This window comes from Bremia lactucae, linkage group LG4 (genome assembly GCF_004359215.1).
Source record: "Bremia lactucae strain SF5 linkage group LG4, whole genome shotgun sequence".
Taxonomy (NCBI): domain Eukaryota; phylum Oomycota; class Peronosporomycetes; order Peronosporales; family Peronosporaceae; genus Bremia; species Bremia lactucae.
This window is the reverse complement of record NC_090613.1, coordinates 3,443,036-3,507,172: the sequence shown is the minus strand read 5'-3', so window position 1 is coordinate 3,507,172 and position 64,137 is coordinate 3,443,036. Positions and strand designations below refer to the sequence as shown.

Here is a 64,137-nt window from a genome sequence, read left to right as displayed (position 1 = left end):
TGAGGGACAGGAAATACCCTTGGGCAAATAGATCATTTGCGAGCTGTAATGCGAGGTCATACCCTTGCGGTCGCGGGGTCGCTGGTAGATTTTCGGCACGAGCCAAGAAACTGGCTATCAGAACGACTTGGCCTTCTGTCTCACATGTAGCGGCGTAGGTAGTGGCTCGGCACAGATTCGATACGCACACAAATAACAGCGTCGCCAGATTTTACGGAGTATTTCTAACAAGTTATTTACCAAGATTCTGACGTGCTCAGAGCAGCCTCTGCTGTCGCAAATCGTTTCGCCAGCCCAAGTTGGATTCGTCCCGCAGCGTTTGATCCACACAGCGTCGGATATATTTTAAGGCGGTATGCGAAGCACCTAGACTAGACAGTGATCTTCACGGAGCCGTTGCTTTGCTCCTTAATTTTGCAAAGGCTTACGACACACTGCAACGTCATTCTCTACTTTCCGCATTGAAGTGGCTTGGATTTTCGTCACATTTTGTTTCGATAGTGGAGGCCTTACATCGCGGCACAACGTGTCAATTTATTTTAATGGAAACCGATCTCGTCGACGGGAAGTCAATTGCGGGATTCGGCAGGGGGCTCACTTGCACCACTTCTCTTTATTCTCGCCCTCGATAGTGTTGTGTTTATCGTATGATCCACGAGAGAATGGACATTCTGGGGTGCAATTTAAATCTGGCGAGCGGATCGCAGAAACTAAACTTTCGGGAAACGCTAATGACACGGCCGTCTACCTGCGCGATCGGGCTACGGCTACGCAGGTTAAAGCACATTTTGATGATTTCGCTAGCGTCTCCGGCCTGCTGACAATCCGCTCAAAATCAAAGACCATTGCTCTAAACACTCGCGAAAGAGCATTGCCTCTGATCACTTGTGGCCTAACACTACTGACTTCAAGCGAATTCTGCCGATGTCTTGGTGTGATGGTGGGTGAGCAGGAGGTGGTGGCGGATAAATGGAATAAATGCTTACGATGTCTTCGGAGCCTGCTTGTGCTAACCAAGGAGAAGACCCACACGGTGGAACAACGAGCTCGCCTTGCCAGTGCCATAGCGGTGCCCAAGATACTTGTCCTAGCTCGGCACTGCTGGCCTCCTCCAGCCATGGTCACCCGGTTGACGAATTTGATTAAGGACTTTGTTTGGAGTGTCTGGGGTGGTAAGCGGTCTAGACCTTCGGTCCCTTTCGAGATGGCTTCACTCCCGATACAACAGGGTGGCCTTGCGGTGCCGTGCATTCCAGCGAAATTGACGACTATGGCGGCTACAGCAGTTGGTCAATGGGCAGCTACAGCGTTCTCGCTAGACTTACTGATTGGAGACTGCCTATGGGGATCTGCAGCGTCTGATCCACATTACATTACGCCTTGTTGGAGTGCAGACAAGCACCTAAGATATCAAGTGACTCTATGGCACACCGGCTCGGAAATTATTGGCCTTTTGACGACTCGATATGCGCGCCAAGGCGTCGTCAAGGAAGTCTGTCGAAGGGCCGTCGCATTTACTTCGAAGGCCGAGGTCGTCTATAACACCGACAAAAGTGTTACTATTGATGTTCGACGGGTCATTGATGACAACCTCTGTGTAGGAATGAGGGCTGAAGTAGCGTCTTCGAGGAGGTTCGACCACAAATGGACTACACCCGCCACGTTGACGGATATGTCACGGCTGCTGGACCGCCGAGGTACATCCTATAGTTTGAAGGGTGCTGATGTTGCACGAGGCACGAATTACCTGCGTGACATAATGTCTTGGACGGTATGCCAAAGTAAAATTATACGGTACTCGTACGGCTCGACATGGCAAACCATTCAATGGCGAAGAGATGGCACTTTGATTCATTCTGCTCGCTTTTCTCTACAACTTTCCAGCCCTCGTATATTGAGCAATTGAACCGGATTACGTACTCTACCAAGGCACATCGGTATCATAACTGGTGCAGGGTCACCGCTGACTCATTTTGATACGGGCATGGAGGGTGAAATGACACCAGTCTCGTCGATGTCCACATGCGATATTGCGGCGTCCAGTGATGGCGGCACTCCTTTACACTTTGGCGCACACCCGGCGCTCACCCGCGTAGTACATATCTGGGCAGGACGGCGGCGCTGGCATCCGTACCGAAGAAATTTTTTACAGGCTGTGTCCAAACACCAGCGCGATGAAGCAAAACAATTTCTCGAAAAGCGAGTGTCAAAGCTGGACTTTCAAGTGGTTTTGGACGAGACATCTAATATTACGTGGATATACGCTGGATACGTGCTTCTTTATATTTCCGACCAACGCACAAACGCTGTATCGCCTGAAATGCAACAGCTTCCCACTATGACATTGGGCGAGCCAAGATCTTTCCTGCCCCGTACCCGAGTGTTCTCGGACCCTGCCTACCGTGGCACGACATGTGTTTCGGATATGCTCCAGTGCGCATCGCCATTGGGGGCTTCTCTTGGACAGGTAGTGAGCGCTTGGAGGATTTAGCAAGATGGGCTTCAATGTATGGGCGTTTGAGCCGGATCTTCCAGAGGTTCCATACGCGGCCTGGGATGCGATTAAACGTTCTTTCACTCAAGGTGATGAGATGGGAGACGCGAAGGATGCGGTATTTTCGGCGGCTCGGGAACTCTGGCGTTTTGCAGCATCTACAACGATTCATGCCATCTTGTCTGAGCGACTCCACTGGATGGAAGACCCGGCCTTACCAGAAGAGGCACACATCGCCAGAGCCAAGACACAATTTCGACGAGCACCACACGATTTCGAGGTTCGTCATTGTCCACTCAACATTCAGACGCGCGCCGCTTGCGCTCTGTAGATTTTGAGCATGGCGCACAGTGCTGCCGATACCACAAACAATGCGGCTGAATACTGGGGGCTCGTGCATGGTCTTCTTTACTTTTGAAGACCTGCCGGATGAAGGCCGACTGATAGCGGCACGCTACATTTCCTTCCACCAGTCCTGCAATGATTTCCATTCGTCTTCCGTTATATCTCGGGCCTAATACCGGTTAAATAGTCCCGCTGACATTGCACATAATTTTTAGTCAGAAAATTTCTAATGCAGTAAACTTTGATGGGTTACGCATAAAATCTTTGTACACTGGTTTCAAAGATCCCGATGTCGTATCTAGGGCGTTCTGGTTCCCGATTTAATCACCTTAGTCCACTGATTCAGTACAGGGACATGGGCCCATTTGTGCTAGCTGGATTATCTCCGCACTATCTCCTTGAACGCCCATTTCGTAATGATCAATTCCTTCGTAATCTTCGTAGCCATTTTGAATATATCTTGAAAAGACCTCTGCACTCTTGACGAAGGCTCGTTCGAAGAGACTGAGCAAGCTGGCGGGAAGCGTTGTCTCGTTACTGGAAGGGCATTTCACTGCACATGTACATCCGTGCTGTGAGATCCTCGGAGTGTCACGCACCATGCGTCTACTTTTCCTAAAGGACCATGTAGTAGCGCAAGCTGTTCCCAGTAGGACAGAACCAGGGCAACTTCGAAGGCGATGTTTAAGCTTTAGTTGAAGGCTGGCTGTGGGGGCTGCCCTTCAGTCCTCATGTTGGTGTTCCTTCTTGAGATGACATTTTTCCTTGAAAAACAATGTGTGGCGAGACGTTGGCTCTATATTGGTATCACCTTGTCTTGCTCCCCAATGTCGATTTTGTCCATTTGTTGCTGAGACGGCTGTGACTTTGGTACAATTGAGTCCTCTAACCTGTCGTTCCGATGCAATTTCGCTTCTTCCTCGTGGCTGACTTCGTCTAAGTCACTATTTGGTCACTGGGTGCGACGCTGCTTGCTTTCCTCCTCCTCCAGGCGGGGCAGGTACAGTGACACCATGTCGCTCTCATGCAACACTTTACTAAATTGTTTCAGCCTATTTATACTCCGCCTTGATCGGGTGATCTCTGCGCTGCAGATGAGGAGTGATCTTGAATATAAGCATCAAATGCCTTACTTACATTCCATTCGCTCGCGATCAAGACTTGACTTCCAGCTATAATATGTAAGAAAATCTTAGCCATTGTCCTATGAAAAGCCCACATAGTCGATGTGGTAATGTTGGACTCCATCAGGCTCCTATCCATTTACCACAGAACTTTGTATAAGGCCGAACTCATCGACGCACCCTCTTAAGACGTTAACCAATTTGACCGATTTCTTGAAGTGCAGGTCACTGTGACACAAACTTTTCCAATAAATGGGCAATGTTTATGCATCCTGTCATCGTACCACTACCAGCTGCGCAGCATGCACCTGCGCAAGTGTCTGTGGTACGATGGCACCCCTAAATTCACTGAATAAAACCAGCAAGCACCTGACCTTATTCAGCAAGTTAAGGGGTTTAAGTAGCTCAAAGATTGGCTGTGGCATCGACGCGGTCGCTAAGAGATTTATTGCTAGTATTTCCGTCAAGCCTTGAATGCGACTGGGCTATGTGGCGCTTGAACAAATTGGAAGTAAGTGTTTAGTTGTGGCGTCGTCGTTTTGTCTGCTCGCTTGTCGGCCTTTTGCTTGTTCTTGGTAAAAATTTGTTGCGAGCACCTCGAGTGGTCGCAGCCTTAACAACATCTCTTCATTAGTAGCGGCTGACGCCGTCTCGGCCAGACCAACGCCGAGTACTCAAGAAAGTTGAAGCCTTCTTCCAATTTATTGAAGCAATAAATGACAGATGACTGTAACATCATTTCTGTTGTGCATGAAATTACCAATTCGTTACGAGACGGCAATACATTCAAATATCGTAAGGGAGGAGCCTCTTGCCATATTTATATGTTTACTTCACAGATTCTAGCAATAGTGCGGCTATTAGTGAAGACGCCACTGATTTACTTGTTTAGGATCAGCTTCGATGTTTTATTGCTGTATTTTTGTCATCTTTACTCCAGTATGATAATTTCGAACAAAATTGTCGACTATTGAAACGAAGCCTAATAACAAAGAATTAATGTAGCGCTTCAAAGTGTCAGGCTAATTGCCAAACCTCTTAATACGCTTAAATAGCTCATCTAAAATTCAGAAAATGCTGCCCTTTTGGTCATCTACTAAGCAAGTTTAAGCAAGATAATTGCAAGCTTCTTCTTATACTTACAATAGGTAATAATTTGGGAGATTTGGGGCTGAACGTTGGGTTGAAGTTGCTAGGGTGGTGTATAGCAAAAGACAAAGATATATTATGCATGTGAGCCTTTCACTCTCTTCTTATCAGACTTACTTGTCCCTGTGCCTTACCCCGCACACCTTACACTTAAAAACTCCCAATTTCATCTTCCGCCGAAACCACCGCGCTGTGAACATCACAACGGAAGGCGTTTCGAACCCCTTGCTATTCTAGTAACGTCTTTAGCGAGTCCAGAAACTCTGCTGCAGCATCGCCTTCCAAAACTCCTTCCTCACATTGCCGTCTGTCTCTTACTGCACGCTTGATTTAGTCCATCCTGCTACGGTAAAATGATCACATCTCCATTAGCGCCCACAGGCGAGAGGCGCTGACAGCAAGTCTGCCGTCATCGCCTCAGTTCACACAAAGCTGGTTCTTAAAATCCTCTTCTTGGTGTGTCCTCTATAAACTTTAGCTACCGACCTCAGTGGCCGAGTGGTTAAGCACTGGAACTGGGACCGGGAGGTACGTGGATCGATACCGCGGAGGGCGGTACGATGACACATCGCCGGAGATAGGTTAAAAAAGCAGACGAGAACCATCCAATGGATGGCCGCCCTGCCAACCCGCACCGAAGGTGTGTGATAGTTGGGTGGGAGGAGGCCCTGTAGCCGAAATTCCCCATAGTATAATGAGGGGTGCGGGGTTCCAATAAGAAAACTTCGTCAAAATTGAATCTCTATAAACTTTTGCTTGATATCAAGATGTCGCACGTGCCGAGCTCTCTTCATTTTCCATTTGACGAATGACCGCTTAATTATCCATTTCCACTGTAATGGGAAACTACAGAGTCCAACCCAAATTAAAATAACACAGGTCCAGTTGTTCTTGTCCGGCGTGCTATGCCGACGTAACTTCCACTTCAATTGTCGACAGTGAGTTGATTGCCTGCTTCCAGCAGGTCCAACCCACGATCATACCATCCACACGAAATGTTGCACCGTCCGCAAAGGCTGCATCACTGTCCTAGGCGAAGCTTGACGTCCTTAGTATCCTCAGGTACATAGCAGTCGTTTTCGCAACTGCCAATCGCTCGTCGTCGGCGCATGAGCTCGCCGAGTTGCTTGACTTTTGCGACATCTGCACGCGTATAGCGAGCCAGCCATAACAGCGATCCCTGCATCCGCTGGCTGAGTCCGGATCCAGTACTGCTGATTTAGTGTCAACAGGGGCAAGGCTTAAGTCGGTCGAGACTGACAACTTCTTGGATACTCCACGGCCTCCGGAGGAGCCACGTGCGAGTAAAGGGCCATCAAGGTCGCGTGGTAAGCGCGGTGGGCAAAGGAATAGGTCAAATACCAAGCCATTTTCCGAGACACCGCGCATGACAACGCGATGCGGTGGGAAGAAGTCACCTCCACGTGAGATCGTTGGAGCAACTTACCGCGTGGATCCGAGTAATTCGAAGTTAACTTTTAAAAGTGACAAGCGCTTGGAATGGAAGTGCGCTGCGAGCGCTGAAATTAACTCGCTGGAAGCAAATGATACGTGGAAGTTGGTAACTTAAGCTAAAGAGATGCGAGCACTCCACACCAAGTGGGTCTTGAAAACGAAGTCGGATGCCGAAACGAACATCGAGCGATACAAGTCACGCGTGGTAGCACGGGGCAACGAGCAGTGTTTCGGCAAGGATTACAGCGACGTTCGCCGCTGTAATGGATTTGAAGAGCGGCAAAGTCATCCTGGCACTGGCTCAAATATGGGCAGTTCCAGCAGAACACGGCGACGTGCCTAAGGCATATGTGAAGGCGTCAACGGAGCGGACCTCAATCCACTTAAACGTCCCGCAGGAAATACAAATTAGCCAGGAGGAAATTCAGTGACTCGGTGTTGTGCGAGCTGGTGAAGCGGTTTTTCAGCTCAAAAGAATTTGTTTGGGCTAAAGCAAGCTGGTAGATTATGGTATTAGCCGATACGCTTTGCTTGTTCTGAGGGTCCATCAGCTAACCGATGAAGTTATCTACGTCTACACTCAGCGTGTTGATGTTCTGCACATGCTGTGTTGTGTGTACCACGCGATCCTTAGTAAACAACAAGCGGTATCCCTTTACCTCGTCGCTCTTTCCGAGCATAAATCCTGCTTCACCACGTTTGTCCAGCGCCCTGTATTTGGTCGTCTGGCTCGCGGTACACGGTGATCCAAATATAAAAATTTCCGTCAGCTTGAGTTTGACACCTATAAGCACCTCGATAGCAGACGCACGCCCTATATTACTTCGCGTTGGGCTTCGGTTGAGTGTGTAGGCCACGTACTCAGCTGCATCACCCCAGAAGCTGAACAAGAGTCCAGAACCGAAAATCATTGATCGCACTAGGTTGATTAAGGTCTGGTGCATCATCTCCGTTTCCTATTGGACGCTTGGTTGTCAGCTTCTGACACCTGGCGACACACATCCACACTACAGCATATGGTCATTCCATCCTTTTTCTTGGACGTGAACAGCTTGAAAGCCTGTGACCTCGAGATCCTGTGTCCAAACTTGAGGTTCATCCGGTCCATTGAAAACCACTTCTGTCGATTTTCGGTGCAGCATGTATCCACTTGATATGTTGACCAGCCTTGCCAGTCAAATACCAACCAAGCACATCCATTTTGATGTCCTCGGTCCAGAGGCACCCCTGACTTCCTCAGCGATCCAAACTTAGCGTAGAAAACTCTCCCCAAAGTGCAAATCTTGACCCGAGTCCCGGGTAAGCCTTCTTGCCCTTTAACTTTCGATCGCTGGCTTCAACTCCCTGATCTGGATAGGCCTTTGCAAATCAAAGTACGCCGGTGTTGGAACGCTCTCTCGTTTTCAGATTCTTCACGGGCTGCAAGAATCTACATGGAGCGAATGCTCAAAGTACAGCTCAAGAGATAGTAGCCTGCATAACGTCATAACATCGCATCAGACTGCGTCGTGAAGCCTATTGAAATTTTGGGCAGGTGTAACAAGTTCTTTTTAGCTCTACTTGTCCTTCTTTGAGACACTTCAAATAACAAATCTCTGTAAATAGTGAAAGCTTTTAACGATTATAGTAGTTAACTATCTAGAAACAATTTTAAAATTGAAAGCACAATGTTCAGCAAACATCTCCATTCCAGTAGAAGTCCTGAAGCCGAGGCAGCAGACGATGAACGAGGCTGCATAAAAGCTTCATGTGTCGTAATGGAAAGAAAAATACAAACGCGTCATTTATTTTGTGGAAGCATCGACGGTAGCAAGCGTCGTGATAGTGTCAGGAGCGGGTCTCTTGCCTAGCGCAGACTTGATAAGTTCCTTAATCTTGCAATCAGCAGCGCTATTCTTGTTGCGACGGCCCCAAACGTTGCCACTCACGCGTTCTGCGCGCTCTTGGTCTTTCAGCACTCCTTGACTTAATTTCTTGCTCTCAAAAAAGTCTCGTATGCAAAAGATTGTTAACGTCTCGCCATAATCTACCAAAATTTTGCAATATTAAAAAATCTCGGACAATTTTTTTGAAAACTAAATTTCGTACAGTGAAAATTTGGTTCGCGAAATTCATTTTTCAGCACAGGCTTTTTGATCTGAATGGGATCGGGCTCCATTTTTTTCACCTCTATCAACGCAATCGAGATAGGTTCTCAGCAGTTTACGCAGCAATTAATTGTCTTACCTTTTGGGTGAGCTGGGCATACGCCCTCACGTTTAAGGCAGCACTTTTTGCATGCTTGAGAGCAACAGCCGGTGGCCACATGCTTCTTGCTGCTGCAGAATTGGCATGAACGGCTCATTATATCATTCTTAATACGCTTTATGGGTGGAGCCTCGACTATCTCCGTCGTAATCTCCTTTTGATCTTGAACCACTGCAAGTCCATTTTTCTCAATCGAAATCGGCAACAATGTATCCATTGTCACGTTCTTGGGATTCCACCAGTCCTAAAAAACGGGCTGCACATGTCACTATTGCCAACGCGAAAAACCACGTTAATTTTTTTTCATTATAGTGACGTGTCCACCCCAATAATCGTCGCAATTTCCAGAAAGACGCTTAAGACTGGAAGGCTTCCAGAATGGTAAATCTGCACGTAAAGACGACGGCGGGGAAAAAGTTTTCCGTGGACGTGGCACTCGAAAGCTCTGTTTTGGAGTGCAAGGAGGCTCTTGTGACTCCAACGGAAGTGGCTGTAGCTCTGCAGCGCCTTATTTATAAGGGCAAGGTGCTAAAGGACGATCAGCCCCTCGCGAGCTATGGTGAGGAAGCTACAATTTGCTTACTCTATGCGTCTGCTCAGTCGCATATCGTCTACTATGTTGCAGGCATCGCGGAAGACGATACCATTTATTTTGTTAAGGGCTCAGTACGACCAGCCGCTGCGACGCCGACTACCAGCTCGGCGGGTGTTGCTCAAGCTAGAGCTTCAGCTACTACAGCGGTCCCGGATGCTACACCTGCAGCAGCAGTCAATCCATTTAGTAATCCACTATCCTCCGGAGGTGGTCCGAGTGCTGCAAGTAATCCAAATTGGTTTGGAAACTTAATGGGTTCTGGAAATCCTGCGAATATGCAACAAATGCAGCAACAAATGCAGCAGCAAATGATGGAGAACCCTGAAATGATGCGGCAAATGATGGATTCGCCAATGATGCAGAATCTTCTAAGCAATCCGGAAATTATGCGGAGCATGATGCAAAGCAACCCTGCAATGCAGCAACTTATGGAGCAGAATCCGCAATTAAGTCACATTATGAACGACCCGGAGCTGTTACGGCAAGGCATGGAAGCTATGCGCAATCCTGCAGCAATGCGTGAACTCATGCGGAGTCAAGACACGGCTTTACGAAACATTGAGAGCCACCCGGAAGGGTTTAATGCACTACGACGCATGTATCACGACGTGCAAGAGCCCCTTATGGACGCTGCAGCGAGCGGCACGCCTGCCCCTCGTGGTCCTGCGTTCACGATGCCTGGCGTTGCGGGAGGCAACTCGACTGCGAGTACGACGCCGTCCCAGCCAGCAAGTGTAACGAACCCCGTTGGCTCTATTAATCCATGGGCTACGCCTGCAGCAAGTACCAACACTGCTGCGAATCCATGGAGTGCTGCTGGTATGAATGGCCTCGGAGACATGGGAGGCTTGGGCAATATAGGAGGTAACCCCGAGATGATGGCGCAAATGATGCAGAGCCCCTTGTTCCAGGCAGCGTTGTCGCAAGTTTCGAGTAATCCGACGCAATTTATCTCGCAAATGGAGGCAATGAACCCACAGATGGCCGCTGTGATGAATGCCAATCCTCAGATGCGGCAAATGATGTCGAATCCCGAGTTTTTGCGTCAGGCAATGAATCCGAACAATCTACAGGCCATGATGCAAATGCAAAATGCAATGAATCAGTTGCGTAGTTCCGGATTGATGCCAGGGTACGTACATTATTCTCTGTGATATCCTTCCTTACTAATATTCTTGGCGTACTCGCACGTACAGCCTTGATACGATGAATTCGGGTGCTGTTGCTGGTGGGGCTGACACGACAAGAGCATCGAATCCGTCTACTGGGAATCCATTTGCAATGTTTGGTGACTTTAATGGTGCGGGTTTCAATGCCGCAGCAAATACTTCCGTTAGCAACCCAGCAGAGGTGTATGCATCGCAGCTGACACAGTTGAGCGACATGGGCTTTACGAATCAAGAGCAGAACATTCGCGCGTTGCAAGCTACAATGGGCAACGTGCAAGCTGCCGTGGATCGCCTTCTTAGTGGAACTATCTAATAGTGCGGACTCTGCAAAACAGTCAATACATACCATAATGGGAAACGAAGCACCTTTGGCTTCTAAATAGTACGCCCTGCCTTCTAATAGAGATGTTTATATTCAATTTAAAAAATCCTTGCTGTTGCCAATTCCGCACTCATGGAGCACGGCAGCGTGCGCGAGTTGCTCCACGCAAGCGCCACGGACGCCGATGCCGTGCGCCAATATCTCCAATTGATTGAATCCGATGAGGTATAGATTCATGCTCTAGGTCGGCAGCGTTCGTGTGTTGAACTGTTTATATGATTTCATTAGCTTAATGGCCTGCTAGATGGCATTACTCCTCGTGATTGCTCAAACAAGGGCAAGAAAAAGCTTGATTTTGTGGTGCAAGAGGAGTGGCTTCCACTGGTGCATTTACTCGTGCATTGTGAGACAACGCGCCTTCGTGCTGCTTCTAGAATCATACAGGTCCTGCGTCAAGGCAGTCCGAGTGAGCTCGAGAGCATGCAGCTGCTTACCGAAATCAATTTAGGCTATTCAAAAGCCCTAGACGAGCTGCATGAAATTAAACATTTGAAAGTGCAGCATCTCGTTAAGAGGAGAAAGCTGCTGGAGGAAATTCACGTGGTGCTGGAAATTGTGTCCAGCTTTTTAGAGGAGGTGGTGAGAGATGCGAAGCCCAGTACTAGCAAGGTATTACCGCAATTGCTGGGCCTTGTACCCTATTTTATTGGAATGAGCGGAGAGTTGAGTGATGAAATTAGAATAAGTGACAAACTGGCCAAGTTACTTGAGCTCCCGTGGAGCTGCCAGACCGTGCCAAGACTCCTGGATGTACTGGTAGAAAATAGTGCATTGATGTCTAGAGAAGGATGGCAAATGCTTCAGGTAAGCTGAGTCGAGGCTGATTTGTATTGATGTTTTTAAGGCTCCTTTATGGCTGCTGTAGGAAAATGTAGAACGAATGGTTACAACGTCGCCCGAAATAGCGGGGGAAACCATGAACTCGGTGATTCGAGAGTGTATCTTGGTGGCAAATGTGACCAATGAGTACAAGTGGATTGATATTGCGCGGTACTTATTGACACAATTGCCCGTTCATTTGCGACAAGAAGCCGAATTTAATCTTCAAATGGTACGTATACTTGATTTCCGAAGCAGATGAAACAATGACACTTTAATTTGCGGGTTTACTTAGAGCTTCAATCAGACTCCACGCATTGTGACTCTCGTGTGTCAATCCATTCGCTGCAGCAAAGAATTTGAAAGCTCAAAAGTCGATAGGGTGGAAGCTAGTAGTGGGGTAAAAGACATAGAAGGTGGCACACTTTACCTGAAAGCAGACTGGCGGGATCTCTATCTCTTGCTCCATTCGCTGCAAGCGTCAAAACCAATTTTACACCATCGAATCTTGTCCTCTCGCGTCGCAACTGAAGCATCTGTGTTCGCAGAGATTGAAGAGTTGGCATCTTGGATTGTGCTAAGGGAATTCAAGGCATTTTTTCACACTGCTGCTAACGACCTTTTGACAAAGCGTGGAATGGAAACTACTAAGAAGCATGTTTTTGCTCAAGTGGAACTTCTGCTTCATTTTGGTGGCAAACAAACGTACTCGCGTGAATGGAAAGCTTTGCTTCTTATGGACATTGTATTCTTCTGGATTGAGCAATGTAATTCGACTAAAGCCGTTGACAAAGTCAGGACATTAAATTTTCCACTATTGTTGCTTTTCATGCAGGCGATTTTTGAGACGGTATAACGCATAGCTCACTATTTGTTCCTGCTCGAAATTAAACGAAATTGTGCCTTTTACAGGCACCTGAGACGCGTTCGGAAATGCTTAGCAGTCTCTTTGAGCGCTCTTTACTGGCAACACAAAGGAAGGTTAGGGTGCTTTCGATTAAAGTGCGCGTGATTAAGGTTTTTGACAGTCTTTTGCACAGATTGCTAAAATTGCTATCTCCCAAATATTCAGCTTTCAGTCGGGTAAACTTTTCCCGCACCTCAGTGCCATTCAAGACTGGCTTACGTAATGGTTGCTTATGATATTTGTGAAAATTATAGCCTAACTGTGGCTATACATTGCTGCGTACAGTTTGCAGTTTCAACGAAGTTTTGACTCGGCGCGCGATTTTTTTCTCATTGCCTCGCATTTGGCATTAATTTACAAAGGTATGTGCAATGTTGACTTTCGAGGTGGTTGAGTGATTTAATTTGCGCTATTTTACGTGTTTAGATTTGTACAATTTTCTTATGGTGTTTCTTCGAAAACAATTGTCAACCAGCAACCGGTTATATCAGGAGTTTGCAGTAGACATATGGTGTTCGTGGCTTGAAAATCGGCTTTCATTTAATGAGCAGCAAGAGGTTCGTGTGATTTTATAAAATCTACTGGGTTGCTTAATCATTTACGATTTTTCCACTTCGCATTCAGGAAGAAATTATTTCAGCGCTGAAAACCAGTGTAGTAGCTTGTCGAAATATCCAGGCCTGGTCGTATGGGCGATTACAAGAGTTGTTTCGATTATGTGATGTAAGCATTCAAGGCCCCACCATTTCGATGCGGAGAAGCTCCTGGGAAGAGTTTTACAGTTTTTTATCCCTTGAAGTTAGCAAGTTTATCGTTCCAACAGCTTCAGCAATCATTAATTACGACAATAAAAATGATGATGCAGCCGAAGAAGACGATGATGATGGAAACGTTTCACAATTTCACTTTAGCTCTCTTGACGTATTTTATCAGCAAAATGCAAGTCTGGATGGTGCAGCGACGACCGGGTTGATTTTTCAAAAGCTGCTATTATGTCTTATCCAATTTGAAAAAGCTGTCATTCGGTCAAAAATCTCATCTGAAAGCTTGCCAATCGATGTTCTTAATGAGAATGACAGCGATATTACGCAATGGCTTATTGACGTGGTATCCAATTGGAAATTTTTGTTCTTGTGGATATGTCAAGATTCTGATTCCTTGATAACTCAGTCACCACACGAAGAAAATTGTATGAAGAAAGTGCTGTGGAAACTTGTTGCTCGTACTTATATCGGTTGTGGTATTTGTAACATTGCGATTGAAATATTGCTGCGTGACATAGGCCCAACTGATGAACGTACAGAATCGGAAATAAATACCGAGTTCGATCGAGAGACTTCCGATATTTCAGTTTGGTCCTTATTGGAAGTGGAATTTAGCTTGCATCGGATGCTTAAAATATTAGTCTCGCGATACGCGAATAAATTGGGCACCAGTCTTGCGCAGGAATACATCAGGGCTGCATTAAGTGGGCTACACAGAGTGCTTCAGTTTCATAGGATTAAACTTTTATTCGCTATTAACAAGACATTTCAGGAAACACTATCACTGGATTCATCACAGCTTGGCAGACTTAACGGGATGTCGTACGAAGCTGTACTATTCCTTCTGGATTCTTGCTGCAAGATGAATACTGACGAAGAATCACATGGAGCGCAAGATTCTTGTGATTGTAAAGGTGATGGTCTTGAAGCTGGGCAACTTCTTGAAATTTTGCTGGGCATCTACGCCACAGTTCGTGGTCGCGTCTTACTATTTACGAAACCATTACAGCGTGACGGGTCAGACAGTCTAACAAATGGCGAATATGATGAAAGAGACAAGAATAAGTGCAGTGTGCAGTTTTCGCTGTATACAGAATCAATTTCGGCTAATTTTCCACCATTGGCCCGACATCTCGTAGCACCAGGCAAAAGTGTGAAAACAGTCGTGCTGCTGGATACGAAAGAAGGAGAAGTGATGCTTGGACACATTTGTGCAGCGATTGGACGAATACTAGACGTAATGATTAAAACTGTGAGTATTACTGCAGTACATGATCAACTTGGACAAGTTTTGATCAAAATACCGTGGAATAGAGCACCGAGAGCTCTTGATTATGACAGCAGCAACTCTTTTGGCCGTCTTTCTCACTACTTTTTTAGCGATGTCCAAGAGTGTATCCAACGAAATCAATTTACAAAGCTTAGCGTGTCGTGCGCGTCGCTTAGCATCCAGCTTCGAGATCTTGCTGCAGAAATGGCGAATAATAATGTCGTTTGTCGAGACTCTAACATTCTCTCTTCTGGAGCATATGATGTCTTATGTGACAATGTCGTCTATAACCTCCGGCTTCTTCGACTCCTATTAAATGCTTGTTTACCAACTCACCTTGCGCTTCATATCCAAGGGTTTATGGTTTTGAGCGATAAGATTGAAGGAATCATGCAAGCAATTATCATCTACTCAGCGAAATGTACGAATACTTCAGCTAGAATAAGCACGAGCTTTGGTCAGCGCGAACTTCCCATTCAAAATAGGAAGCGAAGGACTGAGACTTTAGTACGTCGAAAGCGCATCCGACAAAACAATACTAGAGATTCTTTAGAGCAGAGTATGGAGTCTAAATCGGAATCTGATTTTTTTGACTCGAGTGATTCTGCTCGACCGAACAAAACAAGTGCAAATTCTGACTTAAATGCAAATGGCGTCGAAGCAAACCAATCTTTTTCACGTGATAATGATCGCGTACCCCATCTCCAGTCTCCTAGTAGTCAAAGTATCGCGATTTTGGCCGTTCTTGCTGTGCTCGAGCAATCGCAAACCACAATGCTCAGTTTGATGACACTTAAGAATAAAAACGACGGACTCGGTTTGTTTCCTTCTTGCCAAGAAGCTTTGAATTATATTCGGATTCATGAGTTCGTCATCGAGACCATTGTTAAAAATCGTGAAATTGTGTGCGAAAATCGAAAAGTGCCTCTTAAAATACTTCATATCATCGAGTTGAGTCTACGGATCGGCAAGGCTAGCGGGATGGTGCAAAAGGGATATAAACCTGAGCTCAGTCTTATTGCTGACACTACAAGCTACATTTACGAACATTCTGTCACGTCAGCACTAACAAGTCGGGCGTGGGTTGACGGTGTGAAGGACGCAAGTCAGGACTCGGCAACAAAGACAAAGGTACGCTCAAGGATTAATGTCAATTTTTGACGATTTCGTTTTGTTTACTTATTTCATACATTCAATTTGTAAACAAGCTATCTGCAACCTTATTAAAGTTGGATGTTTTTCTCCTTCAAGTTCCGAGCACTGTGCAAATATGGCTCAAGGAAGTACGCTTGTTATTTTTATACGCTCATTTCCATGTCATTACTAATTTGCCATGTTACATGTTTATAGGATACCGTGTGCGATGAAGCAAAAGAGCGCCTGAAAGCTTTAGTGGCAGTTGTGAGAAAAAAGCTCTCGCCAGCAGACGAAAAGTCTTTCCAGCGTGGTAAAGGAAAAAGTCGCCAACGACTGCTTGGTGTCGTGCCACTCATAAAAAAGAGACGCAAGCGTCTGCGAAGCCGCCATCCTATCATTGATGCTTTCTTAAACGAAGAAGATGGCGCTGATGCGTTTGCTGATTTAGAAGATTTTATCGAGTAGAATTCGATGATATTACGGATGTCAAGGTGCTTCATTGTCTTGTAGTATTAATGACGACGCTCTCGTGTTGTATGTGGTGATTGTGAAGCCACGCATCTTGCCAATCTCATAAAAATATAAATATGCCAAATGGTAATACTGAATACTAATACCGAATGTATGTTGTACGGACTTGCAAGATCAAATTACGTTTTTTTATATTGATTTTATTGAATGTGATTTATGCGCTACGAACGCTACTGAAATATTACAGAATAAAAATTGAGGCAGCGCTTTTTTCACTTCTCTTTGAAGAAAGCGTGTGAAAGCCTCGATGAAGGTTATCAAGAGGTCTGCACTTTGCATCACTAATACATTCTCACTGGAGTGCATGACACTGTATTCTTTTTTAGGTCATTGGGGACATTATGCATGACACTGTATTCTTTTTTAGGTCATTGGGGACATTATCTTGCTGCTTTATGCTGGCTCATAGCCGCGCGTACTACTGGCTGCCGACTGTGATTGTGCTATCACCGTCGGGTCCTCTACGGTCGACTCTCTACTCGACCTAGGATCAATGTGTTGTCCATTTTGAACAACCGATATCTTCCTTGATTGTCGCCTGCTATGCGTACATTCATGTCTCAATCCACTCGACTTATTCGAGTGGTGGACCTTCAGGCCATCGCACTCACTCGTATTACAGCCGCACACTTATGGGCGCTCCAATACATTGTTGTATTAGTGACCTATCGGACGGATATCATACAACGGCACATATTCCTATCCTACAAGTGTAAGGCTGTTTGATATCAAGTCCATTCGATGACATTTTTGAATAATACAATTACAAAGTGTTATAAACTTAAGATACTTAAGCAGTCTTTTAAGTACCTCAAGGTTTGCTTATCACCAATAAACAATCAACACTCCCATTTTAATGTTTGGCTTTGCCTAAGAATGAAATGTGAATTTAACGACTTATATGGCCATCGTATATATATACTATTATTATAGCTGCTGCATTTGGTAATTTATTTGCATCGTATTGCACCAGGAGATGTAACCTTAATATGTTGCCAAATTGAACAAGTACACCCGGCACCTTCCACTTTTGCTAATTCAGTACAGCTAACTACACTGATGGTAGTGTCTCAGTTTAACAAGGCACCTTTCGCTAGTACTGACAACAGTACTAGTCAACCTACACTGATTAGAGTGAAGGTGAAGTGCCTTGATTTCTTCACGAACACTGACGTGCAGAGAATTGTTACAAGTCGCTAAAAAGTCTTAGCTACTCTATCACTACAAAAGCTTTAACTAGAAAAAAAGTAAAACTGCCTTAAAAGATTAGGCTTCTACGTAACGATCTTCTATCTACTGACTGTGATATGTAAGAAGTAACTATGTAAAGCTCCTCCTTGCGCACCGCCTAATCGTGTCTTGTAATGGTTGGTGGGTTAATTTAATTTTAAAACAAAAAAAAAACAACAGAACTAATGTTTTGTTGCCTCAAATCACCAATTTTGGTAAGTCAAAACTAATAAAGGGTAATAATTTTGTGCTTCTTTATATATATTCTCTTATAGGAAATAATATTTATGTAACGAGGAACTTCGTTACTTTCAGAATAGTCCACGTACACGACGTGCAGAGGGAGATTTTATGTTGCTAAGCGTTGTTGGGACATGACCATCTCGGCGACTGTTAGTGCGTTTTGCGACAGGTGGCGTCGACTGACTGATGTGTCAGTTTTGCATGGATGATGAGTGCCGTCGGTACTGATTTCACTTCAGTATTGTTTAGCCAGCACGATTGGCATGAGAAATCGAAATTGAAATATATTGAAGAGAACGAAAGGTTGGTAATTTAACAAATAAATAAAAAGTATCAAACTTTCCCCTCGTAGCTCACCTATTTCTCTGTTGATCGACAGATTAAAGCCCAAGAAGATCAGATAAGGAAAGTGATGACGGTGTGCAGCTGCCACCACATAGTGTCGTCTACGAGACAGTTGCTCCAGCCCGCGTGAATTTTTTCGCTGGTGCTCATGAAACTATCGAAGACAACAATGTTGAACGCGAAGATACTCGTCGCACTTGAAGGTTTCCTAGACTGTCTGCGAAGACTAGAAGTCTCATAGATTGAGTGGGATGAAGAAGAGCGCATGCAAGGTGCCACTGGAACTGGCATCTTTGGTAGTGCACTCGGTCGAAGTTTCAAAGCTACACAAATACGCTCTTTCACACGCCGCTATGGCTTGGACAGGTCTACGAAAATCTGGCGCAGCCGTACTTTAAACAACCTCACTTCAACGTGGAAACAGAGCCGCGGAACGAAGCCAGTGCCACCTAAACCCACCTGCCACAGCCTCAGAAGATGCTGGTGCTGATGCATCATCATCATCAGCAGCAGCAAGCCTTCCTTCCAGCCCCCCCCCACTGTCAGCGTCACTTTCGTGTTTCGGGCGCACGCCAGCGGAAGCTTGGCATAAAAGTTTTTAGGAGAAAGCGCTGTACCAGCACGCACAAAATCAAGATGCTGCACAGTGACAATAATGGTGAGTATCGAAACATTTGCATGGAAGTCCTTTTGCAGATGTGGAGTCAAGCAGGAATATACCGTGCCAAGTAATCCACAGCAAAATGGTATGGCGAATCGTATGAACAGGACCCTGGTCGAGATGACAATATGCATGCTTAATGGCAGCGGTTTGGGCAAGAGCTATTGGTGCGAGGCCATGATATGGCAGCGGACATCAGAAACGTTTTGCCGAAATCGTCCAAAAGAGCTTAAGTCTTTTTGAGAAGTTTATCAAGCGAAAGCATGTATGGAGCACAAGCGCATATTTAGTGCCGTATGCTAAGCTCATGTAACGAAGGAAAAGCGTCAAAAGCTGGAAGATTCTGGCGTTAAGTGCTACCCTCTCGGGTGCGCCGAGGATCACAGGCATACCGGCTTCTTAAAACAAGCGATGAAACAATTAAAATCTCGCGAGGTGCGACGTCGCTGAGCAAGCAGCAAAGAAGCACGAAAGAAGCGAACCATGAGATTCAAGACGTTATTGATGTGGTGGAGAGCGACAATCCAAATGGCGTAACGTCGCCACAAGAGGAACCTCGGACACCACCGCTACAGCTAGACACATGAAAAGCAAAAAGAGCCAACAAAATATGTACCTACACGGGCTTCATGCGCCCCCGGTAATTTTGGTGAGGGAGAATGGATGATGCGTCCTATACGCAAGAAGCGAGGTGTGGTGTGCTGTAAGCGGGAATTTTTAAACCATCCATGAGGCGCATTCCGCTTGGATGGCTTTGAGGAAGACTACAGCGTGCTATATTGCCTCAACGCCAAGGACAATGACGGTGTGCAAGCAACGTCGTGTCGTAACGAGAACACTTGCAAAGGACAAGCACAGTATATTTGTTGCGAGAGTCAAGAAGCGCACTTAAACAACATCTAGTGCATACATCAAGGGAGAGCGTTGAACGTGATGTTGCAACTCAGACGATACGTAAGTGCACATGCAGGAAATGGTATGTTTTGGCTGGTATTTTAATAAGTTGTAATTGGTTAGTTTAATTTTTATGAGTAAATTCACTCGTTTGTTTAATTTTATTTGTGTTGGTGGACGGTCAAAAAGTTCTCACCGTTTATTTGAAATTTCTAGAATTCAATTACGAAAATTAGCATCAAACGGTCTTTTACCCGGCGTTCCAAAACATCAGTTCGTTTGGTTGTTTGCGCCGAATTTGTACGCACAAGTAGTGAAAAAGTCAATTAAAATTCTAATTACATAATGTAGCCCAATCGGTAAGATGTGGCAGCACTAACCATAAGTCACGGGTTTGGTTCCCTTCAATGTCCGTAAGTTGAATGACTATAGCGAATTGAAGTTTGAAGCTCATCAGCGCTATCCTGCCAGATAGTGACGTCCCCGATTTTGTTTCTGTGACACAAGACAGAAGCAAAGTAACGTGGTTACAAACCAGTCGATGGTCAGTAACGTTTCTTAGAAATGAGTGGATGTGAGATCAATTTACTCACAGATAACACACTCAATCAATACACTCACTTTTGTTTTTACAGTCTCGGCCACAAGTAGCTACTCTACAAGCAGGGTGTGATGAAGGCCGTCAGCGTCAAAACGATACGCTTGTAATACTAACTGTCCAAGACATATTGCATTTAAATTATATCGCCAGCTTAATAAAGCAGCAATTTCTTTATGTTGTCCCGCGTGGAATCGAATAATGGGAAAACAATTCAATGACGGCAATCAGCAAAGCATCCTTTACGGCTAATGCAATTTTTCGATGCTATCGCTTTGTTATTGCTCGGAGCTGGCAAAGGCATAATGCCCAAAAAATGTCGACACTGTTGTGAAGCTGAATAGTGACAGCCTTGTAGACCTTTGCATTTCTATCGAATCAAATTCTTGTTTGACATACATATCGTTGCGAGGATGTACCAAAGTCGTGTCCAGACACGTTCTGCTTCGTCCACTTCATCCTGAAAATGGTCCGGTAGGATTATTCTTCAGTTCTCGGGGATGATGTGAACTCTTCGACTTATATGGCTTCACGAAGTGTGAATCAATTGACGGGTGACTTGTTGCCTGGTCCAGTGACATATACGTTTATCGCAGAGCGCTGCTACGCAAACACAGTCCCAAAACAGATGGTCAATGGTCTCCTCACGGCTGCTACGAGATTCTTCTCTGGCTCGGTTTTAAAGTGCGTTCCATCGACCTGATCAGACGTATTTACATTGGCACGACAGCCAGTTTCATTGTGAACGGGTGTTACTTCACACCTCGTCCGTTCGGGAATTTATCAAGAGTACCATTATGTTTTTGTTAGTAATTGAGATTTTAATTTTCGCACTTCAGCAATATCCCAATCTTCACGGGCTGCCAGCGCCCAGGCAGTCGAGGCAGGCCCACCTCTACTCAGTATTTGTGGACGACACCTCCCTTTTCCTCAAGACAGCGGAGCAAGTTCCCCCTTGTTCTGCATGTTGTCCACAAGTTTGGCGCTTTGTCTAGCCTCCATGTTCGGTCCGCAACAAGCCAGCTGCTTTCTCCGAACCGGATTTTCCAGCTCGAACGGTACGAGGGTATCGCTGTCGTCCCCACGGGCGAAACAACTCGGTAATTTGTCTATGAGATAGGTAACGGGGTGCTAGTGAACAAGAATTGGGCACAGCGGATCCGAAAAACTCAAATGCGTCTCCTGACAGCGACACAAGTGGCAACGAGCGTGGAGAACCGCGTGATAATGTTCAACTTCATCGTGCATACATCCCTTTAATTCACCACAGCAGTTTTTGAGCTACCTCAATGGGGGAAAAAACTGAATAGTTTCTGCAAGCAATTCCTGTGGGCGCACGCGACTAATACTTATAGTTGTCGTCACAAAGTCAATATCGGACTGCTTGTGACGCCAAAAAAGTTACGGCATCAGGCTAGCGGCAGTTTCAGTAGCTGTCAAAACGCAACGCACAAATCATGCAATTGCTTGGCTTACTCAAAAACAAGATATATACGTTGCTGCGTGAACGCTGTGGGCTTTTCGGTGAAGTCGGTAACCGGACGATACACTCGTGACTTCAGCCCAAGCTCAACGACGGGGACCTCCTGATGGGGAGCGCTCTCCTGGTCAGGAACTCCAGCAAGAGTTTAGAGAATGGTCGCCTCAGCAACAAAGCAACAATAACAGCTGACCCTAAGGAGCCACGCATACTTGACTACTTGACTAGCACGAGCCACGAGCTGGTGGGAAGCGAACGAATTGGTAATGTTATTATGTTAATATTTTTTTAACAAAGCATTGGGGTATGATGATATGTCAGAAGAAATCCAGCGTTATTGGGCCATCTATAAATGGATGTGAGCACATGAATTTGGGAGCAGAGGGGGGGGGGGCGGGCAACAGGTTGTACACGGGGTCAGCGGAATTCGTATTGCCAGTACCAATAGCCGAAAATCAACCAGGCCGCACTTCGAACACAATTCTTACATTGTCCTCCTGCTATCGTCACCCAACTAACACAGTGGGGTGGAACGCCGCCACTACGCCTTTGACGGGCATCGTCATGTCTGGAAAGCTATAGCTAGAGGTGTATCGATGCAGGCATTACTGAAGGCTGCTTAACTGAGATCAAGCAACGCCAAACCGGGCTTGTCACTCTGCACCAAGCCAATGATGAAATACACTAATTGCCACCGATGTTTTTCGGAGCTCACAGTCGGTTCGCAATCGAAACGACAAGCAATCTGCCGCGATATTTGGATACAGGGTCGGAATCCAGTACGCAAGTATAAAACCAGTTTGAAGCCGGCAGGCGATAATGGGTCACTCGTAGCACGTACCGACACGAGTTTTTTGCTTATGTACTGCTGCCACCTCGCAGTAGTTGCTGAGAAATCCACTTTCCCGAGCATCAAAACGGCATGTCGACAACGGCGAAAGTACCGTTTTGATCAACGAATGTTAGGATAAATCTCGTACCAGGCATGTTTCGCATTCTGCCGATACTGCCCTAAACGTAGTTTTTCATGCTCTTTAACTTCAGCGATCGAACTTCGTGTCAGGAATGAGGGTAAATTACGACTGAATTAAAATTAGTTTAACTAACCGATACTTTTGGTATACTCCTTAAGGTATCGCCTATCCTTAATCTAATTCTTACTGAGTATCATCTCTCCTAATTGCGCAAACCTTTTTACTTGTTTTTATTATGGCGCAGATGTAAAATTGAATTAAAGAAAATGAATGGCTTAAAAGTAAATCGAAATGAATGGTCAAGGGCTGAGCAAGCTAACTGGTCCTTACATCCTCCCCGATTTGATCTCTCGTTGACGCTGATTGAAATTGGCGACGAGATCCTTCCAGTGGGAGACATGGCGAATATTTATTTATCTTTCTCCCAACTGGCTTCTTCCTTAGTTTCGCCATGCCATTGTACGAGCCAGTATGGTTGACGATTGAATTGGCTTTCCTTCAAGAGACGTTCAATAATTTGAAGATGATCCGCTGTGCCATTATCCACGAATTTGGATGCTTTCGGTATCGGACGACTTCGAAATTTTTCCGGTGTCGGTTCATACTTTGATAGAACATCGTCATTAAAGGTTGGATTAATCTTATTCATACTTTGTGGTAACTTAAGCCTTGCCACATTAGGATTAATCATTTTGATAATTTCGAATGGTCCCACCTTTCTTGCCGCAAACTTAGCTCGTGGTGTCCCCATATCTTTCGCAGCATGTTTCAACGATATTCTGCGAGTATCAAGCATAACTAGATCTCCAACCTTGAATTCAACTTGATTTATTCGGCGTTTTTGATGGTAATATTGCTTTTGCGAAGCTTGTGCTTTTAGGAAATTTCTGCAAGCCTGATCGATGATCTTTGTTCGTTCTTCGATAAACTCTTTTGCGTATACGTCAATCTCCTTTGGTTGACTATTCCAGCTCAGTGCCTTTTTTGCCATGTAGAGCGTTCCTTTCTTCCCGTATCTATTTCGAAGGGAGAGTATCCCGTGGATGCACTAACCAGTGTAGAGTGCGCATACTCTATGCTTCCCAACTGTGCGGTCCAGTCAGTGCCATGATAAGATACCATGCATCTGAGTGCGTCTTCTACCTCAAGGTTCCGTCGCTCGGTCTGTCCATCGGCTTTAGCTCGATGAGCGGTTGTCATACTTAGACGAACACCGATGATCGTCATCAAAGACTTCCAAAACATGGACGTGAACTTGCTATCTCGGTCTCTGATGATAACTTCTGGAAGACCATGGTGTCGAACTACAGCATCAAAAAATACTTTTGCTGTTGTGCATGCATCATCCTTAACGTGCACTGCTGCGTACTTCGTTCGTTTAGAAAACTTATCGACAATAGTTAGGAGGGGATGAAATCCATTGGACACAAGAAGCCCTGTTATGAAGTCCATTGACACCACTTGCCAGCAAGCCTCTGGTATTGGAACTGGCATAAGTTATCCGTTTTTTCGTTGATTATCATGATTCCAACGTGCGCAGGTTTCACAGGTTTTGACATATTCATTGACGTCTTCCTGCAGCGATTTCCAGTAATACCACTGAGCCACTCGCAAGTATGTTCTGCGATTGCCCGGATGAGCAGCTATTGCCGAATCATGATATTCTGATATTACTTTCGTTCGCAAACGGTTGTTGCTGGGCACGCAAAGACGTGTAAGCTTATTTGACGTGCGCAAAAACAGCAATTCTTCTTGCTTGACAAACAATGAGCTTGCTTCTGAGTTTTTCCATGCTTCTTTAAACTCAGCATCTCTGGCGTAGCCTTGTTGAAGAAGCTTACGAACTTCTGGTGATAACTCGACATACGACGCTGTCATTAAGGTGGCAACTTGCAGAGCCTCAGCCTCCTCCCGGGGCAGAGTTGGCACCGAGGGTGAGCAAAGTAAACGTGTACCTCGTTGTTGGCAACTAGAATCGCACTTATGGAAGTGGATATTGTCCACGACAATATCATCAGGCCGGTGCGAAAGCGCATCAGCTACGACGTTTAAAGCACCATTAATGTGGTGTATAGTAAATGTATATTGAGCGAAGGTGGTCAAGTATCGAGCCAATTTCGGCGAGACTTTCGGTTGATGAAGCAGCCAAGAGCAGGCGCTATTGTCCGTGAAAATCTCAAAATGATGACCATAAAGGTAATGACGCCATTTGTCTAACCCCGCTTTAATTGCAAATAGCTCCTTCTCATGAGCAGGCCAATTAATCTCATGGACTCCAAGCTTCTTTGAATAAAACGCTATTGGATGGTCATGTCCATTGAGAAATTGCGATAAAACACCTCCCACGCACGACCCTGATGCATCCGTTGTGAGTACAAACGGGCGTGAAAAGTTGGGCAGAGTCAGCACAGGTGCAGCTTGTAAGACAGACTTCAGCCTTGGGAAGGAATCCTCTTGTTCTGCATTCCACAGCCATGGAGAATCTTTCTTAACGAGATGACTCAATGGCAGAACTACGTGCGCAAACTGATGAATAAAGCGGCGATAATAACCAGCAAGACCAATAAAACTTTGCAATTCCTTTACGGAGGTAGGTGGTGGCCATTTAGCGATTGCTTCCAACTTCGTATTATCAACGGATAATCCTTTGTTGGAAACAGTGTGCCCCAAAAAGCTGACCTCTTGACGCGCAAACTTGCACTTGCCGATGTGAGCGAATAGCGTTTCCTTGCGTAATACGTCGAACACGATAGCAAGATGGCCAAGATGTTCGTCATAAAAGACGGAAAATATGCAGATATCATCCAAATATACCACAACAAATGGGAACTTTCCAAAAAGTACACGCATCAAGCGCGACCAAATGCCAGGCATTCCAGCAAGACCCATCGGAGCAACGCACCACTGATACGTCTCATTTGATGAACGAAACGCAGTGTACTTCTTGCTATCCGGATGGAAACGCATCTGATGGTACCCCTGAGCTAAGTCAATGAAATAGCTCATACCTTGCATATTATCAAATAATTCATCGATTCGCGGCAGAGGTATTTTAGGGACGACTGACTTTGAGTTGACGTAACGAAAGTCAATCACCCAACGGAGCAAAATGTTTCCGTTTCCGGATCGAATCCATTCCGAACGAGATACACTCGTACCGGTTTTTGGGTCCTTTTTAGGAATGCCAAAGATGTTTGATACCCAAAATGAGTCTGAAAGCTCGATCCATCCGCGGGAAAGGTTCTCATCGACAAACTTCTGTAAATCAAATTGTTCAACTTGTGAAAATCGAAACGGCGGACGATTACTCGGTTGCGCACCGGGTTGCATATTTATTTCAAATTCAACTGACCGATTAGGAGGCAATGATTTTTCGGTAACTTTTCCGGAAATACATCTTATAGGAATCAAGTAAAGACTTCAATCGTTTTTGCCGAGGTTTTGTAGATTCCGATTCTTGATAAATTTTGACACGATAGACCTCTTCGTATTTTGATGTCTTCAATTTCCTTGAAAAGTCGGCAGAGGAAATAATGACCGGTTCAAAAACCTCATCCTGTGGTATGTTACCACTTTTGAACGAAACTTGATGAGTACGCCAATTTATGATTGGCTCGTGCGCAGTAAATCAAGGCTTACCCAGAATTACATCTTGGGAATTGCTCATTGGCCACTCAATGACCGGAATGTCAGAAAATTGATTACCATCAAAGAAGATATTTGCGACTCCTTTCTTCACCTTCCTTTTGGTGGTATTAGTGCCGTCGAAACGAGTGACTTGAATTGTCACTTCAGACGTGACGCGTTGCAGCAACCCCGGCTTCACCACATTGCATGTGGCGCCAGAATCGAGCATTATTATAACAGCACGATCGTCAAGATGACCCTTTCTGACGATCAAATCTTTTCCCGTGAAGGAAGCAAAGTCAGCTTCACTTAGTGTAGTGATAGAATCATTTGACACAGTCGCGATGGTTTCTTCTTCGACTGACTCATTCTCGAAATAGTTGACGTTTGCACGATCACGACGATATCCGTTGCCGCGACTATTTTGCTGGTTCCTGCGCTTGTAACACTGCTGAATCGTGTGCCCCAGTTTGTTGCACAACGCACACTTTGGTTTATTTGGACGTCGGTTATGGACGCGAGAAGACCTATGAAATGGCCGAGCATTGTCGATTTCCATCAGCTCTGGCTCATTAATTAATTCTATGGCCACATTTGGTGGACCAGGACGAGGGGTTGTCGCGATTTGGTGATTATAACCAACCGAATGTGCGCGTTCAAAGTCGAGCGCCACAGTAACAGCCTCCGACTGTGTATTTCCCCGTCGGTATTGAACTTCTTCTTGCGTTCTTGGTTTTAATCCTCGTTGAAAATAGATAATTTGGTCTATCTCAGTCATGTCCTCAACTTGCGAAATAATGTGTCGAAATTTCGCAATGTAGTCCATTAAGCCTTTGCAACTGGCTTGTCTCAGTCGACGCAGGTCGTCTCGAAGACGTTGCTGTAGATCCGCAGGAATTAATTTCTTTTCCACTGCTGGAAAAACTCGTCGACTGAGTGAATTTCTGATTGATGCAGCAAGAACCATTGTGCTGCTGGTCCTCGCAATGAACTTTCTAGTACGGCAAGTACTTGAGGAGCCATTGCGTCCTCTCTCCACTTCGTACCGCGCGCAATAAAATATTGCTGTATTTGCGCGTAATAAAGTCTAACCGACTCTTCACACCTTCCGCTATACGTCGGTATTCTTAGCCCGTCCACCTTAAGCCCACCTTCCTTTTGGGAGTTAGCCAAGGATTTGATCAACTCTTGTTGTTGCTGTAGCATATGCATCATTTGCTGCATTAGCTCGGCGTTTGAGGGTTGGCCCATAATGGAAAAAGATGTGTTCGGAACTTTTAAAAGACTTTGTTGTTTAGTTTATTTATGTCTCTTAAGTTAAACCGAAGATCCTTTAAGATGGTGCGCTCGGCTTCTTCCAAAAGCGCATCTACTTCGTGTAGCGGAGCTGATAAGGTGGACCCTTGCTTGGGCAGGCAGGCTTTCTCCTTGGTGAGTTGCTTTGCTAAGATCTTTGCAATGCGCCGAGTCTTTTGTAAAGACACAAGCAGATCGTTCGCCGTCTTTGCAGACTTCTCACCGTACTCAAAGAGGAAAGCCTTACTGCAGTCAAACGGTTTCTGGGTATTAGCCTTTCTCTTCTTGCTCATAGAACTCAACGACTTACTTTAGCCCTTAGGCGTAATGCGTTAGAGATTCAACCTTATCCCAGATGGATTAACTGGTTCACCGAGTTAAGCCGGACCCAACCTCACACAGACTAAGCGACTGTATCTGCCAGGCAGCCGCTTAAAATTACAGTGGATACTGAAAGCCACACACTCAAAACTGCTACGCAGCGCTTCCAAAGGGATGGAGCAGTTGACTGGAGCGGAAATTCTCACGCTACAAGCAGTACCTTACTGGCTGCGAGCGGAAATCTCTCACGCTACAAGCAGTACTTTGCAATCCAACGCAGTGCAGTCCCACGAAGCGCGAAAGGCGAAGAAGCGAGCGTACAGCGAAGAGGCGAGCGGACGGCGAAGAAGCGGGCAGACGGCGGAGAAGCGGGCGTCCAGCGAAGAGGCTAGCGGACGGCGAAGAAGCGGACAGACGGCGGAGAAGCGGGCGGAGGACCAACAAGTGCTACCACTTGTCAGGAATAAGGGTAAATTACGACTGAATTAAAATTAGGTAAACTAACCGATACTTTTGGTATACTCCTTAAGGTATCGCCTATCCTTGATCTAATTCTTACTGAGTATCATCTCTCCTAATTGCGCAAACCTTTTTACTTGTTTTTATTATGGCGCATATGTAAAATTGAATTAAAGAAAATGAATGGTTTAAAAGTAAATCGAAATGAGTGGTCAAGGGCTGAGCAAGCTGACTGGTCCTTACACTTCGGCTGAATCGCAATATGATTTCGTACAGATGCGATTGTTTGTCAAATTTTGACCATTTGGAAGATTTGAATACGTTTTCTGGGTATACATTGAAGCTTAGTTGGGCAGCGCCCATGTGTGCAATCGATTCAGCGTCAACTTGCGACTCTAGAAAACCTGCGTCCGGTGGTCTGTAATTCGAAAAAGATTGGTATTCGCGGTGCAGCGGCAAATCACTTCACCATGAAGGCAAGCTTTTCAATCCCACAAAAAAAAATCTTTTGCGTCAACCTTCGTTTTTTGTTGATCGACAGGATAAATCGGCATAGACACATGAATGGCAATGTGCGGCAAGTGTGGGATCATTTCAATGGTCTCACACCATATCATATCTGGACAGCGTACCGAGTGGCGACAAGACAAATAAATCTGTATCACGCTGCGATGAACAGAAAAGATAGTTGCCGGACATCGACCCCAGCTGTAAATACATCGACTGTGTGCTGCCGTCAACTCCTCTTGATCCATTGCCGTAGACAGTTGAGCTACCTTCGTAACCAGTACGGGAAATTTGCGCCCATGAACAAAGTCCTGTTGGGAGCCGCTGATATTCCGACGAAACGAAAATTATAATCGCGTTGCCAGCACTTAGGCAAATTATATTTAGCTGATTTTGAAGAGAGAGATTGGCGATAATCCACCGGGTCGTCTGAGTCACCTAAATGCAATGGGATGACATGCTCCGCTAAAAACGAGGGAGGCGGGTCCACTGATAATGACCAACACTGGCACTAGCAGCGCTGGTGTATTCTTGTACAAATCGTTGTGTAAGCATCCTGACCGACCGCTTGGTGCCTTAACAGTCTATGAACGGCGGAAAGCACCTCGGCTTACGTAATCAGGCGTAATAATCGATCGGTGTCGGAAGTAGTTAGTTGCTGCTCCTGTGGATAGTCGCAAGCTTCTTTAATGCTACAGGTAGGACTTCCAAGCTGTGGTACGGTGGTTGGAGCTAAGCCCTGGTGCCCATTCAGATGCAAATTTATCCGCAATGGACATTTTTGACCGAAGGCCTGTCCATGTCGTGTTCGCAGATATGTTACTAGGTGGCTGTTTTACCAATTGGCGACTCGCTTGTGCAGCCATCTCAACCGCTCAACAAATCTCTCTAGATGCTCGCCCATTGAAGCAGGCGATCCACCCGTACTTTAACCATGCTAGCAGAAATCCACTGAGGCCGTATATTTTGATTTTGCCTGCTGCGTAGCCAAAAAAAATTCGGGTGGATCGCTGACGCATCTATCATTCTCGCTTAGTAAGGGTTTGTTTTCATTTGGCGCACTTGATAATATCCGCATCCCATGTCTGCACTGTTGGTGTGTGTCCGACATCCGTAATTCCCAGCTCGCGCAACAAAGTCTTAAGGACGCGGTCTGGCAAATTTGTTTAAATGGAATAAGTAGGTTGGGACCGTCTGGATTATATTGCGCCTCGCGTAGGTTTAGCTCCACTTGGTGATAGTCGGAGTATTGGAAAGGTGGCGTCGAAGATACTCAGATAACTTGCCGTGCCAAGTTGTTCATATAGTGTAATGATCTGTCGTACCCGCAGCGTCGTCGTCCTATGCATTATCCTTGAGTAGCCGCTCATCATTAAGACCCGTCTCCGCCAACAGTCGCCCCAGTGATGTACTATCAAGAGTATTAAGATTCGCTTATTTGAAAGGTAAGCATGCACTTCCGCGAAGTTGTTAGAAGTAAAGTAAAATAAATTTATCCTTCGCTCGACCTCCAAAGACTAACAAACTTTAATGTGCAAGAGCGAACCTCCGACCCTTGTCGCTTATTCCAGCTTAACTTCTCCTTCGTGCTCGATTTGCTGCTCTTTTTTTCGCTCTTTTTGTGAATTGCCAATCAAGTGCGGGCGCTCTTGGCTTGTCTCACCTTTTAAAAACAGTACATCGAACATCGCCAAACGAAAACACGGTTTCTGATGTGCTCCGGGACACACACCCATTTCACTACTCTCATGTAGATAATTTAGGTGCGTGGCTTAAGCGATTCTTTAATGTAAATAGGGGTGTGATGTTCCAAATGCCAACAGGGCGATCTAAAGACAATTGTAAAGGAACAACTGTTGATTTTTGGATGCAGTGGAAGGACCGTATAGTGAAAATATTTCTTATGACATTTTTATTTTATTCAAGAGGGGAGGGGTGTGGCTATACCAAAAGGGGTGTGTGCGTATACCGGTTTTATATATTTATCATTAAATTAACTAAATTTGCTCAGAATATTCTGGAGGCAATTTAGCCAGTTTAATGAAATAAAATCCATTCAATTTCTATATTCTTCTGATGTCAAAGTGCTAAAAATAATTAAACCAGCGGATATATGCGAGGGTTGTCGTCCCATAATTCTTATTAATTTACGGATCTGCACCAAACAACTAAATTTAGTTGTTTGTCTCTATTTCTTGTCGTACTCCAAAACGAATAAAACGCATTTGACGAACGTTTCCCACTCACTCAGATCATAAAGTAGTTGAAATTGAAAGAAAAGCACACAAACTTTAGAAATTTCACAGATTAGTTTTAAGCAAAAAAAATCATGAAAAGGCATAACCAGTGAGCAAAAATCTATACAAATTGTTTAAATATGTTTGAACATGTTTGTCTATAAACTGCCTTCAATGATTAAGAGAACAATTTCAAATAATAAGCAAGCAAATTTAAAATATTATCTCTACTGATGATTTATTTTTTTTTGGCTAGTAATACGCTACGCCACTGTTAGAGCTCTACTAAAAAATAAAATATAGTCGGCCTTTGAGACAAGTTCGATTCTAAATATTTTCTCATTCGAATAATTACTTAAAGCTACGAATAAAGCATCGAGAATTACGTAAAAATGTAACTACCGCTAATTAGCTTGATCGGTCTTGTCATCGTCAAGTAAGCACGAGAGCACTTCCAGAAGCTCCTTGTCGGAAACATAATGGCCGCGATCAGTGTCTTGCTGTAAAGTCTCGACACCAACGGCAACTCCCACCGTTACACATGTAGGACTGCTGCTGCCCGTCCAGGATTTTTTTTTAAAGCGGCCAGCGTTCACGCAAACGAGCGACTGCTCTAATCTGTCGGCTTCAATGGCCAGCGGGTGTCCGAAACGTAAATGCTGGTTGCGCATATGGCGATTCAAATTGCCTGCCGAACTGAAAGTCTTGGCGCAGTCCGCAAAACTGCAGCGACGCGCAGGTGGATGCATGTGCACGCGCATGTGGCGCTGCAATTTATGCTGTGTGGTAAATGTTTTTGAGCACGCAAGGGCGGGGCATGCAAGTGGCAGTAGCTCGCCACCGTGAACGCGGCGATGACGCGCCAAATTGCTGGTTGTGGTAAAGCGCTTGCCACAGTTGGGCGCGGGGCATTTGTAGGCTTTTTCACCCGTGTGTGTCGCGAGATGCTCTTGCAGCGCATAGCGGCGTGAAAATCGCCGCGCACACTCGCCGCATTGGAAATTCAAGAGGGGGGCGAGTGCCGTGCTTGTGTTACAAATGATTGGGAACGCACTAGGTTTCGAAGCCTCGGACGCCAGGTGAGGGGCAATGGTCGAAACGAAGTAGTTCACGTGGGTCGACATCTTCATTGATTGTTGTATTTGTTTATGTAGGCGAGGCATCTGTGCCTTCAACGCTAAGTTGGAGAATGGTGATCACTCAGCATGCGGGGTTTAAAGTAATCATACAAAAAATGTACTCTTTGTGACGAGGCCTGTTACCCATTGCACCACCAATCTTAAGATGGCTAAACCTAGCGCATAGTAGCTCTTCTATGACTCATACAGATGCTTGTATTGAAAATATCGTCAATTATACTGCAACAATATGAAAATTTGAACAGAATCTAGCGACGTGAAAGCTATAGGCGTGAGCGTTTTTTGCATCCACTATCGTAAAGAGTCTTAATGATATCATACTTTTATCAAAGATCTGCCGATTCTATCACTCGTGCGACCACCATAGTATGTTGGACACTAATATTCAAGCGGAACTTCCTACAATTAGAAAAGGAATTACCATAAAGTAAGCACTTTGATTAGCAAGCGCTCGCGTGCGTCGGCTGTGTGACTACCTAGGGCTCATCTGATGGCGCCACTTTGCGCAAGATTGAGACCGTGGATTCTTCCAATCGGAAGCCACATCGGAGAGGCTTCGCATTAGTTAATTTTCGGAAGGATGGGTAATAATATTTAGCATCGACTAAAGTTTCTTGCGCTCTAAGTTCTCGCATTCTCGCACGCGAGATAGAAGATTTGTGTTTATGAGACGTCATGGCGCCCTAGTTTTGAATTTGTGCAATCAGACATAACAATCAATGCACTTTCTTGCTAGGTGAAGCCTGTAAGGGAAATGGCGCAGGAGCGGTCGTTACCCATGGACTGTCGTCATTCTCTCCAAAAAGATTAGCGAGTGCTCGATTTAGAGAAAAACTATTCGACTATGTGTTGAGAATGTTCTTTTCGCTCAAGTTTATTGTAAAGTGTTTTTGTTTATTATAATGAATTAAACCCGAAGGAATAAAGCAGGCTAGGGCCCCGTAACAAAGTTAAACTCCACAACCGGCCTCATCGCATTAGTTAGCTATTGGTCGGTCTCCTTGTCCTCCGGCGCCTTTATCGTGTAGGCAGCAGCGCCAACCGTTATAATCCCCGACGCTACAAAGAGGGCGTAGGAGCTCGTCGGCCCATCGACGTTGTTAATGAGCTCGGGCTTGTAATCCCAGAGGCTTTGGCGCAACCCGCTAAGCATGTGGTAACTGACGGGAAACGCAACAAGCGCCTTGGAGATTGGCGCAAACAAAGGAATATTATTTTGAGCCGAATAAATGAGGGCGGGGACGTCAGCACCCAGTAATGCTAGCGCACTCCCGCCCACAAAAGCGGCAGATATGCCCATGGCCGAAAACCGATTTGCGATCGACGAAATCGCCGTCACGGGAAACTTGTAGATTTCCACATGCGGCGAAATTGGACGTCCTAGGGCCGCTTGCTTAGCTGAATAGGTATTAGTTGTGACACCGCGTGCGAGCGTGGGTGCAACGGCATGCGAGGCCAACTTCTTGCTCACGCACTGTAGGCTCATTTTAAGCACCAGGGGGTCGAATGGAAGTTGTGATAACTGCTCACTGACGTTTTCAATACACAATGTCATTGGCTTGAATTGACCAATCACCATCACAAGCTTTCCAATTTTTGACGAATCGCCACCATTAGTTTTCCGTTTTTGCCACGACATAAAATATTGCTAATCTCGATGCTCGGTCCGACCATGCGCCGCGCGGCTCCCTTAACGTGCTCGTTTTATAAGCGTCCGGTTCAGTGCCGTTTTGGGGGTTCCCTTACAAAGAATAGGCACATTGAGGTGCGTCTTTTGATCTACTTGTTAATTTTAAGCGTTGCTAACCTCGTTCTAATTGGACTTAATTGTGATACTCTTTAGAACTGGAATAATTGGCGCGGAGACTCGGAAAAGCGCTTTCAGTTTAATAACAAGCTCTTTGTGTCGATGGCCGCCTGGGGCCTTATCCCATTTGGTCTTTATTACGTCATAGCCGCCGACGAGCGTGTACGTATCAGAATGTATCGACGAATGGCACATTTCTGACGTGGTTTTTATTTATGTTAGCGAACTCGTGACTTTCACAACGGCAACCCAAACAAAATACGTCAATAAAGAAACGATTCAAAGTGCTTTAGCGATCCCGTGCTTGATTCAAGCCTTAATCATTTGCCAAATAAATAATTTCGTTTGTCAATAATACACAGCTTTTTCATGAATGTATGTTACGTACTTAAGTGAAAAAAAAGATAAATGTCTTTGAAAATGGAGAGCATGGTCGAGGCACTCTATGCGCGAGTGATTCAGCGCGTGTGCCAATCCTATCGCGAAGCAAGTCACGAGTGCTCAAAAGCTGACATCAACGAGTTACAGAAGGTTGGTGTGAACCTTCGCTAACAGTCCATCTAGACTACAATTCCTATTGCAATATTTGTAGAAATGGCAGGAAAAGCTGCAACTCTACACAGGAAAAATATCCAGTGCAACGATCGAGGAGAACGCCACTAATTCTTCAGCGATACACCTACCAAATGCATCAAGTGCGAGCATTACTCAAACACTCGATGGAGATAGCAAGCTTTCGGTACCGTTGAGCTCATCGTCTTCTTGTTCTTCGGATGAGTCGGAAAGTCTATCAGCGCAAATGGCTGGTCGACCGAGTGCTCAATTGGTAATTGTCACTATAAACTATAAGTGACGAATAAGCAAAACTCACTTGTACTTTTTTCGAATGTAGCCAAATGCTGCACCGTCCACGACCTCGTCTATATTTTCAAAAATGGTACGGTTGGTTGATAAAATTGTGGCTCGATTTATTATTTTTTTTAAAAAAAAATTGTTGTGAATAAGCTTGGATCCAAAAGAAAATTGCAACAGTTCGATGGCTTTGCTTCGGATGACGAAGATACAATAGAATGGAAAGATGCTAGCATCCAAACGGTGTGAAAGGAATCTGATGACTTGCAATTTTTGTTTACCATAGCACTAATTTCTACAATTGGACTAGCACAAAAACATTGACGATGCCGAAAGTTCACATGAATTTTCGAGACGAGAAGTTCGTATGGATCGAGAAAATCAAAATGATAGTGATACGGAAAGTGAGTGCCTGTTAGACGAAGACGAAGAAATTGAGGAAGAAGACAAGAAAGGGTCATATAATCCTATGACTTCAGTAGCATCGCAGCTTGTGAGCAGTGAAGATTTCGCACCAGTGTCTGGGCTTTCAGGGATCAATCTGCCTTTGCAAATAGCGGCCGAGTATTCCAAATTTGATCATCATGGCAAACGCCGTGGATATCATGGTAAGCTCCACGCGATTGTCCTAACGTGGCCACGTTACATTAGAGCAACAGAAGTTATTCATCCAGGAGACATGGTTTGGTGCTGTCCTGATTCAATGTGCGGGTTCTCACGTGAAGGTGAACTCGTGAAAGTGACGGCTGTGCGAAAGACGCGCCGTGAATTAGTAGTCTCGCTACGCAACGGCACGGAAACGACAGTTTTGATTGATCGAGTACGTCGACTTAACGAGTACCTCATTCGCAAAGGCGTTGTACGTTTACGTAGCTTGTACAACGGGTAGCCCAATAAACGCTTTGGTCGTTACGTGGAGTCTATTCGGATAATACTTTCGATTGAGCACATCCAGTATTTTTCGTTTTTTATAATAGCTAACCTTTCTTAGAGGTAATAAAGTGAAGGTTGACATGACAGATACGAAGGCAATTTGTATAGTCTTTTTTAAATTTAAAGTTTTACTGATTAAGTCGAGCATTACGCAGCAAAAATCCACGAGGCCTTGGTCTCTTTTGTAACGGGGCACTACTGACTTGTACTGCTTCAGTACAAGTCCACTTCGCACTACCTCAGTGCGAGTGGTGCCCCACGTCACGTACACTAGTACGTGCAAAAGACTCTTTAAAACACTTGCTTTAAAGACAGGGCTAATTAAAAACTGTATTTTTATAATTAAGTTCTTCTGTTCTATCTACTTAATATTAACTCAATTATAAACTAACACAAACATGTAATAAAGTCTTATCTGTCTTTCTTTTTGCGCGCGTCCAGCGCTGACTGGACCGCGGAGAAAGTAGATATAATGGTCTATATCTACCAAGGATAAGCTTTTAGAATATTGCCATGTAAAGTAATATTCTCCAAATATTCTCTACCTTTTAGATGATATATTAATTAAAAGCCTTTACGTATTAATTTTATGTAACGATATACCCCGTTACATCACCCCTCCCTTAAAAGACAATCAATCTGACTGTCATTGGGGAGTTTGGACACTATAAGACCACTTTGTTAAAACGATGTTGATTGGTCAGAACGATCATTTTTAATTATATCGCATGGTTAACAAGTCCATGCGATATGCGAATAGTGCGGCGCCTTTGGCTGCGGTTCATGCAGCCGCGGGCGACGCATTATTGTCTCTTGCGAAGACGTTCCGTCTGCGTATTGTTATCTTCTCCCGCAACTCTAAATGTTGCGGGTGCACGTGGTGATACACCACGTCAATGCGACCCTTCTTTGGAGGTTGACTACGAATGCGAGTCGGAAGCTACAGCATGTTCGGTTCCGACGATGAGAATGATTTCTCATCGCCAGCACCGTCTCAAGTTCCGTCACCACGCACATATTTCGGAGCGTGGTAATGACGAAGGCGAAATTCATCGTAATAAAAGTTCTTGTGGTATAGCTGCTTCAGTGGAACCCACACAGGGGATCGTATACACTAAAACATCTCGTCGAGCCCCTGAGTGAAAGCCGTGGCTTTTGCCCGAACAGCTAATTAATAGCTTGTCTGGAGAGACTACTCCTCACAATAAATGTCCCTTATTTATTACGACAAAGCTACATGGCCTTGATCCCAACGCGAAGAATGTTCGCGCTGAGGAATATTTTTTTCTCGATGCTTCTTTTAAGCATCGATGGTATCGTGGCATTAATAAGCAAAGTAAATTCTCGCTTATACAAGCCTGCACCGCGTTCATTCGCAATGTCAAAGGCATTGGATGCGAAGCCTGGCTTCAAAGACGTAACGCGATTCGCGTAAAGTTTGAGAAGAGAACTTCAACCGCTGTAAGGTATAAATTGCATCGGTTGTCACGTGAGGCAGGACATCCATGCCTCACGTGGGGTGATCCCTGGCCGTGTTGTGTTGACAACACGAAGCGAGTGAAAGGGGATGTTTATTCTCTTTCTTCGCCCTAGGGAAGGGCTCGCATCTCTATCAAGATGCGCTATGCGATTGACGCTCTGCAATCGATTTATAAGCGCCAGGGGCGCGAGCTTTCCGATGGACCTTCTGACATATCGGATGGATCTCGTCATACTGACGGACGAGGCCCTCAACGTCAGCAACCAGCTTGGAATGATGCTCCCTGCTATCATGTGAAGGTGGATTACCGCGCCAGCGAACAAGTTAACTCGTTTGCTGCCCCTTCACATCGCGGTGGTTTTGTATACGTTCCACAAGGAAACGTTGACACTCGTGGGAATCCACCAATGGTTGTGGTGGAGGAGGGAAAATTAGATCCGACCCCTGTGTCGGATCTAGAGTCGAAGATCGACAAACTTGATCGCTTCCTCCATGATTTGTAGGAGGGACTTGATCACGAGTGCGGTTTGCGTTGCTCATTAGAGCAGACGGGTGCAGGCTCACCATATCGAGCGGTTGGAAGACCGTTCGAAGAGTGCTAACTCCATGTTATATTACGAATGGAAAAATCACGCTCGTCGTGATGAGCTGTCTTCCGCTCATCGCAGTTTCGAGGATCTTCGGACCCGGCATGAATATCTCCAGATTTAACATGAGACTTTGGTTTGTGACCACAAGAATCTCTTAGGGATTCTTGAAAAGGGTGGCCAGATACGTCCTCGGAAGAGACCGCGTACTGATAGTACGGGCGGAGCCGACCAACGTAAAACGTAGGATGCATTCGCATCCTACGTGGAAATTCTATTGTGTACGCATTGCCTCTGCGATGCATGCAGTACACGGAAAGGCCCAACGAACTTGGGTTGTAGTTTACTGCTACCCACACTAATGACCACACACTTAGGTAAGTTTACCGTATAGAGTAGTACTAGGTCCTTAATGTTAATTGAAAGAACGTTTGCTCTTCCATGTTTGTCTGCGTTTCTGACGGTCCACTGCGTTAGCAATGGAATCTTCTACGAAACGGATTACTGATTTGAGCAAGCAGAAATTCCCCTGCTGACTCATTTGTTTTGTCTTTTTCAGTGCGCTATGTGCGCACTGCCATGAGATTTTTCTCATCTTCGATGTCGATTGCTTCAACATCGACATCATTCGCGTCGTTGAAAACTACGACGCGTGATGAGCATGAGCCAGTCCCTCTAATTTGATGGGTATCCGTGGATGGCGTAAGCCATTCACGAAGAACGGTGTTTGCGTTGTAGACGCATGGTCCGAATTATTGATGGCGAATTCGACCACGGTAAAAAATCGCTCCAATTCGGATACGACTGGACGTAACCTCGAAGTATCCCTTCGGGGACGCGATTTACGCGTCCCATCTGACCACCTGTCTCTAGATGATCAGAAGTTGACATAGTCAGCCGCGTTCCGAGAGATCGGAACACGGATTGACAAAACTTTGCCGTAAACCGTTGAAATCTATCCGAGACCAGTTTACGGGTAACCCTGGAGTTGAATACCGTGTCGTGTCAATAAAGTGACGGGCACAGCCCGGAGCCGTGATCGACTCTGGTACTGCAGCAAGATGTACCATCTTGCTGAATCTGTCTGCAAAACAAGCATTCTATTGTTTTTGAGATCGTCTTATTCGGCAAATCCGAAGCCGAAGTCCATAGATACCGACTGCCAACACTCTACCAGAAATGGTAGAGGTTGGAGAGGTTCACGGGACGAAGGGCTTCACCCGTTGACATACCTCGCAAGCACGAATGTACTCGCACATGAACTGATACTGGCGGGGCCAGCAAAAGCCGCGACTTACTGTGAAATAAGTTTTCTCACGTCCAGGATGCCCTCTTGTTGGTGCATCGTGACACTCATACATGATGCGCAAGCGCAAAATATTGACGACACGTGGAGTGTCGCCGTCAACGGCTGTGTAATACAATAAGCCGTCACGTGTTGTGTATCGATCCGATGACGATCGATATAAAGACGGTAATCTTTAAAAGATTAATCAGATGAATTCATCAGATGATACATTAAATGCAGAAGGTCCTTATCGTCCGCGTAGGCTTTCTTTTGTGTCATCAAACAAGGTTGATGACGGAACACTTGAAGTGAGTGTTGCAACAGTGGAATTATGTCCACTGTTGGAATGCGCTGCCGGCTAGAAATCTGCTCGGTTTGATTACGCAACAGCGACAACAGTAAGTCGTCCTAGTTTATATTCCACGGAAAAATTATACTCCGCGAAAAAGGATAGCCACCTCGCCATTCTTTGCGAGATGTGCGGGCTATTTACAACCGTGCGTAATGACGCATGGTCCGTATATACGATGAACGGTCTAATTTCTCGGAGATAGACTCCAAACTTAGCCAGTGCATATTACATGGCAAGGAGTTCCTTATCATGCTCTAGGTAGTTGCGTTCAGCCGGTTGCAGCTGACGCGATTGATAACAGACGAATGCGCTCCGCGCCGTCAGTAGCGTATTGCATCAACGCACAGCTCATTGCGAAATCACTGGCGTCACAGACCACATGGAATGGTCTGTCTTGATCTGCAATCGCCAAGATGGGCGATTGCATCAAGCTTTGCTTGATACCTTCAAAGGAACGCTAGCAATCAGCGTTTCATCGCCAATTCTCCTCTTTATCAAGAGACGAGAGAGATGAACTGTCATCTCGGCATAATTGCGGGAGTACTTTATGCAAGTACGCCGCTAATCCAAGTAACTTTCTAAGTCCCTTGACATCGACTGGAACTGGCCAATCGGTAATTGCCTTGATCTTTTCGGGATCAGGGCGCACGCCGGGTTTACCGACGATGCACCGAAAAGGTATTTCGTATTTCGCTATCAGCTAATATATACACTTCTTGAGATTTGCGTACAACTTATGCTTTTGCATATGTGTAAGAACCTGACGACTGTAAGTTTTATGAACTTTCACGTCCGTCTTTTCGTCGGCCCGGCTATAAATGAATGTATTGTCAAAAACCTGTCTCAACAGATTTGTTACGCATCTGCTGAATGTTGCAGGAGCTTTGCTAAGCCCCTGTGACATTACAAGCCCTTCTCAGAGCATCCCGCTGGGAGTGCTCACTGCTGTGTACGTGATCTCCCATTCACGCATAAGGATCTGATAAAATCCATCCATCAGATCTATAGACAAAAAGATGGTACTCTAAGACATACCATCTATTATTACGTCTTTTCTAGGTATCGGCATTTGAGCCGGTATTGTTGCAGCATTCATTATATTGAATGCGTGCACTATCCACCACCCTCCTGAGGCCTTTCGCACACGGAAGGTCGGAGAACTATTGGATAGGTTGACGCCCTCTAATGACCCGCTTTTAATTGATCGACAAAGAATGTGTCGATTGCAAGTACTTTTTCACGAGGCAGTGGCCACTGCTTCATGACACAATACTTCGAGCCCGATTTGAGCTCGATCTCATGTCGAGTGCCTTTATCCTTAGGCAACTCGCATGGAGCCTTTCAGGGAATACATCCCATAAATAATTCAATCAAATCCTTGTATAAAAGATTTATTTTGAGTGACTCCCAGGATTGAAGTGTATATTTCTCAATCCGAGTCTTCCCATCGTGGACACTTTCGTCCATCGATGAGCTGCTGAGAACCCGTTCGTTCTCTGCAAAAACAAACTGCTGACCGTATATCGGTTACTTATTCGTCCTCTGTGACGTGTACGCAGATTTGCTTGATTCTACCACTATGCAGATCTCTCAAGAACCGCTTGGGATCTAGGGTTGGTATTTGAGTTATCTCCGAAGTTAATTTCGGATTCGCATACAGATTAAGAGTATAAGCGCCTACTTTTAATCCGTCATTAACCAAGACATTCAATGTCACGGTTTCTTCCTGGGATTTATCCACAGGCTGCGGAGGGATCAATCCCTCGCAATGCTGAAGTCTAGTCACTTCAGCATTAACTATTTGTGGAAATTTCTCCTCAAGTACGTGTCTTATTCCCTCAACATCTTTCGGTTGCGCTATTACAGTCGGGTCCTCTACGGTCGACTATCTCCTCGACCTAGGATTATCGTTGTGTCCAATTTGGATTACCGGTATTTTCCTTGAATGTCGCCCGCTAGGCGTACATTTATGTCTCAACCCACTCGACTTATTCAAGTGGTGGACCTTCGAGGCTTTCTGTGCATTCGCACAGCCGCCGGCAGCTGACTCCACAGGGAAAAAGTAATCACACTATGACCTTGTGCAGTCGTACTAACGACCGTACCACAAGTGAGGCCATCGCTTTCACTCGTAGTACATCCACACGCTTGTAAACGCTCAAAGACGTTCATCAGATGGTCATCTGATGAACAAGTGGCAGGCATCTTTACGGATCGATGCTGCCAGCTGATCCTTGACTCATATTTTCTGAGCCAAGGTAAGCCTAGGATGACATCAAACTTGTCATCCAAATCCAGTACGATGAACTCATCATTATACTGTAAATCTCTAAACGTGTAGTGAAATTTCACTACACATTTCATTACTGTTATCGATGCGCCTGTCGCTAGACGCACCGTCATCCTCGTTAGAGGGATGTCGCGCTCAACATATTTGAGCCCACGACCCTCTAGCGACTGGCGACGAATGAAGTTATTCGACGCTCCACAGTCCAATAGGGCTCCAAGTGACATATCATTTGTCACTTTTGACTTTTAAGGTGATGAGGGATACCTCATCGCCAGGTGCAGAGACACATAATGATTATGTGTCTGGAGCAACTTTAGTCAAGAGATTTGCAAATTCTCTTGATGTTGCTGGATCAGTAGGGCGTTGCGCCCCTATTGAGCCCGACCGTTTTTTTAAGGTCCGCCTCGCTGCTGTGATTTCGCAACAACGTCGGACCCGTGACCGTTGCCCTTTTTGCATTAGGTCCATATTTATGGTCAGTACCTCTCGGTACTGGGCGTGAAGCACTACGATTATTAGCATAGTGTCCTAACTTTTGACAGCGATTGCATTTTTCTGCAATCGCTTGTTGTTTGAAAAGCGAGGTCTCTCGCTTTCGATGTAAGAGAGGTCCATGTGCTCTGGACTTCCTAAATCGTGTCGTCATGGAGGACGATACGATGACGAACTAGCTTAAGCCTGTCTCAAGCTTAAAATCCTTCTATTCCGCAACGGATGTTGCTTCTTGAAGCGTATCCAGTCCCAAGCGGAACAGGTGGGTCTTTACGGGACCATCCGTAAGACCTTGCATGAACACCGTAATCAACGTGTGTTCTTGGACTATGTTATTTGTTATACAACTCGCTAAGAGTCGTATGTGCTGAAAATATGCGTGAACATCACGCTTGCCTTGCTTAAGTTTCAGAAGCTCTGAACGAGCTCTGAACTCAGCCCTTGGCGGTTCAAACGTCTGTTTGAGCCGGGCTTTAAAAGCCTATAGCGACCCAAAGACGTATGGGTCGCGCAACGTAAGGCTCAATGCCCAAGTTTTGGAGCGACCTGCCTAATCTGATTGAGCGAATGCGACTTGCATTTGCTCGTCGACGATGTGACGTGCCCTTAATGCATCGTCCAACTCGACAAACCATCTCAAGAGAGAGTCTTCTTCGACTCCCCTATACTTAGAGATGTCAATCTTTCAGGTTTCCGGACGACGCGTGTGCGTCATCCCAGGTACAGGGTTCTGTACTTGTTGTAACCTCAACAATTCTGCCTGTTGAGAGCCTTGCGGATTAAGCAAGGCTACCTTCTCCTTCGCCTCGTCATGTTCATGTGTATGAACTTGGCGATGATAAATAGAGGGCATCTTTGTCAAAATCGGACAGCATGGCCAAGATGGCATCGTTCCCTACGGTCGAACTCATTCGTTTGACCGCACTCCTTTCTATGTCACTTAGAAAGGAGTAGCTATCACGCGAAACGGACGAACTACAAAGTGCTACCAGGTGTAACGGAGCACTACTGACTTGTACTGTTTCAATAAAAGTCCACTTCGCACTGCCTCGGTGCGAGTGGTGCCTCACGTCAGTTCACGCACCTAGTACGTGCAAAGGAAGACTCTCTTTATAGCACTTGCTTAAAAGAGGTTGATAAAACCGTATTTAATATAATTAAGTTCTTCTGCTTCTGTCTATTAAGTACTAAATTAATTTTAAACTAATACAAAACATGTAATGAAGTCTTATCTGTCTTTTTCTTTTGCGTGCGTCCAGCGCTGACTGGACCGCGGAGAAAGTAGATATAATGGTGTATATCTACCAATAGATAAGCTTTTAGGAAATTACCACGTAAAGATATATTCTCCAAATATTCTCTACCTTTTAGATAATATACAATTAACAACCTTAAAGTGTTAATTTTCTTGTAACGATACACCCCGTTACACGTGTAGATCGGTTGATTCAAACTAAAATCAACCAATTAAAAGAATCACTGTCTTATCGCGTCAATATTACCAAAATTGGTAATATTGGAACTGTTAAGTCGAATTTGATAAAAGACCAAAAAATCTATTGATTTTCTCTTAAAGGAAATCGTATTTATTATTCCTCTTACCGAAAATAATATTTATGAAACGGAAACACCATTACAATGTACTTACAGGGCTTTTTAAATATGACCTGAATGCCTTTAAGAAATTACCCCGTATTCACCTAACATATGCTCCAGCGCAATTAACAAATTGACGAAATTGACAACCAGAAATAATTCGGAGTGTACTACTTCAATAGCTTTTAAATGTCAAGTAAAATTTGACGCTTACAGATTTAATTAATACATCAACATTAAATTACGTAGCATCATTGTTGTTTGTATTATCCTTTTAGTTGTCATCTGTATTGAGCTTTTCCATGCCATTTTCAAGATCTATTCTCTTTCTTGCATCGGCTCTTTTTCTTCTTTTTGCTGCCATTGTTTTTTCAACTGGGTCTATCTCTCTTTTTACAGTCTCTGATTTGCTTGTAGCTCCTTTTGCGGTTGAAGCTGTATCAGTAATCTCTTTCGCGGCTTCTTGGAACAACTTCTCGTCTTCTTTGGAGAATTTGAATAGTTTGGAGCTGGAAAACATTCTCTCCTCAGATTTCGCAGATTTGCGCAGTTCTCCAGCTTTCAGGTATCTAGCAACTGGCGCGACTGGGATTGTGTCACGCATTTCCTGCTCTATATTAGCGGCTACGAGGAAAGCACTCGAATCTCCGAGGGAAATCGCAGACACAAAAATACTGCTAATCAGGAGCATACGCACCATGTCGCTCGTTGAAATAAGAAAGAAAGAGATCTTACTGAGACGGAAGCAAAATGATAATGACTCGCTCCAATTAAAACTGTAGCGGTCTCTTGAAAACAAAAATTAAAATTAGACGAGTCATGCAATCGATTGCCACCAATGAAGTGGTGGTAGCCTTGTCGCAGTAGACCTAATGCGAAAAAGATTAGATTTTTTATGCAAGTTGTAAGGGATAGTGACGCTAACAATAGCAAGTATGAGCTAATATAACGAGACTTTCGAAAAACTCCGATCAGGTGGAAGATCCAATACCATTTATCTTGCTTGAAATAGAATGGGGGACCTGACTGTGCGGTGACCATAGGCTTTGTTAGTTTGCAGTGGCTATCGGGCAATAAATATCTTATGATAGATAAAGAGTAGACATGACAGTCCTGTTTATCATACAAGAATGTCACTGTTTAGCAATTTGTGCCTCCCCCAACCGAAGTTTCTTAAAAAAAGAACGAGCGGATAACGTGATGCGCTGGCATGCGCGAATCCACTTTTATGGACAAGACGTGAGCGGGACGACATCCTCCCGTTCCTGGACGGAGATAAAGCCTTTTAGCGTAGGACACGTGGAAATCTTGACTTTTTCGTTGCGACAAATAGAGCCGGCATCTGATTCATATAAATATGATGGCTTCTTTTTGCACGAAAATTAACGACACGTTTGCTTAACAAATAAGACAAAGCACAACATATTGAATATTTTGCAGCCAATATCACGTGCTTAGGTATTTAATAGACTCATTGCGCCATTAAGATATAAAGTAATGTCATATCGAACCATTGTACAAGCTCAACAATTGCTGTGGTCACAATATCGGAAGCAAGCCGACAACTAATCGAGATGCCGTAAAAAAAACTTCCAGCAACTTTCTTGGACTGTTCGGAAATGGATGCGACATTCATGCGTTATTTCGCATCGCAAGCATTGAGCTGGAAAAAAGTTCAGATTAATTAAGACCATGTTTTTACCACCAGCTGCAGAAACGAAATTTCAAATATATACATCACGCTCATCGATAATTGAAATCATCTGGAAGAGAAAATTGGGTATTCATGCGACGATTGAGCGACCAGATGACTTAACACCATGCGACAACACCAAAATATAGTTAGCCCCGGGAGTGATGACACAGCCATTTTAAAAAGTTGCGTTTTAACCAATATTGTGTCGACACACGCTTCACCACGAGAAATCAAAGCTCCATATATCCTTTTGCAAGGCAAACGATATTTTTACTTGCGCGTAAAGCATGAGATGCAGTTTTGAGGACAAGAAGTATCCTATAATAGCGTCATTGATATTGGAGATCCGCAAGGGAATTTTAGATTTATATGCCCGATAAACAATTTAGGCAACAATAAAAGTATTATTTTGTCCCCAATGATGCAGCAAATGAAGTGCAAGCCACTAAGTAGGAGTGAAGTATGAAAGTAGAATACCTTCACTCGTCTTTTTGGATCCTTTTGACAAATGATGTGGCTAGATTAAAACTAGACACTGTTTTATTCACGTTCGACTAGGGAAATATATTTAAACCAAATGTAATTAAATATAAACTTTATCCAATGATTGGATGCCATCTGTAGATGTGTATTCCTGCATGGCGAGCTTACTTTTTTAAATCGCAGATGATGTCTTGATCCCCTTAAATGCGAAAGCACATTAAGACACAAGGGTGGGTGTAGACAGGTGCTACTATAGCAGCCACGCTCTACTTACGCACACACCTTTAGGCACAGTGAGAAGGCGGTTTGACCGTCTTCTCACACGTGCAGTGAGATTGTTGGTGGGCCCCTAAGCGACCTCACCCAACGAGCTAAGTACTTTAGTACAAGTGTCGTCACGGAAGCGGTAATCCGTCTTCACGTGCGCACTTCTTAAGTTGAAAGTTGTAGGTGGGCAAGTCTTTATGGGGGCACGCTCTACTTAAGCACACACCCTAGCGCAGCGGAGAAGCTGTTTGACCGTCTAATTTCGTGTGCCGTGAGGTAATTGTGGTGGGCGCCTTAGCGACCTCATCCAACGCACTAGGTACTCTGGTAAACGTGTCGTCACGGGAGCGGTGATTCGACTCCTCGTGCGCACTTGATAAGTAGAAAGTAGTTTGAGACCGATTTAAATATAATCGCATTAAATATAAATTCCAATTTTTACCAAATTGAACTGTCATCTCTATTGATTACACTAATATGTTTTGCGAGCGTATCTCTATATATCTCGCGTAACGGATGACGCTAGGCGACATCCCTCCTAATGTGAATGCACCTATGTGCATCACATACACAAGGGTTGGTCACAAATGTGAACCACACTCAAGTGGTGGGTCTAATTACTTTATTTAAGAAATTGACCATCCCCTTGAGTACACCAAGTGTATTTAACGGGGACTGTGTAACATTAGGGCAACTTTAGCCAGTTACACTATCCACTCCCTTAAAGAACGAAGTTACATTTTAAACTTCGATAAAGTGGAAGGAAGAACTATGCTGCTTGACGCGCCGCTAAGTCTCTGATTCACTCTAGCGACCTCTGTTTTCATACACGGCGCCAAAGGTGCCACCTACATGGGCAACGTTGGAGGGTCGTCTGCGAAGACGCCCACTAACTCTTGCATTTAGCGCGCGCGCCGCGTTAACACGCCCTGCAGCGTCCAATGCCTTAGCTGAAACGCCGACCGCTACTGCTGCTGTCGCGTTAACGGGGCTTAAGGATTCATCCCACTTAATCAGTGAGGATGTTGATCCGTCGCTCATTGTCGACTACAATGAGTCGAGACCGTTGCCGTCACCTCAAAGTAATGATGCGGACAAGGATCTCACGAGGAAGGATGATGGCACATTATTGCCCATCCAAACTTCTATCATTGCTCATAACATGGAGACAGCAACACTTACGAATGCTGTCTCGTCGTCTGCGCTGGATAGCGCAGCGACGGTTATTGCGAGCGCTGCCCATAAAGGCGCAGCCGCTTCTCCGTTGGGTAAAACCACACCGTCTTTTGCTCAGACCATTATCCATAATGGTTCTGACATAGAGGATTCTGAGCGTAACGCTCCGCCGACGACGCGTGAATGTGCTTAGTCGCTGTCACAAGCCAGCCGTATTAAACGTGGCTGTGTGACGGGTGGCATATCACTTATGCTCCCTCTCTCTGAATGGCCTCGTGTAAACGGGACAATAGCGTCGCTCAAAAAACGCGCTTTTCTAAATGCTCAAAACTATTATGGTGTCATTAAATTATGGAAGACCCGGTCGTGTTGCGTTTAAATGAAACGCCCGACCAATACGAGGCGAAATTCTTGCGCCGCATTCATCCGCATTCCGATGCGATGATACAGCGGTCGCAGCGAATTAATATCGCCCGCTTGCGTGTGAAAGAAATCATGGGCGGTACTGTACCCCCTGTTTCTTCTCACTACGCTACTTCTGCTAGTCCATTTGAGACTAGCGAAGAGGCCTCAGCTGGTGCTCCTTTTCATAGGCAGTCACCAAGTAAATTCACCGTCTCCCTCATCTGATCGCCGCTAGACTCACAGTCGGCGTCACCATCGTCTTCTTCGACGAATGGGGGTATGAGGCTCATTTGAGTCTACATACCGTTTCAGACGACCCACTTAAAATACGGCGCGTCTTTATATACGAGGGAAGGGTGAGCCTATAATTTGAGTCACCAACCTCTATTACCACCTTAAAGGGCCCAATGAAACGGTGCAACAACTTCGTAGTACCTCCAGGTAGTACAAAAATTGCATTTTTAGGTAGGGTAGCAATACTTAATAGTACTTTTTCACCCACTTTAAAGCGTTCGTTAATTTTGAGACCATTTCGGTCAGCATATTCTTTTTGCTTGTCCTGTGCGCTTGCCATCTCGTCACGGACTTTTCGTGTGATGGCTAATCGCTTAATCAAAAAGCGTTGAGCCTCGCTCACGCTTTTAGCATCAAACTCGCCTATGATACCGCCGAGAGGTCGGTCATAGGACGTAGTTTTATTGACCACTGCTAAACTGGCAGGGTCACTAGGGAAAGTTCATGTCTTTAAGCTGATAGTGTAATGGGGCACACATCGGTTGGAGAACCGTTGTTGTGGTACATTTACTAAATGGGTAAAATACCCTTTATCTAATTTTAAAATAGTTAGTTGCTTAAATCCCATTAAATATGGGCAATAATTATGTGGTCGCCGCCAGATATAAATCTGGGGCCGAAATCTATTTTAAATTAGCTAGGGTAAGGTTTTTAGATTTAAATAATTAAATAAAGTGCAGTTCCTCATTGATCTTAAAGCGTTAAGTGCCTTCCTAAGGCTTGCGCATTGATTTGTAAGAGATAGAAGCCTTTCTAAGGTATATCCTCTTGGGCACTAGTTGCCACTTGGCTTTACGAACCCCTGAATCCCTTGAACTAGGATTCCTTAAGCTTTAATAGCATGTACGACTCCCAGAGTTGTTAAACCCATAAGCTCAATAGAACTAAGTGACTCTCTGAGTCTGAGAGTCTTTCTCTGACTTTAGGAGCGTGATAGCTCCGCTACACCTGGTAGCACTCGTAGTCAACCTACGCCTGAGTCTTTACAAGACTTATTTTTTACGACAGTGAAAGAGGTTCCAGAATTGTCAGAAGCGCAACGCGCCGCTTATGACAAGCTCAAAATCTTATTCGGGCTTGAGCACGTGGAATTTATTATTTCCCAGGGACCAGAGGTCCTGCATGCAAGGCTTGAAGCTTTCATGCGGTACAAAGCCTCCCTGATCGGTCAGGTACAGGACCCTTTAGCGGCATCTATGCCTACCCGGTACATCTCCGTACCTGACTCAGAGCCGAGGGCTCGCCCTCTAACTGTAAATGTAAAAAAAAATGAGGGAAAAGAGGGAGAAAATCTCCCTTTTTGAATTGAGCAAATGGAAATGTCCATTGATTACGTCTTGTTCTTACCAGAAAGGCAAATGTGGCTATGGCCATGTCCAAACTTGGAGGTAGAGCCATAGAGTGGGCATTAATGTGCAGCACATCCATAAACGACGCTTTCCCCTCATGGGATTCGCTGAAACAGCAAGTGACCAGCATGTTTGCACCGCCTGATCAGGCTTTTTGCATGCGAGCACGACTCCTAGCGACTCGGCAGGGTAAAAGAACCCTGGGGGTCTTTGTCCAGGAGTTGAGAACTCTCATTGCATCTATGCATCAAGACCCGGTGCAAGAGGCAATTGTAGTGACCTTTTTTATGGGGGGTCTCAATGAAGGCATTGCCCGGACGGAATTGTTCCGATCTCATCCGGCTACGTTCGAAGAGGCAGTTGCCATAGCGCTACGCGCCGACTTTGACTTTAAGTCTGCCCGCGTTAGCACGCCTGTTTACCGAACAAGCTCTTCGAGCACATGGGTTCCGTCTAATAGAGCGGAACCTATGTTTATAAGCCTCGTTGAGGAAGGAGAAGAGGCTCTTCAAGCTGTGGAACAGCATAAGACCATCCGTAGATGTTATGTGCGCGAATGCACGAAACATTTACGCCCTGCCTGCCCACTTCGAAATTTGCGTAAAGCCCGAAAGAGCTCCAACTCCGACCTATACCAGAGATCTGGTACGGTGCGGGGAAACGTCGATACCCAGTAGATGCGGGGCGCCCTTCTGGGGAAGACCTAGGCTCGGTTAAACCTCAAGGAGGTGAGAATAAATAGAACCTTGCCCCAATTAGCTTGGTGCTCATTTCGATTGTAAAGGGCTTTGGTAAGCCGTGGTCAATTTTAATTGACTCAGGAGTGTCTTGCAATTATGCTCGACGCCTTTCTATTGAGGGAAATCAACAATACGTGGAGGTACTTAGAGCGCATGGAGATAATACAATAACACTGTTTGCTTAGGGACAGGGACTCGGGTCACTGTTCCCAAAGTTCCATTGAACTTAGGTATAAAGTTTCTGGACTTTGACAGTATGGAACGCTGTCTCGTCCTTGATTTGGATTCGAGATATGATCTCATTTGTTGCCTAGCAAAGGTGGGTCCATGACTCTCCAAAACTTTGCTAGGAATATTGCGCGTGGCGCCTAAGGTCTTAGACTTCCAATTGATCCACGGTCAGGGGAGTGAAGACAGTAAAATGTCTCATCTCGCCCCTGAAAAGAAGCCGTGGCTTTTGCCAGAAAGGCTTATCAATAGCTTGTCTGGAGAAGCTACTCCTCACAATAAATATTACTAATTCGGTTCATGATGTTCTAGCCAGGCCATACCAAGAATGAGTCTGTCACTGTTTTAGACATTGGCATGTCTGAGTTAATAAACTCTAATGTTAAAAACATTAATTTTGAGCCCGACTGAGCAGAAATAAGTAAAACGGCACGTACTTCGTCGAGTAACACTCGCTATACTAACGATTCACTAAATGCTGAAAGCAGCGTGCAATATCCCTGAGATACGTGGAGTGGCACGTCTAAGTCCACCGAGTATGGTCGGCCGAGGTGGCACCATCCTAAGTGTCAATAGTGACACTATTGGCGGTTCGCCAGGGCATTTTGGGTCAAATCCTCCTAATGCACGTGAGGCGACACGTAAACGTTCGCTGGATAAGGAAGTTGAGTTTTTTAACTCTTTATCGGATGTCAAATTAGACACCATGTCTTGTATAGAACCAATACAGGCTGAAAACCCTGGGGACGTGAATGTCCCGGCCTCTAAAAGGCGTATTGTCTTCATCTTCACTCCAAGACAGGATGGACACGAAGCGTGTATACCCTCACAAAGTGATACGAGTGAGCAAGTACATACGCTTGTAAATGGCGTAACCGGTAACATTGAGGGGGAAGTAAGCCTTGCGGCAATCCTCTCGTTACATGCTCTTTTAGAGCTAGACGAAATGTCTATTGATGAGTGCGGTCGAGTCTTAAAAACTGGTGACTTATCTGAAATGATGGTCATTCGACCTATGGTTGAGTTAAACTCATCGTCACTTCTAGACGAAGCTGTCCTGGATGACACAAAAGGTGCACTTTGTGCGCGAAATGGGTCACCGATCCTGGAAGATCCTACGGATCCTTTTTATTCCTTAATTAAGGAATTCCAAGATAAGGTATGTAATAACCCACCATCTGTTTTAGCTCCGGATAGAAGTGTTCATCATGAAATTGACTTAGTAATGGGAACCAAATACTGTGTCACAAGAACAATGGCTTTTACCAAAGGAGCAGTGTGACGTCATTGACGATTTCTTCCATGCAAAGCACGAGGCTGAAATGTTACGAGAGAACAAATCTCCTCATTCGACACCGACATTTTTGTGTCAAAAAGCCAAATGGTAAATGGCGCATTGTACATGCTTATAATAAGCTTAAGGCTGCCACTATACCAGCCCAAACCCCCATTCCTAGAAAAGATGTTCTTTAGAACAATATGGTGGGATGTACAATGTACAGTGCATTGGACTTAGTCAATGGTTACTACCAAGTGCTTATGCGAGCTAGTGATATCCCGCTTACAGCGGTTAGCACCCAAAGCGGCATGTAATGGGAGTGGCTGGTTTTCCACAATGGCTTTCCAACGCCCCGGCAACATTTAATCGTCTAGTGACGCAACTGTTTCGCCCTCATCGAGGTTATGCACAGACTTATTTCGATGACATTTTTGTCCATAGTCGTGCGGAGCAGGGTCGGTCGGATATGGAAAACCATTTAGACCATTTGCGAGCAGTGCTCGAATGCATGCGCACAAAAAAATTGTATGCCAATGCATCTAAATGCATTTTTGGCGCAGACGAAATTCCTTCTTTAGAAAACTTCATTGGAAAGCGATGCCTTAGAGCGATTCCGCTAAGGTAAAAGCCATAGTAGATTGGCCGGTTCCTAAAAACCAAAAGGATTTGCTTAAGTGGTTGGGTCTCGCCAATTATTTACACAAATATAGCAAAAATTACGCTGATATGGCTAGGCCATTATCTAAACTCCTAAAGAAAGATATAGAATGGTGCTGGACTAGCACCGAAAATAATGCTTTTCGAGCAGTTAAGGGTAGTCTTATCCATGCCCCGATTCTGGTACTGCCAAACCCAAATTGGCCTTTCAGTATCGTCTTTGACGCATCAGATTTTGCCATTGGCAGTGCTCTGTTACAAACAGATGTTGATGGGCATCAACGTGTTATTGCGTTCGAGTCTAAAAAGCTTAAAGCTGCGGAAAAGAACTACCCAGTTCATGACAAAGAGTTCCTTGTTATGAAGTATGCTCTCGTCAAATTCAGAGGTCATCCACTCGGCTCTAAGCCGTTTGTGATTTTTACAGATCACACATCATTGCGCACGGCGACTAAGTCGCCCCATCTCTCACAGAAAATGGCCCGATAACTATCTTTTTTTGCGGAATCCAACTTCGTGGTGAAGTATAAGCCCGGCAAGCAAAATGCTTTGGCCGACGCGTTATCACGCAGGCCGGATTATGAGATTCTCATTCAACGACTATCTCGTCACCTATTCCTGAATTAATCAGTTCGGCTTACGCCAAGGATAAACAGTGTGCAGCTCTGCTACGAGCGTTATAGGACTCAAATTGGGTATTAAATTGGCGGCACGTTTGCGTGCAAGGTTACATCGATTTCTATCGATAACAACCTGTTGCACAAACATCGCGGACCCTCCGCGTGTCATTGTTCCTCATGATGAGGAGGTGAAGTACCGGATCCAATATGAGGCACACGATACTGTCCTTGGTGGTCATCTCGCTTGAGAAAAGACCTACGGCTTCATAGGCCAGAGTCGGTGGCCCAAACTTTAAAAATGGGTCAGCACATATATTCGCACATGCGAAACGTGCCAACGGATTAAACCCTCGACACATGCTGCTGCGCCACTGGCGAGTCTTCCCGTCCCCATAGGATTGTGGGAGTCCATTAGTATGGATTTCGTCTTTGGGCTACCGAAAGATTCAGCCGGTAACTCCGGTATAGTGGTCTTTGTTGACCGTTTGAGCAAAATGGCTTACTAAGCAGCCGTGCCAGATTCCATTGATGGAGACGGTACAGCTAAGCTGTTCATCGATCGCGTGTTTCGAAAACATGGTTTGCCAGTGGCAATTATCTCTGATCGGGATCCCCGATTTTACGGGTAAATCTGGAAATCAATTTTCCGAGTGCTTATAACCAGATTGGAGATGTCCACTGCGGACCATCCACAGACCGATGGTCGAACTGAACTTGTCAATCGCGTCATTGAAGACGTTTAACGCAGCGTGTGTGCTCAGACACCAAAGCGCTGGAGCTCAATGCTCCCAGTAGTGGAGTTTGCGTTCAATGACGCTGTTCATGCCTCTACAGGCTATACTGTGTTCTATGTAAACGGTCTTACCAACCGCGCGTTCCATTAACGATACCACTGCAGGGTTAAGGGCTTGGTGGGGGAGAATCGGCCGATAGGCTTGCTGATATCAGCCCTGTTACCGTTCGGAAACAAGTAAGCGAGTTTCTCGCGACGCGATTTAGTATCTTAAGACATGTAAGAGATACGATGGCTGATAGCCAAGACAAACAAAAACAAGAAGCAGATGCCAAAAGCAGAAACTGTATTAATTCGTATATGGTCGGAGACCGAGTTTTACTAAACGCTAAGAACCTACCTACCAACTTGGTATCCGCGGTCTTCAAGACCAAATTTCGCCCGCGCTTTATTGGACCATTTACGTTCGTGGCCAAGAAGGGCCTAGCTTATACGCTAAACCTTCCCAACAAGCTGCGTACACATCCAGTGTTTTACGTTGGCTTGCTTTAGCCATATCGGGACCCTTCCCACTTGGACTTGAAGGCGCTTGCGCCGAGACAGGCGGTCGTGCCGCAGATTGTTGCATCCTCACCAGGATATCCAACTGGCCCTCTTTACGTGGTAAAAGCGATTTCGGCGAAAGACGCCCGAACCGCCTCAAAAGAGCTCCCAACCCGAGCAAGGACCTCACGAAGAAGTTGCACCTCGTGTCGTTGAGCATCAAATGCTTCCGCCGAAATTTCGGCCCCCTCCCGCACCGCTTGATGCGCGGGGAAACCTTCAGTTTCATGTGGAGAAACTTTTAAAGCGACGTCGTCGTGAGGGTCAATACTAGTATCTGGTGAAGTGGCTAGGGTAACCCTCTTCCAAAAACTCTTGGGAGTTCGAGGTACCTCTTCGGCAAGATTGCCCGTACAACGTTGACATTTTTGAGCTCCAAGCTGAGGGTCAACTCGCGTCAAACGTCGCTTCCCACTACTAAACGTGGGATTAGGTGGATCTAAAGCCTCAGTGCGGCTTCGATCCTTGGTTGTACGGTCAACCGTAGCACTGAAATATCGGCTAGCCTTACTTCGTTTTGTGGCATAAATGCTGAACGTAACTGGCCTTTGGCCTAAAGCTTAGCGAAGTCGAAGCGAAGCTTCACCTTAATCCGCAGACTCTCTGATATTCCAGATATTACGGAGTTTGCGGGCCCGGTGAACCCAGTTCTCAAATGAGACTTCGTTTTCACTCCTTGTTTCGTTTGGAAACAAAACGATCAGAATCTTTCTCATGCAGGTCACCGAAGCCCCACAAGCTTGATCACGTAAACGCGTCAGATACTGGCTTCGCGTCATTACCTTCGGCGTAAGGTAATGCTCATGAAGAGCGTCGCGGGCAGCGATCTCCTCCGGCGTCCTCGCCGGGTCACCAGTGATCCAGGGGAAGGGCTCGCATCTCTATCGAGATGCGCGATGAGATTGACGTTTTGCCATCGATTTACAGGCGCCAGAGGCGCGTGTTTTCTGATAGACCTTATGATCCATTGGATGGGTCTCGTCATACTGACGGACGAGGCTCTCAACGTCAACAACCAGCTGGGAACGAGGCTCCCTGCTGTCATGTGAAGGTTGTAAACCGCACCAGCGAACAAGATAACTTGTTCGCTACCCCTTCACATCACGGAGTATACGTTCCACAAGGAAACGTTGACAGCCTTGGAAATTCACCAATGGTTGTGGCGGAGGAGTGAAAATTAAATCCGACCCATGTGTCGGATCTAGTGTCGATGGTCGACAAACTCGATCGCTTCCTCCATGATTTGGAGGAGGGACTTGACCACGAGCGCGGTAAGCGTCGCTCGTTGGAGCAGACGGTGCAGGCTCACCATATCGAGCGGTTGGAAGACCGTTCGAAGAGTGCGTACTCCTTGTTGGAGTACGAGCGGAAGTATCATGCTGTCCGCGATGAGCTGTCGTCAGCTCATCGTAGCTTCGAGGATCTTCGAAACCGGCCTGAGAAACTTCAGGTTCAACATGAAAATCTGGTTCGCGATCACAATAATCTTTTGGGTATTCTTGTAAAGAGTGGTCAAATCCGTCCTCGGAAGAAGCCGCGTACTGATGGTACGGCCGGAGCCGACCAACGTAAAACGTAGGATGCGTTCGCATCCTACGTCGCAATTCTATTGTGTACGCATTGCCTCTTCGATGCAGTACACGGAAAGGCCCAATGAACTTGGGTAGTAGTTTAATGCTACCCACATTAGTGACTAATCGTTTAGGTAAGTTTACCGTAGAGAGTAGCACTAGATCATTAATTTGAATGAATTAACATTTGCTCTTCCATGTTTGTCTGCATTCCATTTCTGTCGGTCCACTGCGTTAGCAATAGAATCCTGAACGAAACGGATAATTGATTCTCGAGTTAGCAGAAACTCTTCCGCTAACTCATTTGTTTTGTCTTTTTCAGTACGCTTAGTGCGTACTGCCATGAGATCAATCTCATTTTCGATGTCGTTTTCTTCGACATTGACATCACTCGCGTCGTTGTTATTTTCGACGCGTGTTGAGCATGAGCCAGAATTGGTTTTGCTCCTGCGAGTCCCCCCCCCTTAGACTAGAGGATCCCTCTAATTGGGTCGGTATGCGAGGATGGCGTAAGCCATTCACAAAGAACGGTGTATGCGTTGTAGACGCATGCACCGAATTATTGATGGCGAATTCGACCATCGGTAAAAACTCGCTCCAATTCGGATACGATTGGACGTAACCTCGAAGTATCTCTTCGAGGACGCTGTTTGATTATCCGTTTCTGGGTGATCGGATGTTGACATAGTCAGCCGTGTTCCGAGAGATCAGAATACGGATTGCCAAACTCCGCCGATAACGGTGGATCTCTATCCGAGACCAGTTCACGGAGTAAACCGTGGAATTTGAATACCGTGTCGATAAAGACACGGGCACAACCCGGAGCCGTAATCGACTCTGGTACCGCAGCAAGGTGCACCATCTTGCTGAATCTGTCTACAAAAACAAGGATTCCATTATTTTTGTGGTCGTTTTCGGGAAATCCGAAGACGAAGTCCACAGATACGGACTGCCAACACTCTGCTGGAAGTTGTAGAGGTTGGAGAGGTGCACGGGATGAAGGGCTGGGCTTCACCCGTTGACATACTTCGCAAGCACGAACGTACTTGCGCATAAACTGATACTGGCGGGGCCAATAAAAGTCGCGACTTACTGTGAGTTAAGTTTTCTCACGTCCACGATGCCCAGTTATTGGTGCATCGTGACGCTCATACATGATGCGCAAGCGCAAATCATTGGGATTTGGGATGGAGTGTCGCCTGCAAGGGCTGTGAAATACAATATGCCGTTGCGTGTTGTGTATCGATCGGATGACGATCGATATAAAGCCGGTAAATATTAAAAAAGTATTATCGGATGCATTTATCTGATAATCCAATAAACGCAACGGACCCTTATCTTCTTCGTAGGCTTTTTTTTAAGTCATCAAACAAGGTTGATGACAGAACACTTGAAATGAGTGTTGCAACAGTGGGATTATTTTCACTGTTGGAACGCGCAGCCGGCTCGAAATCGGGTCGGCATGGAATGGTCTGTCTTGATCTGCAATCGCGAAGATGGGCGATTGCATCAAGCTTTGCTTGATACCTTCAAACGAACGCTGACAATCAGCGTTCCATAACCATTTCTCGTCTTTTTTCAAGAGACGAGAGAGATGAACTGTCATCTCTGCATAATTGCGAGAGTACTTGTGCAAGTACGCCGCTAATCCAAGGAACTTTCTAAGTCCCTTGACATCGACTGGAACTGGCCAATCGGTAATTGCCTTGATCTTTTCGGGATCAGGGCGCACGCCGGGTTTACCGACGATGCACCGAAAAGGTATTTCGTATTTCGCTATCAGCTAATATATACACTTCTTGAGATTTGCGTACAACTTATGCTTTTTCATATGTGTAAGAACCTGACGACTGTAAGTTTTATGAACTTTTACGTCCGTCTTTTCGTCGGCCCGGCTATGGATGAATGTATTGTCAAAAACCTGTCTCAAAAGATTTGTTACGCATCTGCTGAATGTTGCAGGAGCTTTGCTAAGCCCCTGTGACATTACAAGCCCTTCTCAGAGCATACCGCTGGGAGTGCTCACTGCTGTGTACGTGATCTCCCGTTCACGCATAAGGATCTGATAAAATCCATCCATCAGATCTATAGACAAAAAGATGGTACTCTAAGACATACCATCTATTATTACGTCTTTTCTAGGTATCGGCATTTGAGCCGGTATTGTTGCAGCATTCATTATATTGAATGCGTGCACTATCCACCACCCTCCTGAGGCCTTTCGCACACGGAAGGTCGGAGAACTATTGGATAGGTTGACGCCCTCTAATGACCCGCTTTTAATTGATCGACAAAGAATGTATCGATCGCAAGTACTTTTTCACGAGGCAGTGGCCACTGCTTCATGACACAATACTTCGAGCCCGATTTGAGCTCGATCTAATGTCGAGTGCCTTTATCCTTAGGCAACTCGCATGGAGCCTTTCAGGGAATACATCCCATAATTCAATCAAATCCTTGTATAAAAGATTTATTTTGAGTGACTCCCAGGATTGAAGTGTATATCTCTCAATCCGAGTCTTCCTATCGTGGATACTTCGTCCATCGGAGCTGCTGAGAACCTGTTCGTTCTCTGCAAAAACAAACTGCTGACCGTATATCGGTTACGTATTCGTCCTCTGTGACGTGTACGCAGATTTGCTTGATTCTACCACTATGCAGATCTCTCACGAACCGCTTGGGATCTAGGGTTGGTATTTGAGTTATCTCCGAAGTTAATTTCGGATTCGCATACAGATTAAGAGTATAAGCGCCTACTTTTAATCCGTCATTAACCAAGACATTCAATGTCACGGTTTCTTCCTGGGATTTATCCACAGGCTGCGGAGGGATCCCTCGCAATGCTGAAGTCTAGTCACTTCAGCATTAACTATTTGTGGAAATTTCTCCTCAAGTACGTGTCTTATTCCCTCAACATCTTTCGGTTGCGCTATTACAGTCGGGTCCTCTACGGTCGACTATCTCCTCGACCTAGGATTATCGTTGTGTCCAATTTGGATTACCGGTATTTTCCTTGAATGTCGCCCGCTAGGCGTACATTTATGTCTCAACCCACTCGACTTATTCAAGTGGTGGACCTTCGAGGCTTTCTGTGCATTCGCACAGCCGCCGGCAGCTGACTCCACAGGGTAAAAGTAATCACACTGTGACCTTGTGCAGTCGTGCTAACGACCGTACCACAAGTGAGGCCATCGCTTTCACTCGTAGTACATCCACACGCTTGTAAACGCTCCAAGACGTTCATCAGATGGCCATCTGATGAACAAGTGGCAGGCATCTTTACGGATCGATGCTGCCAGCTGATCCTTTGCTCATTTTTTCTGAGCCAAGGTAAGCCTAGGATGACATCAAACTTGTCATCCAAATCCAGTACGATGAACTCATCATTATACTGTAAATCTCTAAACGTGTAGTGAAATTTCACTACACGTTTCATTACTGTTATCGATGCGCCTGTCGCTAGACGCACCGTCATCCTTGTTGGAGGGATGTCGCGCTCAGCATATTTGAGCCTACGACCCTCTAGTGACTGGCGACGAATAAAGTTATTCGACGCTCCGCAGTCCACTAGGGCTCTGAGTGACAAATCATTTGTCACTTTCAATTTCAAGGTGATGAGGGATACCTCATCACCAGGTGCAGAGACACATAATGATTGTGTGTCTGGAGCAACTTTAGTCAAGAGATTTGCAAATTCTCTTGAGGTTGCTAGACCAGTAGGGCGTTGCTCCTACTGAACCGGACCGTTTTTTGGCGGTCCACCTCGCTGTTGTGATTTCGCAACAACGTCGGACCCGCGACCGTTGCCCTTTTTGGCATTCAGTCCATATTTACGCTCAGTTCCTCTCGGTAGTGGGCGTGGAGCACTACACTCATGAGCTTAGTGCCCTAAATTTTGACAGCAGTTGCATTTTTGCAATCGCTTTTTGTTCGAAAAGCGAGGTTTCTCGCTTTTGACATAAGAGAGGTTCATAGGTTTTGGTTCTCCCAGTTCGTGCCGTTTTGGAGGACGATATGATGACGAACTAGCTTGAGCCTGTCTCAAGCTAAACTCCCCCTGTTCCGCAACGGATATTGCTTCTTCAAGTGTATCCAGTTCCAAGCGGAACAGGCGGGTCTTAACAGGACCATCCGTAAGACCTTGCATGAACACCGTAAATAACGTGTGTTCAGGAACTTGGTTGTTTGTGATACAACTCGCTAAGAGTCGTTTGTGCTGGGCATAAGAGTTAACATCCCGCTTGCCTTGCTTGAGTTTCAGAAGCTCTGATCGAGCTCTAAACTGAGCCCTAGGCGGTTCAAACGTCAGTTTGAGCCGGGCTTTAAAAGCTTCTAGCGACTAAAAAGACATAAGGGTTGCGCAACTTAGGCCTAGTGCCCAAGTTTTGGCACGACCTGCCAAATTTACTAAGCAAATGCGACTTGCATTTCCTCGTCGACGATGTGACGAGCCTCCTTGGTATCGTCCAACTCGACAAACCATCTTAAAAGGGAGTCTTCTTCGACTCCTTTATTCTTAGAGATGTCAATCTTTAAGGTTTCGGGGCGACGCGTGTACGTCATCCCAGGTACAGGGGTCTGTACCTGTTGTAACCTTAACAATTCTGCCTGTTGAGAGCCTTGCTGATTTAGCAAGGCTACCTTCGCCTTCGCCTCGTCAAGTTCATGTTGTATGAATTTGGCGATGACTATATAGAGGGCATCTCTGTCCAAGCCGGACAGCATGGCCAAGTTGACATCGTTCTCTACGGTTGAACTTATTCGTTCGACCGCACTCCTTTCTATGTCACTTAGAAAGGAGTAGCTATCACACAAAACGTGATGCGTATTTCCATTATCATCTGACATGTCCATGTTAGATGATGGAACTGTGGTCCTTGGAAGGACTACAAAGTGCTACCAGGTGTAACGGGGTACTACTGACTTGCACTGCTTCAGTACAAGCCCACTTCGCACTGCCTCAGTGCGAGTGGTGCCTCACGTCACTTCACGTACACCAGTACGTGCAGAGACATACTCTCTTTAAAATACTTGCTTTAAAGAGGGTTCATTAAAAACTGTATAAATATAATTAAGTGCTTCTATTCTATCTACTTAACACTAACTTAATTAAAAGCTAATACAAAATATGTAATAAAGTCTTATCTGTCTTTCTCTTTGCGCGCGTCCAGCGCTGACTGGACCGCATAGAAAGTAGATATTATTTTCTATATCTACCAATGGATAAGCTTATAGAATATTACCATGTATGGTAATATTCTCCAAATATTCTCTACCTTGTAGATATTATCCTTATTCACAACCTTTAAGTGTTAATTTATGTAACTATACACCCATTACAATGACATTCATCTATTCCATGATCAAGTTTCTCACCTGTACCACCCACTGGTACCAGCGCTTTAAATTGTCCATTTTGCACCGATACAAATGGACCCATCGCGATTTGTTTGAGATGTTTGAACACTTGTTCGTTGACTTGGTCTAATCACCATTTGCCCTGGTCTTGACACTTCTTCAGCTGATTCCTGATCTTCTTTAATCATTGTAACATCATCAATCTCAAACATGGGGTCTACAACATTAGATCCGACGAGTCCGTCCAATTCAATGTTGCATCTCGGTGGTAGAGACATCGTTGTTGGACGTGTATATTGGACGCGACTCTCCTCATGTATATTGTGACTGTCATCCATTTCCATGTCCACGTCTTCCATACCTCTTATCTGCTTAAAATGGAGAGAAACAACGTCTTCATCATGAACAGCGCGAATTTCTTGGTCAGTTAATCTGCTGTAATGTTTTACGTACTGAAGTGGTGGTCGCTCACCAAAATTCGCCGATCTCGTGTACGTCACCCTCTTAGCATCTTCATCCTATATACGAAACCGCTTGATTTGTTCCGAGTAACCTAGAAAAATACATTGAATCGCCTTCTTGGTCATCTTGATCCTCTTTGACTTGTCGACATGTGCATATCCCTTAGACTCAAATACCTACATCTCAGAGAGGTCAGGTTTTACCCGAAGATAAACTCAAATGGAGTCGTAGTCGGGTGACTGACAGATGGAACTCGGTTTGTCATAAAGACTGCTGTGTTCATCGCCTCAGCCCACCAAATCTTGTCCAATTGCATATGGCTGAGCATTCCTCTAGCCCGCTCAGCCAACCCATTCTGTTGTTGCGAATATGAGACTTGTTAACCCTGCGATAGAATAAAAGTAATAATTCTGACCAATCAACATCATTTTTAATAAAGTGGTCTTATAGTGACCACTCTTCCTAATGACAGTCAGAGTGATTGTCGTTTAAGGGAGGGGTGATGTAACGGGGTGTATCGTTGCATGAAATAAACACTTAAAGATTGTTAATTAACATATTATCTAAATGGTAGAGAATATTTGAAGAATATTACTTTACATGGTAAAATTCGAAAAGCTTATCCATTGGTAGATATAGACCATTATATCTACTTTCTCCGCGGTCCAGTCAGCGCTGGACGCGCGCAAAGAGAAAGACGGATAAGACTTTATTACATGTTTTGTATTAGTTAATAATTAAGCTCGTTTTCAAGTAGATAGAACAGAAGAACTTAATTATAATAATACAGTATTTAGTTAACCCTCTTTAAAGCAAGTGTTTTAAAGAGAGTCTTTCTCTGCACGTACTAGTTTACGTGAAGTGACGTGAGGTACAACTCGCACTGAGGTAGTGCGAAGTGGACTTGTACAGAAGCAGTACAAGTCAGTAGTGCCCCATTCTGCATACCGAGAAATTTGCTGATGCGTCCAAGCTGCTTGATCGACAGCGATGTAAGACTTAACAAAAACGCCTCATCAGATCAGCACGAGTCGATGTTACTTAAAGGTCATCGACGTAAACACCAACAAGTGTTATGTCTCCATCGATTGCTTTGCGGTATAGACACATATCAGTAACGTATCTCGAGAACCCAGCTTCAGTGAGCTTGTCGTGAAGCAGCTGCTCCACATACGCCCAGCCTGCTCTTAAGCATACAAAGTCTTTTATAACTTTAGCATAAACTAAAACGTCGCCAGTCTCAGCTTCAAACTGTTTAAGCTCTTCGATCGTGAAAAACATTTCGCCTGGTACACGCAGGTTTATTTCCAATCCGCTTTCCTTGTCAGCTTGCGCATAGGCATTTCGCGCATCGCCAAGATGAGCAGGAGCTTTTCCAATAACCGCCGAAGCCAAAATAATTTTGACTGTCGCCAAATTCATGACTGCAGCAAATGTTTAAAAGGAATCAACTACGAATTTCTGCTCGTTTCCACAAGCAACAAGTCGGGCTTTAAAACGCTCAATGTTAACTGTGCGTCAGCCTTCGTCTTAAATATTCAATTACAACGCAGGGCATTTATGTCCTTGGGACATTTAATGACTCCAAAAACGCCAAGTCTGCTGAAAGCAGACAGTTCTTCGTCCATAGATTTTCCCTTTCATCCGACTTTTGGCTTCTTATAGCCTCTCCTTAATTCAATGAATCACGTTCAGTGATAAGATTCACTTCCGTCGTAATGATCTCCTTTTGATGATCATCATCCAGCGAAACACTTGCTATCGAGCGCGTTTCATTCCGCGATCTCTGCCAGGCCTTGTACCTCTTCTTCTGAGTCTTATAACGAGTAGTTTTTTGCGCAACAATCTCTCATCTCCTTCTAACATCACCATGTCATCGCCATTTTCGACATTAATATCTCGCTGTATATGTGAATATTGTGATGTCTCGATATATTCACATTCTGAGTGACAATGACCACTCTCTCTTTCTTCAAAAGCACACGATATCCTTTTACCTCGTCACTCTTACCAACAATCATTCCGACACCCTCGTGCGCGTTGCTGAAGAAAATTCTTCCGTGAGTCCTTACAAACTGTGCATATCGATCCAAATGCCAGGATACAGCTTAAATTAGTAACTTACGTCAGCACTTCGATA

The 64,137-nt window shown here is 45.2% G+C and overlaps 7 protein-coding genes across 7 annotated transcripts; 4 read left to right on the top strand and 3 right to left on the bottom strand.

Moving 5' to 3' along the window:
* Positions 1-8,136: 8,136 nt before the first annotated feature.
* Positions 8,137-9,127, bottom strand: CCR75_003366 (uncharacterized protein). Its single transcript, XM_067961462.1, has 3 exons — positions 8,794-9,127; positions 8,656-8,736; positions 8,137-8,593 (listed from the first exon to the last, which is right to left on the bottom strand). Exons 1-3 carry the CDS (start codon positions 9,029-9,031, stop codon positions 8,352-8,354), a joined length of 561 nt encoding a protein of 186 aa, XP_067816688.1. The 5' UTR covers positions 9,032-9,127; the 3' UTR covers positions 8,137-8,351.
* Positions 9,128-9,192: 65 nt separating this feature from the next.
* Positions 9,193-11,005, top strand: CCR75_003365 (uncharacterized protein; the record flags this gene model as incomplete). Its single annotated transcript, XM_067961461.1, has 2 exons — positions 9,193-10,541; positions 10,606-11,005. 2 exons carry the CDS (start codon positions 9,193-9,195, stop codon positions 10,889-10,891), a joined length of 1,635 nt encoding a protein of 544 aa, XP_067816689.1. The 3' UTR covers positions 10,892-11,005.
* A 27-nt stretch (positions 11,006-11,032) lies between these two features.
* On the top strand, positions 11,033-16,506 carry CCR75_003364 (uncharacterized protein; the record flags this gene model as incomplete). The annotated part of the gene is made up of 11 exons (XM_067961460.1): positions 11,033-11,125; positions 11,189-11,764; positions 11,826-12,011; positions 12,075-12,629; positions 12,692-12,760; positions 12,820-12,905; positions 12,972-13,048; positions 13,113-13,243; positions 13,311-15,851; positions 15,929-16,003; positions 16,071-16,506. The coding sequence occupies 11 exons, from the start codon at positions 11,033-11,035 to the stop codon at positions 16,320-16,322; spliced, it is 4,641 nt and encodes a 1,546-aa protein (XP_067816769.1). The 3' UTR covers positions 16,323-16,506.
* A 15,158-nt stretch (positions 16,507-31,664) lies between these two features.
* CCR75_003363 (uncharacterized protein) lies at positions 31,665-32,384 on the bottom strand (the record flags this gene model as incomplete). The annotated part of the gene is made up of 1 exon (XM_067961459.1): positions 31,665-32,384. One exon carries the CDS (start codon positions 32,382-32,384, stop codon positions 31,665-31,667), a length of 720 nt encoding a protein of 239 aa, XP_067816690.1.
* Positions 32,385-33,384: 1,000 nt separating this feature from the next.
* Positions 33,385-34,038, bottom strand: CCR75_003362 (uncharacterized protein; the record flags this gene model as incomplete). The annotated part of the gene is made up of 1 exon (XM_067961458.1): positions 33,385-34,038. The coding sequence occupies one exon, from the start codon at positions 34,036-34,038 to the stop codon at positions 33,385-33,387; it is 654 nt and encodes a 217-aa protein (XP_067816772.1).
* Positions 34,039-34,056: 18 nt separating this feature from the next.
* CCR75_003361 (uncharacterized protein) lies at positions 34,057-34,580 on the top strand (the record flags this gene model as incomplete). The annotated part of the gene is made up of 3 exons (XM_067961457.1): positions 34,057-34,164; positions 34,243-34,368; positions 34,429-34,580. The coding sequence occupies 3 exons, from the start codon at positions 34,057-34,059 to the stop codon at positions 34,474-34,476; spliced, it is 282 nt and encodes a 93-aa protein (XP_067816691.1). The 3' UTR covers positions 34,477-34,580.
* A 13-nt stretch (positions 34,581-34,593) lies between these two features.
* On the top strand, positions 34,594-36,081 carry CCR75_003360 (uncharacterized protein). The gene is made up of 5 exons (XM_067961456.1): positions 34,594-34,737; positions 34,799-35,032; positions 35,099-35,143; positions 35,212-35,301; positions 35,369-36,081. Exons 1-5 carry the CDS (start codon positions 34,615-34,617, stop codon positions 35,945-35,947), a joined length of 1,071 nt encoding a protein of 356 aa, XP_067816692.1. The 5' UTR covers positions 34,594-34,614; the 3' UTR covers positions 35,948-36,081.
* The last annotated feature ends 28,056 nt before the right edge of the window (positions 36,082-64,137 follow it).

What these genes read in the sequence shown, in the direction of transcription:
- CCR75_003360 (XM_067961456.1), top strand. Translation starts at nt 34,615, where the DNA reads ATGTCTTTGAAAATGGAGAGCATGGTCGAGGCACTCTATGCGCGAGTG. An exon ending in ACATCAACGAGTTACAGAAG is followed by an intron (nt 34,738 to 34,798) that starts GTTGGTGTGAAC and finishes CAATATTTGTAG; the next exon opens with AAATGGCAGGAAAAGCTGCA. An exon ending in GTCGACCGAGTGCTCAATTG is followed by an intron (nt 35,033 to 35,098) that starts GTAATTGTCACT and finishes TTTCGAATGTAG; the next exon opens with CCAAATGCTGCACCGTCCAC.
- CCR75_003366 (XM_067961462.1), bottom strand. Translation starts at nt 9,031, where the DNA reads ATGGATACATTGTTGCCGATTTCGATTGAGAAAAATGGACTTGCAGTG. An exon ending in ATGCCCAGCTCACCCAAAAG is followed by an intron (nt 8,737 to 8,793) that starts GTAAGACAATTA and finishes TTGCGTTGATAG; the next exon opens with AGGTGAAAAAAATGGAGCCC. An exon ending in TCGCGAACCAAATTTTCACT is followed by an intron (nt 8,594 to 8,655) that starts GTACGAAATTTA and finishes AAATTTTGGTAG; the next exon opens with ATTATGGCGAGACGTTAACA.